This window comes from Muntiacus reevesi, chromosome 1 (assembly GCF_963930625.1).
Source record: "Muntiacus reevesi chromosome 1, mMunRee1.1, whole genome shotgun sequence".
Taxonomy (NCBI): Eukaryota; Metazoa; Chordata; class Mammalia; order Artiodactyla; family Cervidae; genus Muntiacus; species Muntiacus reevesi.
The window spans coordinates 285754734-285826822 of NC_089249.1; the positions used below are offsets into that span (position 1 = coordinate 285754734).

General features: G+C 44.9%; 1 pseudogene; it reads right to left on the reverse strand.

The window, feature by feature from the left end:
- Positions 1-27334: 27334 nt before the first annotated feature.
- On the reverse strand, positions 27335-44662 carry LOC136158783 (histone-lysine N-methyltransferase PRDM9-like; annotated as a pseudogene).
- Positions 44663-72089: the final 27427 nt, after the last annotated feature.

The following is a 72089-nucleotide window of genomic DNA, read 5'->3' on the forward strand; positions in this document are numbered from 1 at the left end:
TGACTACATTCTGATGAGACACAAGATAAACACAGTATGGTCAAAGATTTAAGCACAGCGCTTGGAATAAGGATGTTAGAAAAAACTTGGAGGATTTTTAACCTGAAAGTAGAAGTGGCACTGATGAGCCATCTGTTAATTTAATGTGGGTATGAAAAGCCTGCAGAAATGAGGTATAAGTAAAACCTCAAAGCCTTGCAAGTGTTTTCTGTAAGCCAAGGCATCGATCTGGAGGACTGTGGATCCATAGAGCTGAGTTTGCCTGACACCCACTGGCCTCACAAGATAAAATAGGGACACTGGTTCTGGCCCTTAGCTAGCTTTGCTCACAGAAAAATAATGTAATTTCCATGTATTGGAAGCAAAGCGACTGATTGTAGAATTAGCATCAAGTGGTGGTTGGGAGTCTGGATGGAGAAATGTTATCAGAAAAGCGAGTTTACGTCTTGGTGGGTGTAGAGCCAGAAGGTACAACACAGCCAAAGCTCATGGGAAGAAAAAGTGTATTACTTGCAGAACTATGGAGAACAACATGGAGCTTTCCAGAGCAGTGTCTCTGTAACCACAAAGTTGGGGAAGATTTAATCTATGAGTACAGGCATGTTCCAGCTTCTGAGGTGACTCAGATGGTAAACAATCTCTGCATAGCAGAAGACCCGGGTTCAACCCCTAAATGAGGAAGATCCCAAGAGGAGGGCGGGGCAGTCCACTCCAGTATTCTTGCCTGGAGAATCCCATGGACAGAAGAGCCTGGTGGTCCATGGGGTTGCAGAGAGGCAGACATGAGTGAGTGACTAGCACTTTAACTTGACAGACATGTTCATTAATGGTCTTGGGCTGTGGGAGACTCCAAGGTTCATTTGATTGAAGTCTTGAGAGTCAGAACCAGTCACCATCAGCATCTCTTACATTCCAGCTGGTCTGGTATACATATAGCTATCTATTCTTGATATAGATATAGATATCTATTCTTCTTCATATTCTTTCCCCTTATCAGTTCAATTCAGTCACTCAGTCGTGTCTGACTCTTTGCAGCCCCATGAACTGTAGCACGCCAGGCCTCCCTGTCTATCAGTAACTCCCAGAGTTTACCCAAACTCGTGTCTATTGAGTCGGTGATGCGACCCAACCATCTCATCTTCTGTTGTCCCCTTCTCCTCCTGCCCTCAATCTTTCTCAGCATCAGGGTCCTTTGAAATGAGTCAGCTCTTCACATCAGGTGGCCAAAGCATTGGAGTTTCAGCTTCAACATCAGTCTTTCCAATGAACACTCAGATCTGATCTCGTTTAGAATGGACTCTTGGATCCCCTTGTAGTCCAAGGAATTCTCGACCCTTCTCCAACACCGCAGTTCAAAAGCATCCATTCTTCAGCACTCAGTTTTCTTTAGAGTCCAACTCTCCCATCCATACATGACCACTGGTAAAACCATAGCCTTGACTAGACAGACCTTTGTTAGCAAAGTAGCATCTCTGCTTTTTAATATACTGTCTAGGTTGGTAGTAACTTTTCTTCCAAGGAGTAAGTGTCTTTTAATTTCATGGCTGCAGTCACCATCTGCAGTGATTTTGGAGAACCCCGAAATAAAGTCAGCCACTGTTTCCCCATCTATTTGCCATGAAGTGATCTGACCCGATGCCATGATCTTAGTTTTCTGAATGTTGAGCTTTAAGCCAACATTTTCATTCTCCTCTTTCACTTTCATCAGTAGTCTCTTTAGTTCTTCTTCACTTTCTGCCATAAGGGTTGTGCCATCTGCATTGCTGATATTTCTCCAGGCAATCTTGAATTTAGTTTGTGCTTCCTTCAGTGTGGTATTTCTCATGATGTACTCTGCTTAGAATTTAGATAAGCAGGGTGACAATATATAACCTTGATATGCTCCTTTCCCAATTTGGAACCAGTCTGTTGTTCCATGTCTGGTTCTGACTGTTGCTTGTTGACCTGCATACAGATTTCTCAAGAGGCAGGTCAGGTGGTCTGGTGTTCCCATCTTTTGGGAATTTTCCACAGTTTATTGTGACCCACACAGTCAAAGGCTTTGGCATAGCCTATAAAGCAGAAATAGATTTTTTTTTCTGGAACTCTCTTGCTTTTTCGATGATCCAGTGGATGGTGGCAATTTGATCTCTGGTTTCTCTGCCTTTTCTAAAACCAGCTTGAAGATCTGTAAGTTCATAGTTCATGTATTGGTCAAGCCTGGCTTGGAGAATTTGGAGCATTATTTTGCTAGTGTATGAGATGAGTGCAATTGTGGGGTAGTTTGAGCATTCTTTGGCATTGCCTTTCTTTCGGATTGGAATGAAAGCTGACCTTTTCCTGTGCTGTGACCACTGCTGAGTATTCTAAATTTGCTGACAGATTGAGTGCAGCACTTTCAAATCATCATCTTTTAGGATCTGAAATAGCTCAACTGGAATTCCATAACCTCTGCTAGCTTTGTTTGTAGTGATGTCTCCTAAGACCCCTTTGACTGCACATTCCAAGATGTCTGGCTCTAAATGAGTGATCACACCATTATGACTGTCTGGTCCATGAAGACCTTTTTTGCACAGTTCTGCTGTGTTTTCTTGCCCCCCCTTCTTAACATCTTCTGCTTCTGTTAGGTCCATACCATTGATGTCCTTTACTGAGCCCATCTTTGCATGAAATGTTCTCATAAGCATAAGTTTTAAGGTTGCTATTGCAGGGAATGGCCACAAGGCGTCAGGACTTTTTCATGCCCAGTTTTGATTGCCTTGAATGTGAAAACTCAAGTTTTAACTCAAGACTGTAATTCAATATGGAATGTACCTGAAGAAACACCCAAAAGCTTGCGTGTTCTTTCGGGACATTCTTGTTTATTCATTGTAATATTTTTTTTAAATTTACTGGCAGTGCCATGTTGCATGTGGGATTTTTAGTTCCCCGACCAAGTGTCGAACCCTTGCCCCCTGCATTTGAAGCACAGAATCTTAACCACTGGACTGCAGGGAAGTCCCCTTAAGCATTATTTTTTTAAAGTAACGTTTATTTCATATTGTAGTAACAGTGATATACCATGTATTGTGCGTGGCAGGTGAACCGAATGTATTTTCTATTTTGTTTTTGTTCAGTTGCCGAGTCAGGTCTTTTTGTCGGAGCGTTCCCTTTTCTACAGGCCTGTCATACTGGTAAGACATCTATTTGTATGTACATAAGTGTACATAAATGTAAATATCTAGGTACATAGGTATGTAAATGTCCAGAGAGAGAGATAAATGTCTAGGTACATAGATATACAAATGTTTATATGCATAGAAATATACATTCTAGGTACATAGATATATAAATCCCTAGGTTCATTGAGACATCAATATCTATATACATAAACATATAAATATATATGTACATATAGACATAACTATCTATGCAAAACAGAAAAAGAGACACAGATGTACAGAACAGAGTTTTAGAGTCTGTGGGAGAAGGCGAGGGTGGGATATTTTGAGAGAACAGCATCGAAACATGCATATTATCTATGGTGAAACAGATCACCAGCCCTGGTTGGATGCATCAGACAAGTGCTTGGGCCTGGTGCACTGGGAAGACCCAGAGGGATCGGGTAGAGAGGGAGGTGGGAGGAGCGATCAGGATGGGGAATACATGTAAATCCATGGCTGATTGATGTCAATGTATGACAAAAACCACAACAATATTGTAAAGTTATAGCCTCCAACTAATAAAAATAAATGAGAAAAAAAAAAAAGAATTCTTTTATTTTAAACCATGGGCCCCACCCAAACCCAATTAATGAGAAAATTTTGAATTGATTTTCAGTTGATGGTGATGCACATGAAATTTGGGAACCTCAGTGACTGTTTTTTAAAATCAACTTGGACAGGGAACCCTCTTACACTGTTGGTGGGAATGCAAACTAGTACAGCCGCTATGGAGAACAGTGTGGAGATTTCTTAAGAAACTGGAATTAGAACTGTCCTATGACCCAGGAATCCCACTTCTGGGCATATACATCGTGGAAACCAGATCTGAAAGAGACACATGCACCCCAGTGTTCATCACAGCACTGTTTATAATAGCCAGGACATGGAAGCAACCTAGATGCCCATCAGCAGATGAATGGATAAGGAAGCTGTGGTACATAAACACCATGGAATATTACTCAGCCATTAAAAAGAATTCATTTGAATCAGTTCTAATGAGATGGATGAAACTGGAGCCCATTATACAGAGTGAAGTAAGCCAGAAAGATAAAGACCAATATAGTATACTAACACATATATATGGAATTTAAAAAGATGGTAACAACAACCCTATATGCAAAACAGAAAAAGAGACACAGATGTACAGAACAGACTTTTGGACTCTGTGGGAGAAGGCGAGGGTGGGATGTTTCGAGAGAACAGCATCGAAACATGTAAATTACCTAGGGTGAAAGAGATCAGCAGCCCAGGCTGGATGCATGAGACAAGTGCTCGGGCCTGGTGCACTGGGAAGACCCAGAGGAATTGGGTGGAGAGGGAGGTGGGAGGGGGGATCGGGATGGGGAACACATGTAAATCCATGGCTGCTTTATGTCAGTGTATGACAAAAAACACTACAATATTATAAAGTAATTAGCTTCCAACTAATAAAAATAAATGGAATAAAAAAGAAATATACATTCTAGGTACATAGATGTATAAATACATAGGTTCTAAGAGGCATAAATATCTATGTATATACAGATATAAATATCTATTATAGATACATATAGAGATAGATATCTATATCCATAGACATGTAAATATCTGTATACACGGAGGATGGTTACACAATGGACAATGAAGGAGACCACCTTATAGACAAAATAAGTGATACAGATAGTGGCATTTATAAGAGCATACTAGGAGAGAGAAACATAAACAATTTCAAACAAAGAGAACACAGCTAAGCAAGATGCATGTGACTAGTTTTAATCTGAGGGCACTAAACCAACAAGTCCACAGGGGGTCAGTAGATGATGTCAAAGTCTGGAAGGGTGAGATAGTGAAAACGAGTTAAATGTTTCATCTTTGTTTGCAAAGTATACCTTATACATTTTTGGATTCATACTTGTTACCTCCTAAAGTATGTATCATCCTATATATCCTCATATGCCCACATCCAAACTGTTTCAACTCAAATCAAGCATAAGTCCAACTTGTTTCAACTCTTGTTAGTCAATTGTTGCAATTTCATGAAAAAGACACATTGTGATTCTTTTGTATAGACCAGTAATGGTTAGGATTTCTGTCTAATATTTTTTTTTTTTTAGTGTCCTTAGAGATCATTTAAAATTTCAACACTTCTCCCTGCTTCACCTTGTTCTGATTCAATTGACATTGGAAAAGTTATGGAAAGAGTGTTTAATATAATCTGAACTCACCAGGTATCTACTGTTTTCTGTACATAAAGATCTGAGAAGTAGACTTCAATGGATGTAAAAATAAATATTGTGGATATAGAACATAATTAGAAATTGTGAGAGTCATTTGACCAGAGAGCACTCACAATGGATCCACTTCATCTCCCACACCCATGAGGACAAGTTCATCTTGGTAATAATATCAGCAACTGAAGAGTTAAAGTGTTATCACTGTGAAAAATGATTATGAAAAGAAATTTATGGAATGTTTTCATAGATAGGATGCAACTTTCCAAGAGGCTTTAAATTTCAGGTGAATGTTTTATTATTTGAAATCTTGAGTGGATTACAGACTCTGTAAGTTTTACAGACTGTTTAGAGTTACATTCTGTCCCATCCCGGAATGAATGCATTACCTTTTGGTTCATGCACTTGTGACGGACTTAATCACCTTAGAGGCAATCTGTGTTGGAGAGTGTTCTAAACCAATGTGTGCCTACCAGCTGCAGGTCTGACAAGAACCATTTACTCTCATGTTGTTGTAGTTGCTGGTCAGTGGCTAAGTTGCGTCTGACTCTTTGTGACTCCATGGACAGCAGCACGCCAGGAATCCCTTTCCATCACCAACTCCCGAAGCTTGCTCAGATTCATGACAGTTGAGTCAGTGATGCCATCCAACCATCTCTTCCTCTGTCATCCCCTTCTCCATTTCCTTCAACCTTTCCCCGCATCAGGATCTTTTCCAGTGGGTCGGCTCTTTGCATCAGGCGGCCAAAGGATTGGAGCTTTGGTTTCAGTGTCAGTCCTTCCTATGAATGTTCAGGACTGATTTCCTTTAGCATTGACTGGTTTGATCTCCTCGCAGACCCAGGGACTCTCAAGAGTCTTCTCTAGCACCACAGTTCAAAAGCATTAGTTCTTCAGTGCTCTGCCTTCTTTGTGGTCCTCCTCTCACGTCCGTACATGACTACTGCAAAAACCAGTAGCTTTTACTCTCACATATGGGATATCAAATTTGTTTTTACATGTTGCCTGCTATGTTTAGGCTCTTGGTTCATACTTCATGTACCCATGTAGTGTTGCATTTCAATCCAGTTTGAAACAGAGCTTTATTTGAAGAACGTTTTGCCTACCAGCAGCGTTCTATCCTCACCAGCACCTCTTTCCTTGGTGTGACATCTCAAAACTCATAAACTCTTTCATGTTATATGAATATCAATTTCATCTTAGCAGAGTTTAAACAGAGAAGTGAAAGAATCAGGGTGCCTATTTTATCAGGTTTCTCCAGGCAGAAAATTGAAGCTTGATGTTGTTCCGTTGCTCAGTCATGTCCAACTCTTTGCAACCCCATAGACTGCAGCATGCTGGGCTTCCCTGTCCTTCACCATCTACCAGAGTTTGCTCAAACTGCTGTTCATTATGTTGGTGATGCTATCCAACCATCTCATCCTCTGTCATCCCCTTCTCCTCCTGCTCTCAGTCTTCGAAATTGAAACTGTTAGAAGGCAGAGTTCATATAGCTTATGGGCTCCTTGACTCAATTTTTTTTTTTTTTTGCAAAAATTTTCTTATGTACTTTTTCAAGTGTGACCTTTCATTCATATAATAGCGAATAACAGAATTAGAAGAAACCAATTTGAAACAACGGGTTGTTTCTACCCTGACAATCTGAACACAAAGGAACCAGTGGGAACTGCAAAGATCTGAGGGCCAAGCTTTTAAGAATATTTTAGGTTGGTAAATGCTAGCTAGTATGCTTTCCCTTTCAACAAGTTTTATTCTGATAAAGAATATTCTTTTCCAGAAGGCTTCCAGTGTGGCTGCCTCCTGCTGAAAGCATGGGAGAAGGAATCAGGGCACTGTCTGTCTGTCTTTACAAGACACTGGACTCAACTCTATGAAATCCCTAGATCTTCCCTGGATCCTGACCACCACATGGCCAAAGATACTGGTAACAGTTTTGTTTTGCCTGTTCAAGTGTTTAATGACAAAGATTCTTTCGATTTCCTGATGTGGGTGACATTTGGGGCCCAGTGATAATTTTTTCTTTAAGAAAGTTACTTCCTATTTCCCACCTGAGGGTGAGCCCCCTGTCCAGTGATGAGAGACCCTGCCTGTGTGTGACCTGTGCCTCCAGAAGAGCAACTTTGCGCTAGTTTAAACCTGGCCAAGTTCTGTCTGCATGGTAGATTTAGACCTCTCTGTCTTGTCTAGGGGCTTCCCTGGTGGCTTAGATGGTAAAGAATCTGCATGCAGTGCAGGACAACTGGGTTCTTCTCTGGATCAGGAAGATCCCCTGGAGAAGAAAATGGCAACTGAATCCAGTATGCTTGCCTGCAGAATCCCATGGACAGAGGAGACTGGAGGGTTCCAATCCATGTGGTCATAAACAGACATGTCTGAAGGATGAATATTTTGACTTTTCAATCCTGTCTGCACTGATTATGTTTAGACAAGACTGCTTGCTTTCTGCAATGAGAATATTGACAGCTGACTGTGTTCTGTGTGCACGAGGACGTGGAGACCTGGGTGCGGACTGGGCCTGGCCTCCGTCCTGGAAACCTCCATGCCTGTGTCTGAATGTCAGTGCTCAGAGGTCTGGGGTCTGGAGCTGAGGGGGGCTTCTCTGGGTAATGTGTCCTGCTCTGAGAGGGATTCCATGGCCCTCCCTGGGGTCAGTGCTGCAGTAGGGGTCGTAGTCTTTCCTCCAGCCAGGCTCACCTGCCCTGAGGCTCATGGAGACTCCTCAGGTGGGCTACTTGGTAATTATTCCAGTTTTTCAGCGCATTCAGTTTGAGTAGGGAGGCAGGTTCACCTGGCTCATTGATTCCAGGGTACAAGGATCAGGCAAAAAATCAACAGGCAGCAGGTGAGACTGCTATGTGATCGCCTTCCCTTCAGCCATCCCTGCTTAGCAGACAGCAGACCTGCCCCTCGTGTTCTAACCCTGCGCCTGGTGTATTTTCTCAACATCTCAGAGGGAAAACAAAGAACGGAGCCTGCTGGAACCAAGGCAGTGTGTTCAACATTATCGTGACAGCTGTCGAAACAGTTAGTATCAGACAGAACCAAAGGGCAGGAGAGGTGGACTTCTCTGGGACGAGAGAAGTTTCCAGGAACCCAGTCGTTTCTGCCTTTGGGGCCCAGCCATCAGGGACCTGGTGTCCTAACCAAGAGTCATGCGGCCCCAGATGCAGGGTTTGGGGACTGTGTGGGTCTCACCCCATCCACACGGGTCCGGATCCTGTGCCCAGAGACCCCGTGTCTGCTCTTCACCTCTGTGTGTCTTGCCCCTTGAAGATCCCCAAAATCTGAATTGAGTGTCTTGCCCTGACTAACCTGTGGTCCTTTCTCTTCTCTTCATCTTGGGACATTCACATGAGGTCAGGCATCTTTGAATGGGTTGCTGCTCTGTGTTCTGCTGGGTGAAAAGCTTTGGCGGTGTCATATTAACATCATAGTGTATCACAGACCTAATCTGTAGGGTCACCACTGTCTGGGGTCCCCTAGATGGATTTTCTGTAATTTAATTTTTATTTTCTGTTGGAGTGAGTTTGATTTCCATTGTTTTATTAGTTTTAGCTGTACAGGAACTTAATTTGATTTTACGTAGAAGTGAATCTATTCTTTTTCCATTTTTTCCCTCATATAGATTATTACAGTCTCTGTAGTAGAGTTCCCTGTTCTTTTCAGTAGGTCCTACTTGCTTATCAATTTGTTAGATCTTAGTGTGTATATAAATCCTAAACTCTTTATCCCTTCTTTCCTTCTTTTGATACTCATAATTTGATTTTCGCAGGCTGTGGTGTCCGTTTTGTACATTATGTCATTGGTATGAATTTATAGGCTACCCCTGTAAGTGATATCTCATGATATTGTCTTTCTGTCTCTGAGTTTCCTCACTTGGGGTGATGATTTCTTCGAACACCATACTGCTGACAGCATCCTTGTTTAACTCTGTTTTACCGTTGAGTGGTGTTCCAGTTATAGCTGTTCCGTCTTGTCTTCACTTCTTCCACTGGGCCTTTTGGTGGATTCCATGTCTTGCCTATTGAAGGAGTGCTGCCCTGAAAATCAAGGTGCACGTGTCATTTTGAATGGTGATTTTCTGTGGACCTGTGCTTTCCTTTATAGCTCAGTTGGTTAAGAACCCACCTGCAATGCAGGAGACCCCAATTCGATTCCTGGGACCGGAAGATCCCCTGGAGAAGGGATGGGCTACCCACTCCAGTATTCTCCGGCTTTCTTTGTGGCTCAGCTGGCAAAGAATCTGCCTGCAATGCGGGAGAGCTGGGCTTGATCCCTGTGTTGGGAAGATCCCCTGGAGTAGGGAAAGGCTACCCACTCCAGTGTTCTGGCCTAGAGAATTCCATGGACCGTATAGTCCATAGTGCTGCAAACTGTTGAACACGACAGAGTGACTTTCACTTCACATTCTCTGGACCTAGGCCCATGAGTGGGAGTGCAGGGTCATAGGATACCTCTGTGTCTTGTATTTCTTGGAAACTCCATGCTGTTTTCCATAGTGCCTTCACCGTTTACATTCCCAAAAACATTGTAGGAGGATTTCATTTTCCGTATATTCTTTGCATATGTTTTATTTTATTTATTTATTTAATCTTTATTCTTTGTAGATCATTTTGATGATGGCCACTGTGAGCAGCGTGAGGTGATACCTTAGTGTAGTTTTGATTGGCATTGATTTAGTAATTATTGGTGTGGACTATCTATCCACGTGCTTTTATTATTTTATACTTTGTGAGTACAATTTATCTCTTGAAACTGGCCTCTTGCAACTTGGCCCTGTTTGGAATTCTTTTCTGATGAATACCCCAGCACATTTCTTGAGGGCAGATGTCATTTAAAGCTCTGTCAAACTTGTGACTATTTAGAGCCCTTCAGCACCTGTTTTATGGCTTCCCTGCTCACTCGGTGGTAAAAGAATCCACCTGCAATGCAGGAGACTTTCAGGAGACCTGAGCTCGATCCCTGGGTTGGGAAGATTCCCTGAAGAAGGAAACGGCAAACCACTCCAGTATTCTTGCCTGGAGAATCCCATGGGCATCGGACATCCTTTGTCCTGGTAGGCTACAGTACATGGGATTGTAAAGAGTCAGACATGACTGAGCAACTAAACAACAAAAACCGCACCAGTTTTGACATGTAAATATTGACCTGTACCAGCTAATTACTCCCCCCACCCCCTGCCACCTTTCCATTTTGGTAAGCCTAAGTTTCTGAGTCTGTGAATCTGTTTGCATTTTGTAATGATGCTCATTTGTATCCATTTTTAGATTCCACTGAAGTGATACTCTCTAATATTTTCCCTTTCTCAGTTATTTCCCTTAGTTTGATCACCTCTAGTTCCATCCCTATACCTGGGAATGGCATTATTTCATCCTTCTTTATGTCTGAGCCATATTGCATTGTGTATATGTGCCTCATTTTCTGTATCCATTCGTCTGTCATTGTACACTTAAGTTGCTTCCCTGTCTTGGCTATTGTACCTAGTGCTGCCATGATCTTTGGAGTGCAGGTGTCTTTTAAAAGTTTGCCTTTTATTCTGAATCTACTTCTAGGTATTGGATTTCTGGGTCACTGGGTACTTCTGTGCTTAGTTTTTAAAAGAACCTCCATAATGTTCTACCTAATGAGTGTACCAATTTACATTCCCACCAACAGTGTAGGAGGGTTTCTTTCTTTCCACACCCTCTGCAGAATTTATTGTTGTAGGTTTTTGATGTGGTCATTCTGACCAACGTGAGGTGATACCTCATGGTATATTTGATTTGCCTTTCTCAAAGAACAAGTGATGCTGAGCATCTTGTCATATGTTTTTATCACCGACTCTATGACCTCTTTAGAGAAACATGCATTTGGACCTTTGGCTGATTTTTTTTTTTTTTGGTGAGTTTTTTTTTTTTTTTTTAAATTGAGCTGTACTAATAATTTGTATGTGTTGAAGAGAAAGTTCTTGTGAAATCAACCCTGAATATTCACTGGAAGGACTGTAGCTCCAATCTTTTAGCCACCTGATGCAAAGAGTTGACTCATTGGAAAAGACCCTGATGCTGGGAAAGATTGAGGACAGGAGGAGAAGTGGGCAGCAGAGGATGAGATGGTTGGATGGCTTTACCCACTTAACAGACATGAGTTTGAGCAAACTCCCAGACATAGTCAGGGACAGAGAGGCCTGGCATGCTGCCGTCCATGGGGTCACAAAGAGTCAGACAAGACTTAGCAACTGAACAGCTACAAAAACCTGAATCCTCCTGAATATTAACTGCCTAGCAATTCAGCTGGCATTTAGTATTCAGTTGTCCAGTATGAAAAGACAAAAAGATATGACACTGAAAGATGAACTCCCCTGGTTCGTAGGTGCTCAATATGCTACTGGAGAAGAGTGAAGAAATAAATCCAGAAGGAATGAAAATGCTAAGTCAAAACGGAAACAGTTGTGGGAGTGTATGGTGGTATAAGTAAAGTCTGATGCTGCAAAGAGCAATATTGCATAGGAACGTGGAATGTTAGGTCTATGAATCCAGGTAAGTTAGAAGCGGTCAAGGAGAAGATAGCAAGAGTGAACACTGACATTTGAGGAATAAGTGAACTAAGATGTGTGGGTTAGGGTTAGGTTAGAATGTGGTCCACTGGAGAAGGGAAGTGCAAACCACTTCAGTATTCTTGCCTTGAGAACCCCATAAACAGTGTGAAACGGCAAAAAGTTAAGACATTGAAAGAGGAACTCCCCAGGTGGATGGGTGCCCAATATATTACTGGAGATTTGTGGAGAAATACCTCTGGAAAGAATGAAGGAATGGAGCCAAAGCAAAAACAACACCCAGTTGTGGATGGGACTGGTGGTAGAAGCAAAGTTCGATGCTATAAAGAGCAATATTGCCTAGTAACCTGGTATGTTAAGTCCATGAATCAGGTCAAATTAGTAGTGGTCAAGCAGGAGATGACAAGAGTGAACATCAACATTCTAGGAATCAGCAAACTAAGGTGGACTGGAATGGGTGAATTGAACACAGAGAAGCAATTATATCTACTACTGTGGGCAGGAATCCCTTAGAACAAGTGGAGGAGCCATCATAGTCAACAAACGAGTCTGAGATGCAGTCATTGGATGCAATCTCAAAATCAACAAAATGGTGTCCTTTTCATTAAAGGGGACTGGAATATAAAAGTAGGAAGTCAAGAAACACCTGGAGTAACAGGCAAATTTGGCCTTGGAGTACAGAATGAAACAGGACAAAGGCTAATAGAGTTCTGCCAAGAAAATGCACTGGTCATAGCAAACACCCTCTTCCAACAACACAAGAGAAGACTATACACATGGACATCAACAGATGGATGACACCGAAATCAGGTTGATTATATTCCTTGCAGCCAAAGATGGAGAAGCTCTATACAGTCAGCAAAAACAAGACCAGGTGCCAACTATGGCTCAGATCATGAACTCCTTATTGCCAAATTCAGAGTGAAAGGGAAGAAATAGGGAAAACCACTAGATCATTCATGTATGATCTAAATCAAATCCCTTATGACTATACAGTGGAAGAGAGAAATAGACTTAAGGGACTAGATCTGATAGACAGACTGCCTGATGAACTAAGAATGGAGGTTCATGGCATTGTAGAGGAGACAGAAATGAAGACCATCCCCAAAAATACAGAAAAGAAAAAGAAATACAAAAATCAAAATGGCTGTCTGAGGAGGCCTTACAAATAGCTGTGAAAAGACGGAAGTGAAAAGCAAAGGAGAAAAGGAAAGATATCACCATTTGAATGCAGAGTTCCAAAGACGAGCAAGGAGAGATAAGAAAGCCTTCCTCAGTGATCAGTGCAAAGAAATGGAGGAAAGCAATAGAATGGGAAGGACTAGAGATCTCTTCAAGAAAATCAGAGATACCAAGGGAACACTTTATGCAAAGATGGGCTCAATAAAGGACAGAAATGGTAGGGACCTAACAGAAGCAGAAGACATTAAGAAGAGGTGACAAGAGTGCACAGAAGAACTGTACAAAAAAGATCTTCATGACCCAAATGATCATGATAGTGTGATCACTCACCTAGAGCCAGACATCCTGGAATGTGAAATCAAGTGGGCCTTAGGAAGCACCACTATGAACAAAGCTAGTTGAGGTGACGGAATTTCAGTTGAGCTATTTCAAATCCTAAAAGATGATGCTGTGAAAGTGCAGCACTCAATATGCCAGCAAATTTGGAAAACTCAGCAGTGGCCAAAGGCCTGGAAAGTTCAGTTTTCATTCCAATCCCGAAGAAAGACAATGCCAGAGAATGCTCAAACTACCCCACAATTGCACTCATCTCACAGGCTAGTAACGTGATGCTTAAAATTCTCCAAGCCAGGCTTCAGCAAGACGTGAATCTTGAAATTCCAGATGTTGAAACTGGATTTACAAAAGGGAGATGAACCAAAGATCATATTGCCAACATCCGCTGGATCATCAAAAAAGCAAGAGAGTTCCAGAAAAAGATCTATTTCTGTTTTATTGAGTATGCCAAACCTTTGACTGTGTGGGTCACAAGAAACTGTGGAAAATTCTGAAAGAAATGGGAATACCAGACCACTTGATCTGTCTCTTGAGAAACTTATATGCAGGTCATGAAGCAAGAGTTAGAACTGGATATAGAACAACAGACTTGTTCCAAATAGAAAAGGGGTATGTCAAGGCTGTATATTATCGCCCTGCTTATTTAGCTCATATGCGGAGTACATCATGAGATACGCTGGGCTGGAGGAAGCACAAGCTGGAATCAAGATTGCCGGGAGTAATATCAATAACTTCAGATATGCAGCTGACACCACCCTTATGGCAGAATGAGAAGAAGAAGTAAAGAGCCCTTGATGAAAGTGAAAGAGGAGAGTGAAAACATTGTCTTAAAGTTTAACATTCAGAAAACTAAAATCATGTCATCCGGTCCCATCACTTCGTGTTAAATAGATGGGGAAACAGAGGTTGACTTTATTTTTCTGGGCTCCAAAATGACTGCAGATGGTGATTGCAGCCATGAAATTAAAAGACACTTGCTCCTTGGAAGAAAAGTTATGAGCAATCTAGACAGCATATTAAAAAGCAGAGACATTACTTTGTCAACAAAGTTCTGTCTAGTCAAGTGTATTCTTTTTCCAGTGCTCATGTATGGATGTGAGTATTGGATTTTTTTTTTTTTCATTTATTTTTATTAGTTGGAGGCTAATTACTTTACAATGTTGTAGTGGGTTTTGTTATACATTGACATAAATCAGCCATGGATTTACATGCATTCCCCATCCCGATCCCCCCTCCCCACTCCCTCTTTAGCCGCTCCCTCTGGGTCTTCCCAGTGTAAGAGCCCTGAGCACTTGTCTCATGCATCTAACCTGGGCTGGTGATCTGTTTCACCCTAGATTATATACATGTTTCAATGCTGTTCTCTTGAAACATCCCACACTCGCCTTCTCCCACAGAGTCCAAAGTCTGTTCTGTACATCCGTGTCTCTTTTTCTGTTTTGCATATAGGGTTATCATTACCATCTTTCTAAATTCCATATATATGCGTTAGTATACTGTATTGGTCTTTATCTTTCTGGCTTACTTCACTCTGTATAATGGGCTCCAGTTTCATCCATCTCATTAGAACTGATTCAAATGAATTCTTTTTAATGGCTGAGTAATATTCCATGGTGTATATGTACCACAGCTTCCTTATCCATTCATCTGCTGATGGGCATCTAGGTTGCTTCCGTGTCCTGGCTATTATAAACAGTGCTGTGATGAAGGTTGGGGTGCGTGTCTCTTTCAGTTCTGGTTTCCTCGGTGTGTATGCCCAGCAGTGGGATTGCTGGGTCATATGGCAGTCCTATTTCCAGTTTTGAAAGAAATCTCCACACTGTTTTCCATAGTGGCTGTACTAGTTTGCATTCCCACCAAGAGTGTAAGAGAGTTCCCTTTTCTCCACACCCTCTCCAGCGTTTATTGCTTGTACACTTTTGAATAGCAGCCGTCCTGACTGGCGTGTAATGGTTCCTCATTGTGGTTTTGATTTGCATTTCTCTGATAATGAGTGATGTTGAGCATCTTTTCATGTGTTTGTTAGCCATCTGTATGTCTTTTTGGAGAAATGTATATTTCGTTCTTTGGCCCATTTTTTGTTTGGGTCATTTGTTTTTCTGGAATTGAGCTGCAGGAGTTGCTTGTATACTTTTGAGATTAATCCTTTGTCTGTTGCTTCGTTTGCTATTATTTTCTCCCAATCTGAGGGCTGTCTTTTCATCTTGCTTATAGTTTCCTTTGTTGTGCAAAAACTTTTAAGTTTCTTTAGGTCTTATTTGTTTATTTTTGCTTTTATTTCCAATATTCTGCGAGGTGCTTCATAGAGGATCCTGCTGTGATTCATGTCGGAGAGTGTTTTGCCTATGTTCTCCTCTAGGAGTTTTATAGTTTCTGGTCTTACATTTAAATCTTTAATCCATTTTGAGTTTATTTTTGTGTATGGTGTTAGAAAGTGTTCTAGTTTCATTTTTTTTACAAGTGGTTGACCAGTTTAACCAGCACCACTTGTTAAAGAGGTTGTCTTTTTTCCATTGTATATCCTTGCCTCCTTTGTCGAAGATAAGGCATCCGTAGTTTCGTGGGTTTATCTCTGAACTTTCTATTCTGTTCCATTGATCTATATTTCTGTCTTTGTGCCAGTACCATACTGTCTTGATGACCGTGGCTTTGTAGTGTAGCCTGAAGTCAGGCAGGTTGATTCCTCCAGTTCCATTCTTCTTTCTCAAGATTACTTTGACTATTTGAGGTTTTTTGTATTTCCACACAAATTGTGAAATTATTTGTTCTAGTTTTGTGAAAAATACCGTTGGTAGCTTAATAGGGATTGCATTGAATCTGTAGATTGCTTAGGGTAGTATAGCCATTTTGACAATATTGATCCTTCCAATCTATGAACGGGGTATATTTCTCCATCTGTTTGTGTCCTCTTTGATTTCTTTCATCAGTGTTTCATAGTTTTGTATGTATAGGTCTTTTGTTTCTTTAGGTAGGTATACTCCTAAGTATTTTATTCTTTTTGTTGCAATGGTGAATGGTATTGTTTCCTTAATTTCTCTTTCTGTTTTCTCATTGTTAGTGTATATGAATGCAAGGAATTTCTCTGTGTTAATTTTATATCCTTCAATTTTACTATATTCGTTGATTAGCTCTAGTAATTTTCTGGTAGAGACTTTAGGGCTTTCTATGTAGAGGATCATGTCATCTGCAAACAGCGAGAGTTTCACTTCTTTTCCTATCTGGATTCCTTTTACTTCTTTTTCTGCTCTGACTGCTGTGGCCAAAACTTCCAAGACTATGTTGCCTAGTAGTGGTGAGAGTGGGCAACCTTGTCGTGTTCCTGATTTCAGGGGAAATGCTTTCAATTTTTCACCATTGAGGGTAATGCTTGCTGTGGGTTTGTCGTCTATAGCTTTTATTATGTTGAGGTATCTTCCTTCTATTCCTGCTTTCTGGAGAGTTTTAATCATAAATGGGTGCTGTTGGATTCTGTTTGCTAGAATTTTGTTAAGGATTTTTGCATCTATGTTCATCAATGATATTGGCCTGTAGTTTTCTTTTTTGGTGGCATCCCTGTCTGGTTTTGGAATTAGGGTGAAGGTGGCCTCATAGAATGAGTTTGGAAGTTTACCTTCTTCTGCAATATTGTGGAAGAGTTTGAGTAAGACAGGTGCTAGCTCTTCTCTAAATTTTTGGTAGAATTCAGCTCTGAAGCCAACTGGTCCTGAGCTTTTGTTTGCTGGAAGATTTCTGATTACAGTTTTGATTTCCTTGCTTGTAATGGGTCTGTTAAGATCTTCTCTTTCTTCCTGGTTCAGTTTTGGAAAGTTATACTTTTCTAAGAATTTGTCCATTTCTTCCAAGTTGTCCATTTTCTTGGCATAGAGCTGCTAGTAGTAGTCTCTTATGATCCTTTGGATTTCAGTGTTGTCTGTTGTGATCTCTCCATTTTCATTTTTAATTGTTAATTTCGTTCTTCTCCATTTGTTTCTTAATGAGACTTGCTAATGGCTTGTCAATTTTGTTTTTTTAATAAAAACCAGTTTTTAGCTTTGTTGATTTTTGCTATGGTCTCTTTAGTTTCTTTTGCATTGATTTCTGCCCTAATTTTTAAGATATTTTTTCCTCCTACTAACCCTGGAGTTCTTCATTTCTTCCTTCTCTAGTTGCTTTAGGTGTAGATTTAGGTTATTTATTTGACTTTTTTCTTGTTTCTTGAGGTAAGCCTGTAATGCTATGAACCTTCCCCTTAACACTGCTTTTATAGTGTCCCATAGGTTTTGGGTTGTTGTGTTTTCATTTTCATACATTTCTATGCATATTTTGATTTCCTTTTTGATTTCTTCTATGATTTGCTGGTTATTCAGAAGCATGTTATTAGCATCCATATGTTTGAATTTTTACCATTTTTTCCCCTGTAATTGAGATCTAATTTCACTGCACTGTGGTCAGAAAAGATGACTGGAATGATTTCAAATTTTTTGAATTTACCAAGAGTAGATTTATGGCCCACGATGTGATCTATTCTGGAGAAGGTTCCATGTGCACTTGATAAAAAGGTGAAGTTGATTGTTTTGAGGTGAAATGTCCTATAGATATCAATTAGGTTTAGCTGGTCCATTGCGTCATTTAAAGTTTGTGTTTCCTTGTTAATTTTCTGTTTAGTTGATCTATCCATAGTTGTGAATGGGGTTTTAAAGTCTCCCACTATTATCGTGTTGCTATTAATTTCCTATTTCATACTCGATAGCATTTGCCTTACATATTGTGGTGCTCCTATGTTGGGTGCATATATATAATTATGATTGTTATATCTTCTTCTTGGATTGATACTTTGACCATTATGTAGTGTCCTTCTTTGTCTTTTTTCACAGCCTTGATTTGAAAGTCTATTTGTCTGATATGAGTATTGCGACTCCTGCTTTCTTTTGTTCTCCGTTTGCGTGAAATATTTTTTCCAGTCGTTCACTTTTAGTCTGTATGTGTCTCTTGTTTTGAGGTGGGTCTCTTATAGACAGCATATCCATTCAGTCTTTCTTTTTTTTTTTGGTTGGGACATTCAACCTATTTACATTTAAGGTAATTGTTGATTGGTATGTTACTGTTGCCATTTACTTTGTTGTTTTGGGTTCACGTTTATACAACCTTTCTGTGTTTCCTGTCTAGAGAAGATCCTTTAGCATTTGTTGAAGAGCTGGTTTGGTGGTGATGAATTCTCTCAGCTTTTGCTTGTCTGTAAAGCTTATGAATTCTCCTTCATATCTGAATAAGGCCCTTACTGGATACAGTAATCTGGGTTGTAGGTTATTCTCTTTCATTACTTTAAGTATGTTCTGCCATTCCCTTCTGGCCTGGAGAGTTTCTATTGATAGGTCAGCTGTTATCCTTATGGGAATCCCTTTGTGTGTTATTTGTTGTTTCTCCCTTACTGCTTTTAATATTTGTTCTTTGTGTTTGATCTTTGTTAATTTGATTCATAGGTGTCTTGGGGTGTTTTGCCTTGGGTTTATCCTGTTTGTGACTCTCTGGGTTTCTTGGACTTGGGTGCCTATTTCCTTCCCCATTTTAGGGAAGTTTTCAGCTATTATCTCCTCGAGTATTTTCTCATGGCCTTTCTTTTTGTCTTTTTCTTCTGGGAGTCCTATGATTGGAATGTTGGGGCGTTTCACATTGTCCCAGAGGTCCCTGAGGTTGTCTTCATTTCTTTTGATTCTTTTTTCTTTTTTACTCTCTGCTTCATTTATTTCCACCATTTTATCTACTACCTCACTTATCATATCTTCTGTCTCCATTATTCTACTCTTGGTTCCCTCCAGAGTGTTTTTGATCTCATTTATTGCATTATTCATTTTTAATTGACTCTTTTTAATTTCTTCTAGGTCTTTATTAATCATTTCTTGCATCTTCTCGATCTTTGTCTCCAGGCTATTTATCTGTAACTCCATTTTGTTTTCAAGATTTGGATCATTTTTATTATCATTATTCTAGATTCTTTTTCAGGTAGATTCCCTATGTGTTCCTCTTTTGTTTGACTTGGTGGGCATTTTTCATGCTCCTTTACCTGTTGGGTATTTCTCTGCCTTTTCATCTTGTTTAGATTGCTGCATCTGGAGGGTGCGTTCTGTATTCTGGAGGTCTGTGGTTCCTTTTTATTGTGGAGGTTTCACTCAGTGGGTGGGGTTGGACGATTTGCTTGTCAAGGTTTCCTGGTTAGGGAAGGTTGTGTTGGTGTTCTGGTGCGTGGAACTGGATTTCCTCTCTCTCAAGTGCAATGGAGTGCCCAGTAATGAGTTTTGAGATGGGTCTGTGTGCTAGATGTGACTTTGGGCAGCCTGTATGTTGACGCTCAGGGCTATGTTCCTGCGTTGCTGGAGAATTTGCGTGGTATGTCTTGCTCTGAAACTTACTGGCTCTTGGGTGGTGGTTGGTTTCAGTGTAGGTATGGAGGCTTTTGGACGGTCTCTTGTTACTTAATGTTCCGTGTAGTCGGGAGTTTTCTGGTGTTCTCAGGTTTTGGGCTTGTCTCCTGCCTCTGGATTTCAGTTTTATTCTTCCAGTAGTCTCAAATCTTCTCCAACTATACAGCACTGATAATAAAACTTCTAGGTTATTGGAGAAAAGATTCTCCACCATGAGGGACACCCAGAGAATTTCAAAGAGTTACATGAAGAAAAGTAGAGGGAGGAGGGTGATAGAGATGAGCAGGAGGAGAAAAAGGGGCACTCAAGAGGAGACAGGTCTACACAGTTGTCTGATCCCACAGTGTTCTCCATAGCCCAGACACCCACAAAGAGTCACAGAATTGGATTTGGAAAGGAAGGGGAAAGGAGGAAACAGAGGTGTTCTGAGACAGAATATGGATAGTCAAAAGTGGGAGAGAGTAATCAACATACTCCTGAATAAAAATGGGAACTGAATATTGGATTATTAATTATCCAAAATTGATATCACATACTGAAAAACAAAGATTAAAAATCTAGAGTAGAGGTTTAAGAGTAGACTCTTAAAAATACAAAATTAAAAACAAAAACAAAAAATTTTAGAAATATATATGAAGTTTGGTTTAAAAATAGGGCTTCTCTCTCTCTTTTTTTTTTTACAAGGTTATAGTGAAATGAAAATGAAAATTAAGGAGTAGTAGAGGAGTAATAGAGGACTTTAAAAGAAAATAAGAGGAAAAAAAAAGAAAAGAGAGAAAAACAAGAAAAAAAATTTGTCTGGTCCCATCACTTCATTGCAAATAGTTGGGTAAACAGTGGAAACAGGGCTCCAAAATCACTGCAGATGGTGATTGCAGCCCTGAAATTAAGAGACGCTTGCTCCTTGGAAGGAAAGTTATGCGCAACCAAGACAGCATATTAAAAAGTAGAGACATCATTTTGCCAACAGAATTCCGTCTAGTCAAGGCTATGGCTTTCTCAGTAGTGTGTATGGATGTGAGAGTTGGACTATAAAAAAAGCTGAGCACCGAAGAATTGATGCTTTTGGACTGTGGTGTTGGAAAAGACTCTTGAAGAGTCCCTTGGACTGCAAGGAGATCCAACCAGTCTATATTAAAGAGATCAGTCCTTGATGTTCATTGGAAGGACTGATGTTGAAGCTGAAACTCCAATACTTTGGCCACCTGCTGCAAAGAGCTGACTCATTGGAAAAGACCCTGATGCTGGGAGGGAATAGGGGCAGGAGGAAAAGGGGACGGCACAGGATGAGATGGTTGGATGGCATCACCAACTCAATGGACATGAGTTTGGGTAAACTCCGGGAGTTGGTGATGGACAAGGAGGCCTGGCGTGCTGAGGTTCGTGGGGTCGCAAAAAGTTGGAGACGACTGAACAACTGAACTAAAGTGAGGATAATAACTTGTTGTAGGTGTCATGCACTGAAGTTAAGTAAGAATCAAGCTGTTGTTTTAGTAAAACCTGTGTCAGCATAGGGTTTGGAGGAGGCAATGGCACCCCACTCTAGGACTCTTGCCTGGAAAATCCCATGAATGGAGGAGCCTGGTAGGCTGTGGTCCATGGGATCGCGAAGAATCAGACACGACGGAGTGACTTCACTTTCACTTTTCACTTTCATGCCTTGGAGAAGGAAATGGCAACTCACTCCAGCGTGTTGCCCGAAGAATCCCAGGGACGGAGGAGCCTGGTGGGCTGCCGTCTATGGGGTTGCACAGAGTCAGACACGACTGAAGCAACTTAGCAGAAGCAGCACAAGGTTATACAAAACAGGTCCACACCCCCCTGATCCTGCTTTCTCACATCCACGCCCCGTGCCCTGCATCCCCACATCCACGCAGCGCAAGCCAGCAGTCTGCCTCCTCTTTCCATTCAGTCTTTGGTCTTCGCTGAGGTGTTTTGGCCCTGGGGAAGGAAATGGCAACGCACTCAAATGTGGCTGCCCGAGGAATCCCATGGACTGAGGGGCCTGGGGGGCTACAGTCCATGGGGTCGCAAAGAGTCGGACACAGCTGAGCGACTGAGGTGTTATACAAAATTGCTTCTAGTGCCGCTGTGTTTGCGTCTGCCGTCCACACCACCATCCAATGAGCAGGAAGGACATGATCCCTGCTCCTTCTCAGCCAGTAAGTAATTGGAAGAGAGTATTAGTGGTAACAAGAATTCGTATTGTAACAAGGAAAAGGAGTGTTTGAAGAATCAGTGAATGTTGCAGTCTGAGTGAACGGATCGTATTGCAAAGTCTCTAATTGATCATATGACAAGTAGGGCCACCAGCACACATTATTGAGAAATAATCTATTTAGAACTGAATGATAGCTTAAGGGTTTGTAGTGTGATTCAGTACCAGGTTGAGATAATTATCTCTTGGCCTGTATACATGAATATTATTGTTGGAATTAAGCTAATTGTGAAGGCATATGAGATAATCTTACATATAGACGGTATGTGGTGGTTTTTATCAGTGTTAGAGCTTGTTGTTACGATAGATGATATACATAGTGAGGCTAGAGTGAAAGAGGAAATTTAATCTATCACTTTTATTTGGAGTTGCACCAATTATTTGGTTCCTAACACAAATGGATAAAAGTTTGAAAAAGCCATGCTGTTAGTCATGGGAGTATAGAAACAGCAATTCTTATATACTTCTGTGGTAAATAAGAAGATATTGTCTCCTCTTACTAGATTCACAACCAAGTGTTTTTTTCTAAAGTATATATACAGTATAGGGGGCCTAGAATGATTTTTGGGTTTAAGGATAGGTGTAGAAGAGGTAGGATGGGTAAAGATATGAGAGCATTTTCTCATGTAAAAGATGGAGAGATACAGTTTAGGTGGTGAGTCTATTTGCCTCACTGTGTTGTAATGAGTATATATAAAAAGTATAGGGCAGCAATTACTATATTAATTTCTATTAAAATAATTGCAATGTTTGATCACGAGAAGGATATTGCTACAGATAGCTCTCCAATCAAGTTAATAGTTGGGGGTAGAGCTAGGTTTGTTTAACTTGCTGATAATCATCAGGTTGCCTTTAGCAGGAGGAACATTTGTAGGCTTTAGGCTAGGATTATCGTTTTGCGATGGACCTGGTAATTAGAATTTGCCAGGGAGAACAATGCAGAGGATGTAAGACCATGGGCAGTTATCAGGGCTGTGGCTCCTGTACAACCTCAAGGTGTTCGGGTGAGGATGGCAAAGTGCTGTGTGGCTGACAGGAGAGTACGCAGCGAGTGACTTCAGGTCTGCCTGGCATAAGCAAATGGAGCTGGCTATAATTATGCCTCATAAGGACAATAGAATGAGTGGATACCCTGTGAAGTCTGTTAGTGGGCTTCAAATTATTGTAATTCGTAACTCATATTATATCATAGCATCCAAAGTTTAGTAGTGCTGGCAGCATAGCCAGAACTATGAAGCCTGCATAGGGGCCTCTTCATGTGCTTTAGGTAGTCACAGGTGGAGGCCATGAAATGGTGTTTGTACTATAAAGGCAACTATGCATACCAACCGTATGAAACCATTGGATCAAGAGTTGGATACTCATTGGGCTCAGCATTAGAATAATGTAAGGTCCTATAAAAGCTACATCTGCTGACCCCAGCCTCCCATTCCATCCCTCCACCTCCCCCTCCTCCTCGGAGAGCGCCAGTCTGTCCCCTCTGTCCCTGAGTCCATTTCTGTTTCATGTGTGTGTGTTCAAGCGCTCAGTTGTGTCTGACGCTTTGTGACCCCCTGGACAGTAGCCCACCAGGCTCTTCTGTCCATGGGATTCTCCAGGCAAGAATTCATCGCTGGGTGAATGCAGGCTCGTAATCATCATGACCAATCACGGACCTCTCAGATGCCATTCGCTGGGTGAGTGCATGCTTGTGGTCACTCTGAGCTGTCACAGACCTCTCAGAGACTGTCTGCTGGGTGAAAACACACTTGTGGTCACTCTGCTCTGTCACAGACCTCTTAAAAGTCATCTGCTGGGTGAATGCAGGTTCGTGGTCACTCTGGTCTGTCACAGACCTCTCAAAGGCTGTCCACTGGGTGAGTGCAGGCTCGTGGTCACTCTGGTCTGTCACAGACCTCTCAGAGGCCATCTGCTGGGTGAATGAATGCTTGTGGTCACTCTGGCCTGTCACAGAGCTCTCAGAGACTGTCTGCTGGGTGTACAGGCTCATGGTTGCTTTCGTCTGTCACTGACCTCTCAGAAGCCATATGCTGGGTGAATGTGGGCTCCTGGTCACTCTGGTGCACAGTTTCCACAGGCCTGTCGAGAGGCACCATGTGCCTGCCCCAGCTGGGTGCCACTTATTGCACTCTTGCTGCCCCGAAGCTATGTCTGGAGAAGGCTAATCCCAATGAGAAGCTACATTCAGACTTCAGCTCACATCCCAGGAACTAGTCTTCCAGCCTTAGCAGGTCACACGGGGTTTCCTGTGTTAGTGCTCACAGCTCACAACCCCTAGAGAGTGGGCCGGATCTGGGGACACATGTCCTCTGCTGCTAAAAGTGACAGTAGACTGTGTTCCCAGGGATGGACCACAAGGGGTGATGGGAGAATGTCTGCCCTACCTGCTTGGAGGCACTGTGCCCCCAGCCCCTGCCTTCTCCCCACTCAGGTGTGGAATGCGGGAGAGCCAGAGGGGGAAGCTGGGTCCCCAGTGAGACCTTCTCAGCAGAGCTGAGCCTGGGTCAGGCTTGGAGGGTGTGACCAAGAGTTTGCTGGACAGGACGGCACATTTAGAGGGCCTCCTGCAGTGCAGGTTTCAGGGCTAGATAGCAACTAAATGCAGAGCATGGTGGCTGAGCTGACGGCTATGGATCCTGCAGGCTGAATGCTGAGCCCTGAACATTGGAAGGTTGTCTGGAGTGACAGGACGTGCTTGCTCTCTCTTCTGAGATCATCTCAATGGGGACCCAGGTCCCCCCCCCCCCCACTGTCTAGAAGCAATCAAACTAAAGCCACTCCCCACTGTGATCCCTGGGGAAACTCAGGAAAGAAAAGAATACCTGCTTTCCAGCAGCCATCAGGTTGCAGCCACTCCCCACTGTGAGCCCTGGGGAAATTCAGGAAAGGAAAGAATACCTGCTTTCCAGCAGCCATCAGGCTGCAGCCACTCCCCACTGTGAGCCCCGAGGAAACTCAGGAAAGAAAAGAATACCTGCTTTCCAGCAGCCATCAGACTGCAGCCACTCCCCACTATGAGCCTTGAGGAAACTCAGGAAGGAGAAGACAGGATGCTGGCCCCAGATGGTGAGGTGTGTATCAAAGGGGCTGATTTCAGTGAGATGGCTGGTGCATCTTCCCACACACAGAAAAGTGCTAAATTTCTTAACTTTAGATGCTGCCCCCTGGTTTTGGAATCCTAAAAGATTTGTACTGAATAAAACAACTCTCAACACCTGTATTATAGTATTATGTCTATACATATGAAGTAGAAACTTTCCAAAGAACAACCGAAGACCAACCTGAACATTCAGCACACTGGCACCAGTGGTGGGCACTCCCCAAAAGATGCAGCTAGTGGAGCAATTAGAACACTCATCACCCTTTTGCCATAAGATTGTGGAATGGACGCTGACACTGGGGAATTATTAGGGGAAGAACAAAATCTGACTCCATGTTGAATGTTTTACTTCAACTTTTACTTCCTGTTGGTCTGTTTGCTACAGAGATGCTGTCCATATGTAATGGCCTGCCTCAGGAAGCCCCGCCCCTCTGCCTCTGTCCAGGACCTGTCCACCTGTGGATGGCTATAGCAGGGAGAAAGTAACACATCTCCTCCCGAGGCTGGCCATCCCAGATATTTGCCAGATTAATGGCCTTTTTACTGTATTTCCTCACCTCCCAGCTCTGTGTTCTATAAAAGACACTGGCATCCAGATCCTGACATGATGGTTTCTTGGAGATATTAGCCTGCTATCTTCTCAGTCTTCTGGCTTTCCAAGTAAAGTTATATTCCTTGCCTCAGCACCTCGCCTCTGGTTTATCGGCCTGTTGTGAGGCATGCAGAGCGAGCTTGGACTTGGTAACAATCCCACATGCCTTGCAGTCAAAAAATCAAAACATAAAACGGAAGCAATATTGTAAGAGATTCAATAAAGACTCTGAATATGGACCATACAAAAAGATCTGAAACCAAAAACCAAAAGGAACTCAGTGGTTGTCTGAAATATTTAGAAAGGAGTTTGAGCCCCTCTTGCCCCTACCCCATGAGGCCACAATGTACAGTTAGCCCTGTCCATTCAGGACAGCCTCTCCAGACCCCAGGTGGAGGTGCTCTGCACCCACTGTCCACCTGGGTGCCAGGGGTAGAAGAGACACAGCCGAGGAGGTGTCTTCTGGTCCAGGGGAGCGTCACACCAGCCATCCTGTCTCCCTTCCCATAATAAATAAGGAGGGTTGTCAGCATCTGTGCGAGTGATGCTGTGGGCACCTGGACTGCCTCGTCCTTGCGAGATCTGGTGTGAAGACAACACAGAAGGGGAACCAACCAAGAGGGATCAAGGGAGCAGTAAACCCCTCTTCACATGGACCCTGTGAGACCCAAGACTCACTCTGCCCACCCTGCTCCCACTTTTGGGAACTGGCCTGTGTCATTCTCTGGGCAGGAGGTGGGAAGGACAACCCAGTCTCTTCCACCTCCTGAGACGCAGGTGGGCCGTGGGAGCAGCAGCACCTCCACCTGGGGTCCAGAGAGGGTGTCCCGAATGCACAGGGCCTAACCGGTCAGTGAGGCCGGCCCTCGTCCACAGTGTCCTGACCTGCTGCGGGGTCTCGGGTTCCCTGGCATCCAGCTCCCCCATCGCCAACCCCAGCTTGGTGTCCTGGGAGCCCCTCACTGGCGGGCACCCCGGAGGTGAAAGCTGCATGCCCGGCGAGAAGAAGGAGAAGCCGGTGGGAGAGGGGTCCAGCATGGAGTGTCCAAGGCCCCTCTGCTCCCCCAGGAACACCCAGCCCCGCCTGCCGTGGCCTTTCTCCTCTTCAGTATGTCTCTTTGTGGCTGATGTTGCCAAACACCTTCCTCTGGAACAGAAGGCTCCATGACCGTGGAAGGGGTGGAGGTGAGGAGGCGCTGTAGCCCTAAACCCAGAGAGCTTCAGAACTAGCTTCCCTGAGCCCTGAACGTACTGCCTGTTACATCTGTACCAACCGAGGCCGAGATCCAGGCAGATTCTCTGTGGAAACACTTTCCATGTCCAATAAGAGAACCAAACTAGGCCAAGATCTGGGCAGATTCTCTGTGGAAACACTTTTCTGTCCAACAAGCGAGGACTTGTTAACCCACAACTGAACCCCGAGACGTGGGATGTGCGTAACTCTGGAGACTGCAAGGAAGGTGCTTGAGAGGTTTCTTCCCGGGCGGCTCCCCGAGGCTCCTAGAGTTGCTGGACCCAGTGGGGGAGCACTCTTGCTTCTCTCCTCACTGCAGGCCAGACGGTGCCCCCAACCGCACAGCCCTACTCCACCACCTCCCTGAGTTCAACAGAAAACCCCTCGGTCACGAGGCCAAAGAGCAGTCTTCTCGGTGAGCAGAGCAGAGGCTGGTGCGAAGGAGGGTGGAGGCTGAAAGCTTCTTTGCAGAAGAAAAACACGGACGTGTGTTCCCGTGTGTGGTGGCCAGATGCTGCAGTAATTGATGTTCCCCACACATTTATGGGTGGGTTTTAGTTTCTGTATTTTCTAAATTTCTTTTTTTCAAACAGCTGCATATTATGAGCAAATTTTTGCAATGAACCATGAGCACTTGCAAAATAAAATCTTTTTTTTTTCTTTTCCTAAAATGTTGCAGTTTTCTCTGGTGACAGATGAAGAGCCTCCTACTTTTAAGTATTCATTTAATTGGCTGCGCTGGGTCTTAGCTGTGGCATGCAGGGCCTTCAGTTGCAGCATATGGGATCTAGTGCCCTGACCAGGGATTGAACGTGGCCCCCTGTGCTGGGAGCTCAGAGTCCTAGCCTCTGGATCAGCAGAGAATGCTGCGATCTCCTACTTAAAAAAAAGATTAGTTATTTATATTTGGCTGTGCTGGGTCTTCGCTGCTGTGCGGGCTTTTCTCTTGTTGTAGGGCATGGGGGCTGCTCTCTCGTTTCTGTGTTGAACTTCTCCCTGTGGTTGCTGCTCTGGTTGGGAAGCAGAGACTCTAGGCTCTTGGCCTGCAGTAGTTGTGAACGGACTTTTTTGCTCCACGGCACGTGGGGTCTTCCCAGATCAGGGATTGAACCCGTGTCTCCTGCATTGGCAGGTGGATTCTTAACCACAGCACCAGCAAGGGAGTCATTTCCCTCCACGGTTCCTGCCAACATCCCCCTGAAAAAAAAGACTAAAAATAACCTGTTTAGTAAGTTTTCAGGAGTCTGAGCTCTGAGGTCAGCGTCTGTGGTGTCATTCTCCCAAAGGCATCTTGGCTTCAGATACTGGCTGGACTCATGAGTCCAGTAAGCAGGGCAGGTCTGGTGGCTGAAGACAGGCTTGGCCTCTGGAGCTCTGCCCTCACCGACTCACCCAGGGTCCCCAAGCCCTGACAGCCAAGCAGAGCCGCGCGCAGGCGGGGCTGGTACAGCCACGGGGCCGCTGTGGTCAGGGTGGAGCGTGCTGCGGAGGCAGCTGGCTGTCCGCACCATGACTGCTGGCGCCCTGTGTGCCCGGGCAGGGCAGTCACGGTGTCAGGTGGGGCCTGGCCACTGTCCTGGGGACAGGACGGGACCTCACAGAGCTCGCATCCCCACTCCCCATCTCCCAGCTCCTATTCAGATCACAGCTTGTGGCTGCTGGCAGCTCCCTGGGATGGGAGGCTGTGTAATGCACCAACCCACTTGCTCAAGGTCAGCTGAGACCCCCAGCTCTGGGGTCACACAGCATCCCTGCCACCATCCAGGTCATCCCACTTCTGTGAGGGAGGGCCTGTGTGGCGCTGTGGGTGATGGGGGGATTGGGCGTGTTGTGGGCTGGCCCCAAGAGTCAGCTTCTTGAGGGGAGGGGAACAGATGGGAGGGGAGGTAGAAGCTTTGACCTGCTCAGCCTTCCCGGGGATTCCAGGCCCAGCTCTGGTGGGAGGTGCAGGTAAGAAGCCCCTGCAGGTTTCTGGGTCCCCACCATTTTCAGTTGAAGCCCCTCTGCCTACACCACCCCTAACTCTCCCTCCCGTGGCCCCGGCCTGAAGCCACAGAACATGGGGAGTTTACGTGGCTTCCCTTCCTGTAGGGAAACCAAGCCACAGACAAACACGTTCCTTTAAGAAAGCATAGAAACCGGGAAATAATAGTGGGTGGTTATCACTGACATGGTTCATGTAGAGACGCTTCACAAGCCTGGGACACGGAGGGAACTGAGGGCCGTTGCCCCGAGTCCTGGAGCTCGCACCCTCCGCCCCCCGCCCCGTGGCCCACTCTCCCCTTGGTGTCTTCTGGTGGCTGGGCGGACTTCAGCCTCCTGAACCCCTTCTGGAAGGATCAGGCCAGGGCAGAGGTCATTCACAGAGGGGAGAGTGTGGTTGACCTTAAGAATGCCATTGCACCCACTCTGTGTTGGAGCTAGGTTCCGGGTCTGAGCAAGCGTGGCTTCCTGGTGCTGTCCCCACCCTCACTCACCCAGGGTGGGGGGCTTTGTGTCTACCTTGTCCCCTCGTGCAGCCTGGTCACCCCGGGACGCGTGCTGTGTGAGCATCTGCACTGCTCACAGTGCACCCCGGGGCCCATCAGACTTCACTCATGAAAGGGAAGTGTAAGGATGAACTATTCCATGGTTAAGAATTTCAAGGTCGCGACAGCGTTGACCAGAGCGCTCAGGCACATGTACGAGGCCCATGCATAGAGAAGCCGCGGTGTGGGCTTCAAGGACCCTCCGTGTGGGGGTGGGATGGGTGCCGGACGGGGATTTCCTGCAAACGCGGCTCCAGGCTCTGTGCTCGGCAGGGCGACGACTGTGGGCCCTGCCTGTCTGTGGAGGGGCCCTGGGGCTGCCCAGCTCAGCAGGAACGGCAGGGGTGCGAAGGGAGGTCACCTTCCCTTAGCACACCTGACCTCACACCCCCTCATCAGGGCATCCTAGTGCCTGAACAGCCCCTTCTTCGTCTAGCTCTGAAGACCTGGACGGTGTGGGGGCTGGAGGACATGCAAGAAACAAATTCTGTAAAGCAATTATCCTTCTATTAAAAAATAAAAAATATTAAGGAGAAAAACACAAAGGACAGCAAAGATGGGGCTTGCGTTCTCAGCCAGCTTCTGCCAGATTCCATCGCCTGTGCTGACACATCAGACCAAAATGCTGGTGCTCCCACCCTGTATCACAGATGAGAATAGAGACACAGAGAGGTTGAGCATCTTGCCCCAGCTTAGCAGCTGCTGGGGGCAGGGCTGAGACCTGGACCCCTGTAGTCGCATCTGGAGTCCAGATGCTGTGATGACCCCGAGGGAGCGGCAGAGACCAGACGGCCCATGCTGAGTCAGGCTCGCGAGCACACACACACACACACACGCGCATGTGGCCTTCACCTTTGCGGCCACAGAAGTCAGAGGGAAGCAGAGGGTCACCAGGAGAGGCCAAAGGAGAGCCGGGGTCTATAAGGAGGAGAGGCCACACTTCCCAGGAGGCCGGGAATTCCCTTCCCTGGTGATTCTGATTCCACTCTGCATTCCTCTCCCTGGACCCAGGATTGACTGTCCAGTGACCTAACTGAGTTGGCTCCAGAATTATGCCTTCCCAGGGGTTCAGCTAACTGGACCCCAATGCTGTCAGTGTTAAGGGGGGAATGAGTACATAGTCTGGGATTCAGATTTGTTTGGAGACAAAATTTATTAGAAGAGGAGACCTAAAAAACCACGAAGGCAATTGGCATGAACATCTCCAGAACACCTAAGGAACCCTCTGCGGTTTATATCCCTCCTCTCCTGTCATGAAAGTGGAAAGTCTATTTAACAAATAATTCTGTGCTTATCACACGCTTTCTTTAAAATATTTATTATATATTTATTTATTTGGCTCGGCTGTGTCTTAGTTGCAGCATGTGGGAGCTAGTTCCCCAAGCAAATATTGAACGTAGGTCTCTGCATTGGAGTTTTGACCCCTGGACCACTTGGGAATTCTTTCCTCATACTCGTGGGGACAGTAAGGTGTCACAGGCCTCCTCTGAGGCCCCCTTAGAGTTGAGGCATGGGGTGGCTGCAGAAATCCTCCTGTGGCTAAGGTGTGGTTTGTTGCTCATGACTCGCTCACACTCCCTGCAAACAGGGCTTCTCCCCCGTGTGTGTCCTCTGGTGTCTGATGAGGACGGACTTGTGACTGAAGCTTTGCCCACACTCCCTGCAAACATAGGGCTTCTCCCCTGTGTGTGTCCTCTGCTGTCTGATGAAATCTGACTTCTGAATGAAGCTTTGCCCACACTCACCGCAAACATAGGGCTTCTCCCCTGTGTATGTTCTCTTGTGTGAGATGAGATGGGTCTTCTGACTGAAGCTTCGCCCACGCTCCCTGCAAACATACGGCTTCTACCCTGTGTGTGTCCTCTGGTGTTTGATGAGGGTTGATTTCTGACAGAAGCTTCGCCCACACTCCACGCAATCATAGGGCTTCTCCCCTGTGTGTGTCCTCTTGTGTGAGATGAGATTGGCCTTATGACTGAAGTTTCGCCCACACTCCCCACAAACATAGGGCTTCTCCCCTGTGTGTATCCTCTGGTGTGTGATGAGGACTGACTTATGACTGAAGCATCGCCCACACTCCCTGCAAACATAGGGCTTCTCCCCTGTGTGTGTCCTCTGGTGGCTTATGAGGAGGGACTTCTGTCTGAAGCTTCGTCCACACTCCCTGCAACCATAGGGCTTCTCCCCTGTGTGTATCCTCTGGTGTTTGATGAGGACTGACTTATCACTGAAGCTTTGCCCACACTCCCCACAAGCATAGGGCTTCTCCCCTGTGTGTGTCCTCTGGTGTGTGATGAGATGGGCCTTCTGATTGAAGCTTCGCCCACAAGCCCCGCAAACATAGGGCTTCTCCCCCGTGTGTGTCCTCTGGTGTGTGATGAGATGGGCCTTCTGATTGAAGCTTCGCCCACAAGCCCCGCAAACATAGGGCTTCTCCCCTGTGTGTGTCCTCTGGTGTCTGATGAGGGCTGACTTCCGATGGAAGCTTCTCCCACACTGCCCGCAAACATAGGGCTTATCCCCTGTGTGTGTCCTCTGGTGTGTGATGAGGACTGACTTCTGACGGAAGCTTCGCCCACACTCCCCGCAAACATAGGGCTTCTCCCCTTGTGTGTCCTCTCGTGTGTGGTGAGACTTGACCTGTCCTTAGAGCCTTGCCCACTCTCCGCATGTGACCCTCATAATCCCTGAGACCCCTGCCCCCGTGAGCAATGTGCCTGTGTCCTCTGGATTCAGTTTCTGGCTTGTGCTGGGCTCGTCTGTCATTCTCTCATGCACCCCAGAATCCCCCATTTGTCCTCAGGGTGAGTTGGAAGAGGCCCTTGAAATCCTCTTCAGCCTTACACTTTTCAGCAATTGTTGGGGCCTGTCCTTGGCCTCGTGGCCCTCAGGTTTGTCGCTCGGGCTGTGTGGTTTGGAATATCTCCGATTTTGACTGCCTGGGCAGGGATCCTCTGGTTGGAGGCGGTCTCTTTCAGATGGTCTCTGGAGGGTCTGAGAGGGGTGACTGCGTTGGATGTGTTGGCTGAGGAATTTCTGGCTGGAGAAGGCCAGAGAGCAGGAGGCACATGGGTGGATCTTGGGCTTCGGTTCTGCTGAAAGAGGAAGATTTTGTCAGGTAGCTGGTTTGCCGTGGTCAGGCCTTGCCCACTCATCATCTAAGTGTTGACAGTGCACGATCTGTCGCCCATCAAGTGCCTTTACAGTCCACTCTTCCATTCCACTGTTATTCTCTACATCTACAGAAATCCAGGAAGCGGGTGTCAAGGGCCTTTTCTACATATCACCCAGATAGGGACCTTCCAGCTGCATCAGAGGCAACGTCTCTCCTGATAGAGATGGATCTGCAGGGAGTTTCCCTGCGTGTAGGTGTCTGAAAAGTCACGTCACAGTGGCCCCAGGTATTTACCCTACTGAGGGATAAGACTTGATGACTTAGGTGGAAACTCCTGAGTGGCTCCCTGTGAGGGGAAAGGGTCTATTAAGTTAGGGGAGCCTGGCCTGGAGCTCTCTGCATATGGGAGGCAGCACGGGGGGTGGTTAGAGCAGGTGTGGCTAATTCTGACTTTGTGGTTCCTTGTTCAAAGAGCAGCCTTTGTGCCGATCTCTGCAGGAAGTGGGTTTGAGCCTGGATGAGACCGAGCGACCCAAGTCCCACTGACTACAGGTCTGGCTCCTGCTGCCCAAACTGGTTCACAAATTGCTCCTCTCTCAGTTTCCCATAAATCATAAAATAAAGGCATATCCTTTCTCCAGCCTCACCAGTACTCATACCTCATTTATTTCATTCAGGCTTAATCCACTTAACATGCACTAGGAATCCATGTTTAAAAATACATGTCCAGTCAGACCCTTCACAACCTCACTCCCAAGCATCTTCAGACAGCCCACTCCCCCCTCATGTCTGGCAATGAACTGATCTCTGAGGGGACTCCCCGCTATTGTCTCTTCCCAAAAGTGAACCAAAGGATCGTCTTAGCACAGAGAACATGCTGCTTGCAGCTGAAAGCCTGGCGGTTGTTCTGTGTCACCCAGGAGGACCCTTGGGGCCTGCACGTGGACACAGGCCCTGAGGCTTCCGTGTCCCGTCGAGCCTCCTTCCTCTCCCTCTGTGCTTCCTCCTGCGACTCCTGGCATGGCCTCGCTTCCCGGTCCTTGGGCTGCGGCACTGGCTGCTCCCCTGCCTGGAATCCTTCCCCGTAGGTCTTATCTCTGCAGAGACCCTGTCGCACCGTCCTGCACCACACCCCACCCTCTGCTCACGCTGATCCGAGGCTCGTTCCCTGCGCTGGTTTTCCTCAGCACCGGCCCCTGTCTGGTGTGAAGCCCCTGCTGCCCCAGGGCAGTGGTTCTGTCTGTTTCGGGACGTGGAGCCCCGTCTGTCACAGAGCGTGAACTCACATGACAAAAGACTGGAACAGGAACTGAATGCGCATCACTGTACACGTGTCGCTTAGAAATGGGAGGAAATGAAGAAGAAACAAATAAAGGGCAGAGAGGTGGTAGGTGCTCGAAATGTTGCTTTTTGCTTCTCAGCCTTTTAGCAGAAGGTGATGTTGCACAATTTTTTGCATGAAATATTAAAAATTAGAACTAACATTTTCAATATAAAATTTCTCCTAACAGTCATATGAAAAGAATCAAATTCTGAGACATTTTAATTGCAACTCAACTGACTTAGGACTGGATTGTCCTCTGCTTCGAAATCGGACCACGGAGGCTCCCAGGATGGGGTGGGGTGCTGGAAGAGGGGAGACACTCACCTCTCCCGGTCGCGAGCTCACTCTTCCCCCTGCTGTTCCGCTTGATGCCAAGGTCCTGACCATACTCGTCCCCGTACCAGACCAGCAGCTCACAGCCCGGCCTGACCACGCGGCAGGTTCGGTAGAAGATCTGCCCGTGATACTGGAAGGCCACCAGGTTCTGCTCCTCGTCGTCCCGGGCACAGTTCACATACCTGGGGTCGAGGCCGGGAAAGGGAAAGAAAACTCAGGTGAAGAGTGCCCTCCACTGTCCGCCCATGTCCAGCTCCTTGCCTTCCGCCTCTGAGGCCGCCCCTCATGTGGACCTTCTGTTCACACCTTCGACCAGGCCATGTGAATTCCCACGCTTTTCTCTCCTTACATAAGTAGCCATTTTCCGGAGCCCAGTTCCAGACTCATCTCCACCTGGACTGTCCGTGAGGCTGGTGACCTCCAGCTCCTCTAAACTCTGAATTAAGTTCTCTTTCATCCACAGGACTTGGTGCTTCTTGGCTAACACGCATCCCTCAGCACTCACCCCAGCCTGCCTTCTCTCCCGAGGCTTTCTCCCATCTCCCCACGTGTATCCAGGGTCCTATTCGCTTGCCCACCCCCTCCCACGTAAACTTGGAGAGAGCTCTGATATAGCTTGAGACACGGAACAGTAATAGTTTGTTCACTGTCTGCCTGCCCTGATGAAAGGAGAGGCCCTCAGAGAATGGCCCTGCTCAGGGCCAAGCTGCCCCCCATTCCTTCCCAGGCCTCAGGGCCCACCTCTCACTGGAACCAATCCTGAGGAGGTTTTTGCCCACAGAAAGTCAAGGTCTCCTGTGTTAGGTCATCCTGGCGTGTGCACTTACTCAAAGATAGAAAAAGTAAGGTTACTGCTCCTAAAATCAATTGGCTAATGTCTGTCTGCAGTATGTTCTCCAAAAGGACATGGGTTGTGTGATCTGCTTCAGTACCGAAGTTCACTGTCTAAACTGCACCATAAAGGGCGTGAGAAGTGTCCACTAAGTGAGTTAAAGTGTTCCTGGTGAATCTAGATGCTTCAAGTTGTTTTCAAGTCCACCAGTTTTGTTCAGCATATAGACTTGTATCTTGACGGCACATGCCATATTTTTATTTCCTTATTTCTAGTGTCTTTTGAAATGAAAGCGTATGGTATTGAGGGAAAAGAGGAAGGAAGATGTGAAAGCTTTTGAGGGAGCCGGGTTGAGAAGGAAAGGGGCGTGGGATGGAGGGAGTCTCAATGTCTACACACTGCAGACTCACTGCACTCACCTCATCCAGTTGGCCCAAGACGTGTCCTTTCCATCCACATACTCGTAGCAGTTCCTCACTTTGGTGATCTGAGGGTCAGAGAAAGAGTTACAAGCTTTCCTCTTTTTTTTTTTTTTTTTTGGTAGGAAGCAATAGAAGAGCTATTTCCCTGTGTAGTCATTGGTGCTTTTCAGCCTGCATGGATTCAACTGCCAGTCGGACCACACGGTAAGCTCCTTACTCATCATTCCAAGTCTGAGTCCCTTGATTCATTGAAGGCAAGGGCTCCACAAGGGAGGAGTCACTTCTGTGTATCTCTACACTGTGCTCCCACCTCTCCTCTGACCTTAGAGAGAGGTCTAAGTGTCTGTACACTGTGTTCCCACCTCTCCTCTGACATTTAGATGGAAGTCCTGTGGTCACGCCCACGGCACACAGTGCACAGGGCTGACTGTGTCATTGACGACCATGTTATCACCATCTGCATCCTCATATGTAGACATGAAATACCCACCACCACGTACAAGTGATTAGAGGCCAGAGGACAGGGAAACGGGTGCTTCTCACCAGCCAGGCGTATCCACTGTTGGCGGCCTCTTCATCGTCTGTGATCTGGCCCTCATAGGGGCCAAAGTGCAGGCCCAGCGGCAGATCGGACGCCTCGTTCCACACTCCAAGCCCAGCGTCAGTAATGCACGACAGTCTGATGCTTAACCCAGGGGGCAGCGTGAGGACTGAGCGATTGGCATGCCCCTTTTCCACTGCACAGTCCTTTAAAAATGTTGGGGGCCCATGGGCAGCACAGCTGTCGATGAAGAAGTTCTGACACTCCTCACAATCTGGAGGTGAGAACAGGGATGAGAGGAGGTACAGTGATGTTTCTGGTCGTAAAGACCTTCATAAAGAACTAGGGCATTCATGGCATTTGTCCTCGATCCTGCACCCCAAGTCATAGAGGAAGGGGATGGCCGGTGGACTAAATGTTGAGGTGAGGTTAGTGGACCAAGGCCTCATTGCCCCTTCTCCGTGAGTGGGCCAGCGGGGTCACTCACAGAGGTAGTCGTCATCCTGGGGCTCGCTGACCTCTTGGTACACGTGGCCCTTTCTTTCCCGTAGACTGTACCCCTTCACTCCAGTCTCCTTTCTTCTGAGTTCTAAGATGGAGAACAGAAGCTAAGCAACGCTGGTGGGGTCTGGGGAGTTAGTCCCATTTTATCAGAAAGTGTGAGATCTCCTACCTGTTCATCTCTACACTTTGTTAAAATTTTCTTATATGTATTTTTCAAACTTTTACTTTCTTAATTTTATGTTTTCATGTTCCATTATTTATTTCTCGGCCAGACTGCATTGCTTGTGGGATCTTAGTTCCCTGACCAGGAATGGAAGTAACACCTCCTGCAGTGGAAGCGTGGAGTCTTAACCTCTTAACCACCAGGGAGTCCCTTCTCTATGTTTTCTTTCTTCTCCCTTTAAATACAGTTTCAAGAGACTGAGGCTCCACTGACCACAGATGCCCAGTTCAGTGATAGCTTCCTGCACTTCCCATTAGTAGGTTTAACTTCCCAACCTTCCGACTTAGGTAATAGTTCATCGACACATCTACTCAGAAAATATGTGTTAAGCGCACATGACAAGTAAGGCATTGAGCAGAGGTCTGGGCATGAACACTAACAAAGCATGGTTCCTCTTATCACAGTTGCATTTATTGAACTACTTGTAGGTGTCAGACTTTTGCATTTAATGTAAGGTTTTCAAGCACTGTATGAGTCATGTATCCTTATCCTCACTTTACAGATAGCATTCAGGATCTCAGAAATTGTATAAGATTTTCCCAAGGCCCCAGTGCTAACTTCATCTCTCAGATCAGTCCAGCTTAAACCCCGCCTACCCAAAGTCCCTTCCACACACCTAGGCCATGCTTATTAGTTTTTCTACAGGAATTAGAGGAACTAATTAGAGGAACTCCCCAAATTTCTCTTACCGACTTTTTGTCTGGGGTGCTGTCCAGGGGTCCTTGCTTTTCTGTGATGGGGCACTGGATTCTGAGCCTGCTTGGAGCCACTTGTCTTCAGCGATTCTGCTGCTCCCGGCAATTCCTTCAAACTAGATTCATTACTTAATGGTTCCCTGGACATTCTCTTCCATGTGAGTAAAAGACAACATGCATTTCTTTAGTTCTTTAGGACTTTATGAAGTGTTTTCACATGCATGACTTTAGTTAATACTTTGACAATTCTTGGAAATACCTGATATGGGGGGAAGGGGTCTGAACACTGGAGTGTAAAATAAGGACCTACGTGGATAGTGAATCAAAACTAGAATTCATATCTTAAGGTTCTTCCCGTTCAACTTTCTGCATAAAAGTGAGAGCAACGCAGGGAGAAAAGCTGGAGGTCAGGGAAAGAGGAGGGTAAGGGCTCGTAGAGAGATCCTCAGGGTTTCTCTTAATAGTGGCCCTTTGACGGACGAGGACGTATGGAAAATTACAGAGGGGACAATACACATGTGGAAAACAAGGTGACAAAGCAGTGAGATTAAGAAGAGAAAAGACGATCGGCAGAAACATATTTAGACAAGAAAGAAAATGAGATGAAAGCTGCAGGTTGCCATGTCCTAGCGACAATGTTTGGAATTAAAGTAGCCGGTCTTGTCAATTCTCCTCGAACAAGGTTGTATGACTAGCTGGTTCTACTCAGTTTCCTGATCCGTGAATTGGTATACAGGCTAATTCTTAATATTATAGTGGACATGAAATTTAATAACCTTCAACAAATTGTTGCGTGTAGTATTTAATACAGTAAGAACGTGAACGTACATCCCTTACGTATCAATTTATTCCCTAAACTGCCACTATATTTCAAGTGCAACTCACAGATACTATCTTCAGCATCCTTTGACCTTTCTACTCCTAGATGAATGCTTAAATGTGGAGTCACTCACTCACGAACCATTCAGGGGGCACTTAGGGGCTTTGAGGTGGGCCTGGACTTCTGAGAACTAATGGGTGTGGGCTAGGATCTCAAACCTCACAACACAGGGGCAGGCTAAACAAATGATTACAAACAGGAGAGTTGCTAATTAGAGCTCAGTGGAAGGAGTTGTTACTCCCTCCTACAAGAATGAGCATTTGAAATGATGCCCAGATGATGAGTTTCTACTCAAAAGCAGATAATCTATGTGAAGTCCTTCTGTTATTTTCTTATTTGTTGCTTTTCAGTCATAAACCTGAGGCTTATCAGGGTTGCAAGTTGCTTCCTCATATTGGAGTGGGAGGCTCTGTGGTAGGGATCCTGTCTCCTTCTTCATCTTGGACTGTCCACTCTACAAACTGCCCAGCATATCTTTAAGCTTCTTCATCTTGGACTGTCCACTCTACAAACTGCCCAGCATGTCCTTAAGCTTCCCTTAGTCAGATGTCTTAGCATATCCCTCCCTAGCAAAGCACAAAAAACTGAGGTTGAAAACATCTCTCAGATGAATGATATAAAGATGCATGAATAAGCTTCATAGAACTATGGAAGTTTTAATCAGTTTGTAAGGTGTTTAGAGAACGTGCATTGGTTTACATTACACTACCAGTGATACTGTGGTCTCAGGTATATAATCAAATGTTTCTTACCTTTTTTTTTTTTTTGTATCTATAATGGTGATAGCTCTATACCTACTTATAGGTACTGTAGGATTGATTTAAGGTTTAAGCAAGTTTATTCACATAAAATACTTGAAGTCTAAAATATTATGAAAATAATGTAACAACAGAACAACCTACTACTGTTGTTGTTCTTACTAACTGCAAAGATGGTGATGATATCAGACATTGTACTAAAGACTCAGGACAGGGAGGCAGCGGTCTCCAGGATCTCTGTGTTTTCTGCTATTCTCACCTGTGACTCGATCCATGAGGAGGTTATTTTGGCAACAGGATTTGGGAAATACTCACTTTCTGGGGTTTACTGTGCTCCACTCTGAAGGGCATCGAAGAAGGTTTACCTAAAAAACGATGAGAATCAGTGTTTTGGTTGGGAAATGTTTCCAAACTCTGGGTATTCTAATTAAGGACACATAATTCTAAGCCAGAGAGTGACAAAGACAATGATTACCAAAGGAGGAATGGAAAATGATTTCTGTATCATCAACTCCCATGGTTCCACTGGGAGTATTACATAGTTTTCTTAAAATTAAAAAAATATATGAAACTTCATCCGTGCCTCATCTGATTTTCATAAAATATCTAATAAATTTAATAGTCTTTCATGACAAAAGTTCTCAACAATGTAGGAATAGGAGGAAGTGACTGCAATATAATAAAGGTCATATATTGAAAGTCTACCTCTAACATCATAGTCATCAGTGATAAAGATCAAGAAGAAAAGCCAAGGATGCCCGTTATCAAATTTGTGTTCACCATAATATTAGAACTCCTAGCCAGCGCTGTAGGTTAGAAATGGAAACAAAAGGCTTCCATTTGGAAAGAAAGAAGTAAAATTATGTCTGCTCACAGGGGCATGGTTTTATGTGCAGAAAAATCTTTAAATCCACACACACAAAATTCCTGCAGAGAAAGTTGCACGGTACAAAATCAACACTCAAATATCTTTCCATGCATGAAGAATGACCATTTCACAAAGGAAAATAAGAAAACAATACTATTTATTTTTTATTTTTTTAAAGCTATATTCAAGAGCTAAATTATAAAAAAAATATTTATTTTTATTTCTTTGTTTTTTCCAGGATTTTGTTGCGGCATGTGGGATCTAGTTCCCTGACTAGGGACTGAACGCAAGTTCTCTGCATTGGGAGTGTGGAGTCCTAGCCACTGGTCAAAGAATCTTATTTATAATAGCATTGAGAAGAATGAAGTAATTAGGAATAAACTTAAGGAGATGAAAGACTCATATGTTGAAAACTACAAAATATTGCTGAAAGGAATCTGACATAAATAATCGATAGGTGTCTCATGTTTATGGATTTAGAGGCTTAATATTATTAAGCTGTTCATACTACCCAAAGCAATTTAAAGATTCAATTCAATTCCTATTAAATTCCCAATGGAAGTTTTTTCAGATATAGAAAATCCATCCAACAGTTAACACGGAATCTCAGAGCACCCCAAACTGGCAAAGCAATCTTAGAAACAACAGCAAAGCTGGAGGCCTCTGATTTCAGAACACACTACAAAGGGACAGGAACCACAAGAGTGTGGATTTGGCAAAACATGTGTGCTTAGCTGCTCAGTCTTCTTGACTTTCTGTGACCTTTGGGACTGTAGCCCACCAGGCTCCTCTGTCCAGGGGATTTCTCAGGCAAGAATACTGGACAGGGTTGGCATTTCCTTCTCCAGGGGATCTTCTTAACCCATGGATTGAACCCGCATCTCCTGTGTCTCCTGCACTGAAAGCAGATTCTTCACCTGCAGAGCCACTGAGGAAGCTGGCTGGCATAAAGACAGATGTCAATCAATGGAACAGAATAGACAGCCAGAAATCAACTCTTGGATACATGGTCTAATGATCTTCATCTAGCGTGTCAAGATAATGGGGAAAGCTTAATCCCTGTAATGAATGGTGCTGGGGAAACAAAATAACCATATGCAAAGTAATGAACATCTTACATCTTGAAGAAAAATCAACTCAGAATGGATTAAAGACATTTATGCAAGACTTGATAAGACCCTTAGAAGACAACAAGGGTGAAGCTTCACGACACTGATTCAGCAATGATTTCTTAGATATGGTGCTAAGTGCACAAGTATTAGTAACAGTGTAAAAATAGACAAATGAGATTAATCTTAAAACCTCTGTGCAGCAAAGGACACTGAACAGAGTTGAAAAGGCCACCGACATGATGGTAGAATATATTTGTAAAATCTGCATCTGATAAGGGGTTTTTAAGCATACACCAGTTTGAAGGATACCTATAAGCCAGGAAGAAAACCTGATGGACAATGATGGCACCTTGATATCAAATTTCCATGTTCCAGCATTGTAAGAAAACAAATTTCTGTGGTTTAAGGAATGCAGTCTGTTTTGTTATCGCAATCTGCCCTGACGAACAGTGAGAGAAGGAATTGAATAGACAATTCTCCAGAGAAAATACACAATGGCCAACAAATATATGAAAAGATTCTCAATATTACTAATCGGTACAGAAATACAAATTGAAACCTTCTGGGATGGGCAATATGTATAAGAAGAAAATAACAAGTTTGGTAAGGATATGGAGAAATTGGCACCCTTATACACTATTGTTGGCAGTATAAAATGTTGCAAGCTTTCTAGAAAAGACTATGGAGTTTCCACAGAAAATTAGAAGTGCTGTATGATCTAGCAATCCAACTCAAGAGTGGGTTTCTGTAAAAAATTGAAAGCAAGATAATGAGTAAATAGTGGGCACATGTATAGTCATTGCCACATTATTCCCAATGGGCAAGATGTGTGAGCAATCTAAATGTTCATTGGTGGATAAAAGATAAAGATTATATATAAGATATATGTTATAGCTCTTATATCCACAATGGAATGTTTTGAAGCCTTAAAAAATATTTCTGTCATATGCTACATCATGGATGGGCCTTGATGATATTATACTAAGTGAAATGAACCAATCAAAAAAGACAAATATGGCCTGATTCCACTTCTCTGAGGTATTTAAATTAAATCCATGGAAACAGAAAATATAATTGTGGTTGCCAAGGGCTATGAGGAGGAAGGATTGGAGAATTGTTCCTCAGTGGATTAGGGCTTCAGTCACGCAAGATGTAACACTTCTACAGATTTGTTGTACAGCAATGTGTATATATAATCCCGGTGGCTCAGCGGTAAAAAATCCACCTGCAATGCAGGAGATGCAACAGATGCAGGCTCAATCCGTGCGTTGGGAAGATCACCTGGAGCAGGACATGGCAACCCACCCCAATATTCTTGCCTAGAGAATCCCATGGACAGAGGAGCCTGGTGGGCTCCAATCTATGGGGACACAGAGTCAGACATGACTGAGTGATTAGCAATGTGGCCACTAACACTAACGTGTACATAGTTAGCAGCGGTGTGCCATACACTCAGAAACTGTTAAAAAGGTAAATAAAGACGAGCAGGCATATGGTGAACCGAGGCGTATGTATTCCCTAAGAATCTCTCCTTATGTCAAAACCTTTGCAGACAACCAAATGTTTGGTTTTCATGTCCCTTTCACTAGTTTTAATAACCTAAGGGGACAGAGGGACGTCCCTGGTGCACAGTGGATGAGAATCTGCCTGCCAGTGCAGAGGACACAGGTTCGATGGCTGGTCCAGGGAGATGCCACTTTCTGCGGGGCAGCTAAGCCTGTGTGTCAGAAACTACAGAGCCTGCACGTGCTCTGCAACGAGAAGACACTCACCGCAGCCAGAGAAAGCCTATCCACAGCAACAAAGACCCAGTGCAGCCAAAACTAAATAAGTACTTTTTTAAAATCTGGGAGAACAGAGATCCATAGATGGAGAATCATAGAACTATCTAAATTGTTTTCTCCAGTCATGCAGATTAACTCTTCTAAAGTGAGCAGCAGAAGAGGAAGTGAGCTGCTCACTTCTATTTTATAATAAGTGTACTTCATTTTATTTACCTGATGCCATCTCTGGTCAGTGAAATGTGGGAAAGATCATGGAGAATAAATAGTTCTCTCAAACCCTTTCCCAGAATCAAAATAAAGAATTAGTTTAACGTTAGGGTAAGAAGATCATGAGTTTTATTTTATATACATATATACATAATGTATCTTGACATAATATGTTAATCATTTCCTCTTTGAAGAGATTTAATCCAATAACCAATAACCAATCTGTTTGGTGAATTTATTTCTAAAGGATCTTTAACTGCCTTTCACTAAGAATGTTTAGCAAAAATAATTCTTTTTAAAAATAATGATAAATATTAACCATAAAACTTTTGAGAATTACACTGGAAAGCCTATACATTCATCTTCATTCAGGCTAATGTAAATATTCAGCCACAGCCACTTGGGAATGGTGAAAATTATGTTTTCCTTGCTACTGGCTGAGATGTAGTTGAGACCTAAGCCCAGGCTGGTTTCAGGAAGACACGTCCACACCCTCCTGGCCTCTCACCTTGCTGCCTTGGTGTCCATTCTTCATCAGAATCCTCAGAGTCATCTCCCTGGGGCTTGATGGCCTGCCTGCGGGGATGCATGAAATCTGGTCGAGTGGCTCTGAAACCTGGAAAGAAGCAAAACATTTGTTCTAAGAAGGGGAAACAAAGCATAGAAGCAATGGAAAGTGTCACAGAGTCAGGGGATCAGTAGGATGGGCTGGGAGAATGTAGAACAATGCAAGAGGTGAGCTCTGCACTGCAGGTCACCCTCCCTCTGGTTCAGAACTGTAAACATTTCCTCCAGGTTAGTCTCCACACAAAAGGGAACTGTGAGCAGGTGAAGCCACCTAAGAGCAGGCCAAGTGAACAATGAGGGTGAAGACTTGTTTCATGTTTCCCAGGCTCACAGGCGCCCAGCACTTCCTGTTACCTATGGCAATCAGCACTCCGTAGTTTCTTTTCACATTCCTATATCGGATTTTTTCCCATTCTCCCATCTCTTCCCATTCTTCCTTGGAGAAGTATACGGAGATGTCTTTGAAAGCATCTTTGGCCTAAGGAAAATAATAGATTTCATCAGTGATTTACTAATCTAAGTCAGACCTTAGAGCTGGGCCTTCTCCTCCACCTATTGTGCAGGGAATAGCCTGAAGCTCCTGGATGGTCTGTGTGAGAGAGGGATGAAGACTTTCCTTCCCGACTGTTTCCTCCTTAACTGAACAAACTGAGCATTTTCCTAGCTCTCCCTGGACACAGAGCAGTTGAGAAGCTAGTGTCCTGTTTTGTCCCACTCTACCCCACCATCTCAGACAGGACCAGGTATTCCCATCCTGTGTACAGTCACAGGGACTTTCACTCAGCTGCCAAGGCAAGCAGTCTGTGGTGCTTCAGGGACCAGCGCCATGTCCTTCCTATAGAGCTGACTTTGAGCCCAGCTTTGCCGACTCCACCTCTCACCGTGGACTTCCGCTCTGTTCTCCCGGCATTTCCCTCAGTGCTCTCCTCTGGAGACCTGTTCGGCCTCACGGCCATTGGAGTGCTCAAGGCCAAGGTGCCTGTGGAAGAAGAAGGTGCTGAGATAGCCCAGACCACTGTCCAGAGCCTGAGCTGCTTGCCTTGGGTGGAGTGTCCAGGGCAGTAAGGCGAGGGGAAAGTCAGGGTGAGGGTATTGGTGGGATGGACGGATCCTGACTAGATATGACAGATCAGCCTAATATGAACTAGATTTGGTTTCTTTGGTTCCCCTACAATTCAGCCCCTCTGAAGGAAGGCACTGGGAGGGATGTGTCTGTGGGTGACGGAGGGATTCTCGAGGAGACCCAGAAACCCCTAACTGCTGTACTGGGGTCAGGCTGAAATCAGGGCTCTGTTCCAGTGAAGCAGAGGGAATGTTTCTCCAAGAAGGGTTTTGAGGATCTCCTCCTGGGGACTCAGAAAAATCTGGGCATAACGTAGGTTCTACGTCTAAGGGAGAAGTCGCTCGGCTTGAGGAGATCTGGGTCCCACGGGCTGAAGTAACTGGGGTCCTCAGTCAGAGGGGACTGGGGATATTTTGGCTGATGTAGAATGCGCACGGTGAGAAAACTTGGGGTCTATGAGGCTGAGGAAATCGGGGGTTTCTTACTAAGGGATTTTAGGGCTCCGATAGGCAGGACAGTTAGGGTCTTGAGGAGGAAGAGGTTTAAGAGCTCCCAGGCAGAGGTATTCAGGGTCTCCGAGGTTGAGGAAATTTGGTCTCTCTGCGGGTGGTATTTTTGGGGTGCCTCAGGCTGAGGGGATCTGGGGTTAATCTAGGTATTTGAGGGTCGCAGCACTAGGGGATTTGGGGTTTCTGTGGGTGAAAGGACTTGTAATCCCTGAAGCTGACGAGACGCAAGCCCGCTTCAGATTAGGACTCAGGTTACTCAAAGCTGACAGGATTTCGGGCCTCCCACCCTGGAATTTGAAGCCATCAGGCTAAGGGTTTATGATGGCTGCCCAGGACGTGTTCCCTTCAGCCTCCCCGCTGTCCTGCCGCGCTGCCCACCCTGTCCCCAGGAGCGCTAGAGGTTCAGCGAAGTCCAGTCCTTCGGCGCTGAGGTGAAGTGAAGGGCCAGCAGCCTGCCTGTACCCTGTCAGGCACAAGCGACCAATCGGCGTTGTGACTGAGGCGGTCTGGCCAATAGGCGCCCGGAGGATGTGGAGCGCGATGGAGGCCCCGCCCCACCACTCGGGGATTGGCTGCTCTGTGGGCGTGCCTGTCACGCCTCCAGTGCGCAGGCGCAGCTTGGCTGGTCTCTTTGTTTTCAGGCCTGGCCTCTGAGGCCTGGATCCTCAGGTGGGCGGGCTGTCCTCAGGCTGAATGTTTCTTTCCAGTGCCCTCAACTGGTATATCGGCTCCACCAGACTGTAACCGCGCTCCCGGAGTTTATCCTAGGCCCCCCTGTGCCCTGCCTTATCAAATCCAGTTTTGGCGAGAACTCTTATGTGGTGAGTACTGCATTATTCAAGGGATACGGTAGAATTAACTACATTCTGATGAGACACAAGATAAACACCGTATGGTCAAAGATTTAAACACAGCGCTTGGAATAAGGATGTTAGAAAAAACTTGGAGGATTTTTAACCTGAATGTAGAAGTGGCCCTGATGAGCCATCTGTTTATTTAATGTAGGTATGAAAAGCCTTCAGAAATGAGGTATAAGTAAAACCTCAAAGCCTTGCAAGTGTTTTCTGTAAGCCGAGGCATCGATCTGGAGGACTGTGGGTCCATAGAGCTGAGTTTGCCTGACACCTACTGGCCTCACAAGATTAAATAGGGACACTGGTTCTGGCCCTTAGCTAGCTTTGCTCACAGAAAAATAATGTGATTTCCATGTATTGGAAGCAAAGCGACTGATTGTAGAATTAGCATCAAGTGGTGGTTGGGAGTCTGGATGGAGAAATGTTATCAGAAAAGCGAGTTTACGTCTTGGTGGGTGTAGAGCCAGAAGGTACCACACAGCCAAAGCTCATGGGAAGAAAAAGTGTATTACTTGCAGAACTATGGAGAACACCACGGAGCTTTCCAGAGCAGTGTCTCTGTAAACCACAAAGTTGGGGAAGCTTTAATCTATGAGTACAGGCATGTTGCAGCTTCTGAGGTGACTCAGATTGTAAACAATCTCTGCATAGCAGAAGACCCGGGTTCAACCCCTAAATGAGGAAGATCCCAAGAGGAGGGCGGGGCAGTCCACTCCAGTATTCTTGCCTGGAGAATTCCATGGACAGAAGAGCCTGGTGGTCCATGGGGTTTCAGAGAGGCAGACATGAGTGAGTGACTAACAGTTTAACTTGACAGACATGTTCATTAATGGTCTTGGGCTGTGGGAGACTCCAAGCTTCATTTGATTGAAGTCTTGAGAGTCAGAACCAGTCACCATCAGCATCTCTTACATTCCAGCTGGTCTGATATACATATAGCTATCTATTCTTGATATAGATATAGATATCTATTCTTCTTCATATTCTTTCCCCTTATCAGTTCAATTCAGTCACTCAGTCGTGTCTGACTCTTTGCAGCCCCATGAACTATAGCACGTCAGGCCTCCCTGTCTATCAGTAACTCCCGGAGTTTACCCAAATTCGTGTCTATTGAGTCGGTGATGCCACCCAACCATCTCATCTTCTGTTGTCCCCTTCTCCTCCTGCCCTCAATCTTTCTCTGCATCAGGGTCTTTTCAAATGAGTTAGCTCTTCACATCAGGTGGCCAAAGCATTGGAGTTTCAGCTTCAACATCAGTCTGTGCAATGAACACTGAGGTCTGATCTCGTTTAGAATGGACTCTTGGATCCCCTTGTAGTCCACGGAATTCTCAACCCTTCTCTAACACCGCAGTTCAAAAGCATCCATTTTTCAGCACTCAGTTTTCTTTAGAGTCCAACTCTCCCATCCATACATCACCACTGGTAAAATCATAGCCTTGACTAGACAGACCTTTGTTAGCAAAGTAGCATCTCTGCTATTTAATATACTGTCTAGGTTGGTAGTAACTTTTCTTCCAAGGAGTAAGTGTCTTTTAATTTCATGGCTACAGTCACCATCTGCAGTGATTTTGGAGCCCCCCGATATAAAGTCAGCCACTGTTTCCCCATCTATTTGCCATGAAGTGATATGACCCGATGCCATGATCTTAGTTTTCTGAATGTTGAGCTTTAAGCCAACATTTTTATTCTCCTCTTTCACTTTCATCAGGAGGCCCTTTAATTCTTCTTAACTTTCTGCCATAAGGGTTGTGCCATCTGCATTGCTGATATTTCTCCAGGCAATCTTGAATTTAATTTGTGCTTCCTTCAGCATGGTATTTCTCATGATGTACTCTGCTTAGAATTTAGATAAGCAGGGTGACAATATATAACCTTGATATGCTCCTTTCCCAATTTGGAACCAGTCTGTTGTTCCATGTCTGGTTCTGACTGTTGCTTGTTGACCTGCATACAGATTTCTCAAGAGGCAGGTCAGGTGGTCTGGTATTCCCATCTTTTGGGAATTTTCCACAGTTTATTGTGACCCACACAGTCAAAGGCTTTGGCATAGCCTATAAAGCAGAAATAGATTTTTTTTTCTGGAACTCTCTTGCTTTTTCGATGATCCAGTGGATGGTGGCAATTTGATCTCTGGTTTCTCTGCCTTTTCTAAAACCAGCTTGAAGATCTGTAAGTTCACAGTTCATGTATTGGTCAAGCCTGGCTTGGAGAATTTGGAGCATTATTTTGCTAGTGTATGAGATGAGTGCAATTGTGCAGTAGTTTGAGCATTCTTTGGCATTGCCTTTCTTTGGGATTGGAATGAAAACTGACCTTTTCCTGTCCTATGACCACTGCTGAGTATTCTAAATTTGCTGACAGATTGAGTGCAGCACTTTCACAGCATCATCTTTAAGGATCTCAAATAGCTCAACTGGGATTCCATGACCTCTGCTAGCTTTGTTTGTAGTGATGTCTCCTAAGGCCCACTTGACTTCACATTCCAGGATGTCTGGCTCTAGATGAGTGATCACTTCATCATGACTGGTCCATGATGATGTTTTTTTGTACAGTTCTGCTGTGTTTTCTTGCCACCCCTTGTTAATATCTTCTGCTTCTGTTAGATCCATACCATTGATGTCCTTTACTGAGCTCATCTTTGCATGAAATGTTCTCATAAGCATAAATTTTAAGGTTGCTATTGCAGGGAATGGCCACAAGGCATCAGGACTTTTTCAGGCCCAGTTGTAATTGCCTTGAAATTGAAAACCTTCCAAGTTTTCACTCAAGACTGTAATTCAATATGGAATGTACCTGATGAAACATCCAAAAGCTTGCGTGTTCTTTCGGGACATTCTTGTTTATTTATTGTAATAATTTTTTTAAATTTACTGGCAGTGCCATGTTGCATGTGGGATTTTTAGTTCCCCGACCAAGTGTCGAACCCTTGCCCCCTGCATTTGAAGCACAGTATCTTAACCACTGGACTGCAGGGAAGTCCCCCTAAGCATTATTTTTTTAAACTAACCTATATTTCATATTGTAGTAACATTGATATACCATGTGTTGTTGGTGGCAGGTCAATCGAATGTGTTTACTATTTTGTTGTTGTTCAGTTGCCGAGTCAGGTCTTTTTGTAGGAGTGTTCCCTTCTCTACAGGCCCTGTTATACTGGTAAGACATCTATTTGTATATACATAAGTGTACATAAATGTAAATATCTAGGTACATAGATATGTAAATGTCCAGAGAGAGATATAAATGTCTAAGTACGTAGGTATACAAATGTCTATATGCATAGAAATATACATTCTAGGTACATAGATGTATAAATACCTAGCTTCATAGAGGCATAAATATCTATATACATAGACATATAAATATATATGTACATATAGACGTAACTATCTATGTATATACAGATATAAATATCTATTATAGATACATATAGGCATAGATATCTATATACATAGACATGTAAATATCTGTATACACAGAGGAGGGTTACACAGTGAACAATGAAGGAGACCACTTTATAGACAAAGTAAGTGATATAGATAGTGGCATTTATAAGAGCATACTAGGAGAGAGAAACATAAACAATTTCAAACAAAGAGAACACAGCTAAGCAAGATGCATGTGACTAGTTTTAATCAGATGGCAATAAACCAACAAGTCCCCAGGGGGTCCGTAGCTGATGGCAAAATCTGGAAGGGTGAGATAGTGAAAACGAGTTAAAGGTTTCATCTTTGTTTACAAGATATACCTTATAAATTTTTGGATTCATAGTTGTTACCTCCTTAAGTATGTATCATCCTATATATCCTCATATGCCCACATCCAAACTGTTTCAACTCAAATCAAGCACAACTCCAACTTGTTGCAACTCTAGTTAGTCAATTGTTGCAATTTCATGAAAAAGACACATTGTGATTCTTTTGTATAGACCAGTAATGGTTAGGATTTCTATCTAATATATATATATATATTTTAGTGTCCTTAGAGATCATTTACAATTTCAACTCTTCTCCCTGCTTCACCTTGTTCTGATTCAATTGACATTGGAAAAGTTATGGAAAGAGTGTTTAATATAATCTGAACTCACCAGGTATCTATTGTTTGGTGTACATAAAGATCTGAGAAGTAGACTTCGATGGACATAAAAATAAATATTGTGGATATAGAACATAATTAGAAATTGCTAGAGTCATTTGACCAGGGAGCAATCACAATGGATCCACTTCATCTCCCACACCCATGAGAACAAGTTTATCTTGGTAATAATATCAGCGACTGAGGAATTAAAGTGCTGAAAGGTTGTTGCTGAACAATAAGACGCTGGAATTCTTGGCCTCAGGAGGAGACGAATTCATTCCAGGGCCAGAGATGATGAAGAAGGAATTCATAGGGCCTGGAGTTCATCTCAGGCCTGTCTGTGCTGATCGTGCTCGGCCAGCTCTCCCGTGGACTCTGAACTCTCTGCTTAGTGCCTGTGGGAACGACAATGGAAGGATAAGACCCCCTCTGGACAGGGGAACCTTGAAGATCACATCCAGGTTACACATCACCTAAGAGAAAACAGACACTAATCACCACTGCCTCCGGACACTATCTATCAGGATGTAAGCACAGGCCTGTCGGTTTTTAACTGGTTGGAATGTAACCCCGGGCTTATTGATTACTGACTGTTTGAACACATAACACGTGAATGATGGGGGTATTGTGACTGTATTTACCCTTCCTTTGTAAGCATCAAGGGATTGGGGTGGTGGGTTTGAACATGTACACACGGGGTATAAAGGTTTTCACAAATGCTGGTCGGGGCCCTTGGCTAAGAGGAGCTGCACTCCACTATCTGCATTGTCCTTCTGAGTGAGTTTATTTCCCGGAAAGTGTGGCTACAACATTTGGTGCATTGGCCGGGAAGCTCCTCACTTTGAGGAGACAGGTCTCATTTGAGGCCACCCCGAGGCTTTGTAGCTTGAATCTCCTAGAGGGGGGAAGGTGCCTCGCCCCTCTGGAAGGATTCTGCGTCTTAATGCCCAGACCTTTCACGTCAGCAGGTAGTGGACGGCAGGAGGGGAACTGAGCGCTCAGGTGAGGAGCAACCCACGTGGCAGGATGGAAGAGGGGGCCTGATCACCCCCCTGGGAGGGACTAGAAGGAGTGGGGACCCACAGGAGCCTGGAATAGGCAGGCGGCGATTGCTTGGTACATAGGTTGACGAGCGTGCTAGGGTTTAGGAAGGAAATTTGTGAAGGACATTTAGGAGGCGTGTCCACGCCTTCTTGGGTAAAATTATTACCAGTGATCGCCAGGGGATTTTTAGGATAGGAAACTGGTCCTTGTATGCTCGTAATCTGCCCTCCCCCAGGAGGTGTCCTGTCTGCTGTGAAATTCTTGACCCCCTCGGAATTGTTAGTCTAGAAGGAGGGAGATACAGAAGTGAGTATAAATTGGCTTTTCTGGAGATGGCCTGGGACATGGGATATTTAACCCATCTGTGTTTTCATTCGCATCTGATCAAGCCCACCAAGGCAGAATGGACTTTGAGGGAGAAACAGTCTTGGACCATGTGATGTTCTGGTTCAGCTATGCTGACCGGCAGGTGAAAACACGCCGATCCCCCTTCTCCCTCTGGGGTCTGGCAGGTAAGACTCTTCTCACCCATATTAGGAAGGAGGCAGAATGGCAATTTTAGTGTCACTGAGTGGAAATATCAGAAGTACATAGGGTACTGAGAACTTCATAGACAGAACGAAAAAGGAAAAGTACAAGAAGGCCTGAGAAGGTAAGCAAGATGGGGGGAAGTGAATCTAAGGCAACTGTATTGGAGTGAAAATTTTAAAGAAGGGATTAGGAGGAGACTATTGGGTGAAGATGAAGCCTAACCACCTCCACATACTCTGTGGTTGAATGGACCCCTATGGGAGCAGGATGGCCACGAGAGAACATCATGAACTCAAAAATAGTGGAAGCAATCTATACAGTAGTCACAGGAGAGCCAGGACACATGGATCAATATCCATCTATTGACTCACGGCTAGGGTTAGCTTGAGACCCTCCTACTTGGACAAGGTTCTGTATCCAGAAGGGAAAGGGAAAAATATTAATGGCGGAAAAATTGACTGATGATAAAAAAGGGAATTCTACAGGATTTGGACGGGGATGACCTGACCCCTCCCCCATGCTGGATAATGACACACCTGCCTCCCAGGGCTTCACCAGGACCTGAGGCTGCCTTAATGCGCGATCCAGGGCTAGGTGAAGTTTCTGCAACAGCCGCTGCTCCTCCGCCAGCTCTCCAGGAGTTCGTAGAGCCCCCGTTTGGGCAGGCTCCTATCCCGATGACAGAAGCCTCTGGCCAACACTTCCAGGATCCGGCTCCAACCAAACCGTCCAAGCTATACCCGCCTCTCCCGGTGAGTACTGACAAGAAGGGGAGGGAGACATTGGAATTAAACAGAGACTGAGCTCTGCCAGAGAGCTGGAGGGAACGAAAGAGAACAGAGAAGAGACTTACAGCGCTAGCTGCTGCTCTGGGAAAGCCTATCTCGGGCCCTCCGGAAAACCTCAACTGCCCCAGGGACAGGACAGTCCTTCTGCCGGTCCCAAGGGAGGCCCCGGGCCCATTACAGCCAAACCAGTGTGCCCAGTGCAAGCTTTTGGCCACTGGAAGGATGAATGCCCTAAGGCAAGGAAGGAAGAGGAAGCTCCAGCAGTTATGGGGCTTGCTGACTTGGAAATTAACTAGGGCTGCCAGGGCTCAGAGATATCAGGTCCCTGAGAGCCCATGGCAACTGTAAAAGTGGGGGACCAAAACATTGACTTCATGGCGGATATAGGAGCAGAACTGTCGGTAGTAACAAAACCTGTGGCCCCACTGTCCAAAAAGATTACCGCTGTAACTTGGGTATCGGGAGAAGAGATGATTAAATCATTTTGTCAACCAAGAAACTGTCAGATGAGGGGCACCAAGAGATTCATGAATCCCTCTACATTCCTGAGTGCCCAGTACCCCTGTTGGGAGGAGACTTGCTCTCCAAACTAGGAGCACAGGTGACTTTCTCCCCTCAGGAGAGGCCCAACTTCTCGACGGACTCTATGACTTATTTGCCCTCTCTCTCAGTGCCTACCCAAGATGAGTAGAGGTTGTATGAGTATGAGCCTCTGAAGGCAGAACCGTGTGGGCCAGAAGAGCATGAAAGAGCTAACTCAATTGTTCCCTGAGGTCTGGGTGGAAGACAACCCCCTCTACCCCCAGGCTGGCTGAACATCACGCCCCAGTAATCATGGAACTCAAGCCAGGCACCTTCCCGGTTAGAGAGTGCCAGTACCCACTATGGATGGAGGTCTGAACCAGCATATTGCCCCACATAAATAGATTGAAAAAAGCAGGCATTCTAGTAGAGTGCCAGTCGGCTTGGAATATGCCAATCCTGCCAGTCAAAAGGGAAGGAGGACAGGACTATAGGCCTGTACAAGATCTCAGGCTAGTCAATCAGGCTACTGTGACTTTACATGCCACTGTTCCAGACCCACTATACCTTGCTTAGCCTCCTCCCGCCGAGGACTAAGGTTTATACTTGCCTAGATCTCAAGGATGCCTTCTTCTGCATACGCCTCACCCCAGCGTCACAGCCCATCTTTGCCTTTGAATGGGAAGATCCAGTCGGGAGCACCAAACAACAGCTCATCCGGACTCCCCCACAAGGTTTAAGAATGCCCCAGCCATCTTTGGGGAAGCCTTGGCTTCTGACTTGGACTCATTCCATCCAGAAGAGTATGGATGTTGGTTCTTACAATAGGGGGATGGCCTGTTGCTGGCTGCAGAGACCAAGGAAAAATGCTGGGAAGGGACAAATGCACTGCTCCAGCTGCTGATGGAAGCAGGTTACCGGGTGTCAAAGAATGCACAGATCTGCAAGGAGGAGGTAAGGTATCTGGGGTTTCTTTTAAAGAAGGGCTCAAGGTTCCAGACCCCAACTGGGTCCTATATACTGATGGCACTAGCCTGATAAAACAAGGACAACGGCTGTCAGGTTAGCCAAAGCGGAAGGGGCCATCAATACTGAAAAGGGATGGTGGGAATTGCCAAGTGGCAAATTATTGGTACCAGAGGAGCTGGCACACACTCTGGTAAGCCAGACACACCAAGCGACCCACCTAGGCCATGCTGCCTGCTCACAGGTCAATGCTGCCTCTCGGGGATTCAGACAAAAACCTCTGGGTGTTCAGCTGAAAGGCACACTGCCGCTTGAACACCTGGGAGTGGACTTCATGGAAATGAAACCTCACTGACACTACCGTTACCTGCTGGTAATAGTATGCACGTTCCCAGGATGGGTAGAAGCTTTTCCTATCTGGACTGAAAGAGCACCAGAAGTAGCCCGGTGCCTGCTTGGGGAAATGGTTCCCAAATTTGGACTTCCTACCAGCATTATTTCAGGCAATGGCCCGGCTTTTGTAGGTGATTTAGTACAACAAGTAAGCAAAATTTAAAACTGCACACTGCATATAGGCCCAGAGTTCTCAGATGGTGGAAGGAACCAACCAGACACTTAAAGAGGTTCTCCAAGTGGATCAGAGAGACTGACTGCTCCTGAGTGGACTTGCTTCCGATGGCTCTGCTCAGACTCAGGATGACCCCACAGTCCCAAGGCTATTCTCCATACGAAATTGTGTATGGGAGGCCCCCTCCCATAATAAAACAGGTGTCAAGAAATTTGCCTCAGGTGAGGGGGGATAGGATTTCACAGCAGATGAAACTGGGTAAGGTCATAAATCGGGTAACTAAGTTTGTACAAGAAAGGGTGCCCTTCCCCTTGGGGAACAGATTCATGAGTTTACGCTTGGTGACCAAGTATGGGTCAAAGATGGGAAACATGATTTGCTATCCCCTTGGTGAAACGGCCCTTATGTTATTCTAACTACCCCTACTGCAGTTAAAGTTGCAGGTATTGTCCCTTGATCCATCATACGAGGGTGAAGAAAGCATACCACGCAGACCCAGAAAACGCTGAGTGGACTGCACAGAGGGACCCCGCTGACCCTCTAGAGAGTTAGACCATCCTTGAGAAGAAGGGAAAGAAGATCCTGGACGAGCCCCTTCAGGATGAAGCCGCACAATCAACTCCTGCTGCTTGGCCTCATCAACGTGATTTTGAATTGAACTTCTGTTTCAACTCAAGACAATGTTTTCATCTCATGGGCACGTTCCTACGCAGACTTCCACAACACCTCCAACTGCTGGGTATGTGGGACTGTGCCTCTGTCTGTGAAGGATGGACTTCCTTGGTGGGTGTTACCGCTCTGCCAAGGAGATTTTAAACCGCTCTGCTCTTTTCTGGGATGACAAAAAGAGACTTTCCTCTCTCTTGTCAATGATAACCTCTCCTTTCTCTCTTGGTGTAAGACCTACAGTTAAGAGACTCAGGTCATGGGGTTACATTTGATATAAATGCCAGTGTAACAAAAGCCTAACCTACAACAAGCCCTGATAAATCTACCTTATTTACATGCTAGGTGGACAAGATCTGTGTTTCGATGGTATGAGTATATTGCTACCTTGTTTGTACCCTCTGTAGGGACAACAGATATTATGATTAAAGTAGAGGCCTTGACTAATTTCACAAAACAGGCCCTCCTAGATAGAACAAAAGCCATCCAAGCCTTAAATGAAGAGCACATCCTAATGAGAAAAGTGGTAATTCATAATAGAATGGTTTTGGACATGCTCACAGCTGCTCAAGGAGGGACCTGTGCTATAATTCAGGTTGAATGTTGTGTATACACTCCTGACTTATCTGGCAACGTATCGACTGCTTTAGATGACATGAAAAATCAGGTGAAAGCAATGTCAAATGAAAACATTCCTTTCTCGGTCCTATCTTGGGTGAAGGGCGATTGGTGGAAAACTATATTTACCATTGTTATAGTTGCCTTGATAGTTCTGCTTTGTGGACCCTGAATTTTACAATGCCTTGTGAATTTTGTAACCCATAGGTTGATAGCATTCTCTCATGTGGGTGGCCAGAGGGCTAGGGTAAAATATATTGCAATAAATGATGCTCATTTTGGAAACTAGGAGCATCAAGAAGGGGGAATGAAGAAGGAACATAGGGCCTGGACTCCATCTCAGGCCTGTTCGTGCTGATCATGCTCGGCCACCTCTCCAGTGGACTCTGAACTGTGTTTAGTGTCTATGGAAATGAAAACAGAAGGATAAGACCCCCACCAGACAGGGGAGTCTTAAAGAGCATATCCAGGTTACTCATCGCCTAAGAAAACACATACATTGATCACCCCTATCTCCGGACAGGCCATAACTTTTTCTGTATCTATTGGAGTGTAACCTCGTGCTTATTGATTATTGGCTAATTGTTTCACTGCCTGAGCACATGGCACAGGAGTGATGGGGTTATTGGGATTGTATTTACCCTCCCTCAGTTTATGTGAGTCTCAAGGAATTTGGGGTGGTGGGTTCGGACACGTACACATGGGGTATAAAGGATTTTCACAAATGCTGGTCGGGGCCCTTGGCTAAGAGGAGACTCTGCCTTGGGCCCGCGGGTGTAATAAACCTCACTCCACTATCTGCATTGTCCTTTTGGGTGAGTCTGTTTCCCAGAGCGCGTGTCTACAACAAGATGGCAAATGCCCTTATTGATGTTCATGAGCTTAGTCCGTCGTGTCTGACTGTTTGCGACCCCATGGATTGTATCCCATGCATGGGTGGATGGATGGTGGCTGGGTGGTGTGATGGTGGGTGGATGGCTGGCTGGATAAACAGCATGGGGTCCATGCACACAGTGGAGTCTGACACGGCCATGAAAAGGAGTGAAGCTCTGACACAGGCTACAGCGTGGATGGACCTTGAACACACGATGCGGACCGAGAAGCAGACGCAGACGGACTCACTCTCTTAGTCTGCTTGGGATGCCGTAGCAAAATAGAAGGCTGGGCGCGTCAGCAACACAAATGCATTTCCTACAGTCGTGGAGGCCAGAAGCCTGAGATGAGGGTGTCAGGAAGGGCAGGTTCTGGTGAAACTCCGTTCCTGGTGGGGGGCGCGGTCTTCAAGGTGTCCTCAGGTGGAGGAAGGGCTGAGGGGGCTCCTTGGGGGTCTCTGTCATAAGAACCGGGATCCTGTTCATGGGGTCTCCACTCATGACCTCATCACTTACCATCCCCCCAACACCCCCGCCGGTCACACCATCACCTAGACGTCATGATTTCAACATGTGAATTTCACGGGACACAAACATCCAGCCCAGAATAACCACAAACTGTATGATTCCATTTACAGGAGACCTTCGGACAAACCCAGAGACAGGAAGTGGTGCCAGGCCCTGCGGGAGGGAGGGGCAATGGGGAGCCACAGTTCACAGGCCGGCCCCTAAAAGCCTGCACCTCCCAACGCTGCAGAATAAGACAGTTCTGACTCCGAGTTGGAACTGTTTCTTTGCCTTGCTCTCTGACTTCCTTTTGTTATTATAATCACACCTAATGGCCCCCCTCTGAGAATCCCGCCCCTCTGCCAGACTGATAAGCTACAGCGCCTTTGTTCAGCCCCGTTCCGCTGAGGACTGCAGAAAGGGAGAAATTAACACATCGGCCTGCCTGAGGCTCACCGTTCCAGGATATTTGGAAGATTAATGAAGGTTCTTTAGTTGGTTTCCTCTCGTCCCCCATGTCTGATTCCTGAAAGGACCTGGCATCCAGACCCCGACACGATGTTTATTCGGAGACTTTCATTGGCCATCTAGTTGGCCATCTGGCTCTAAGAATACAGCGTGTACTTGTCTCAACGCGTCCTGTCCCGCGGCAAGCGCAGGGCCTTGGGATTCCCGCGGGGCCACAACCGAAAGGGCCCTGGCTCTCTGCCCTCAGCTGACCTTGATCTGCCCTGTGCCAGCTGCAAAGAGAGGGAGCTTGTCCACACACCCCCCCAGGGCACGGGCTCCCGTGGGCTGACCCCGCCAGGGGAGGGGCCCGCCTGGGCGGAGCTCAGCACACAGGGGTCGTCGCAGAGCGCCCCCAGCCTGTCTCCTGACCAGAGCGGACCCTGAGCCCCTCAGAGCAAGACCTGGACTGCAGACAGCCGCTCCTGGAAGGCCCGTGACCCTGGACTTCGCTCTGTGCGTCCTCCCAACAGCAGGACTTGCAGAGGCTTCCGCTGCGCCCGGCACCGTCTCCACCCACCACCCCTCCTTTCCTGGACTCCTGGGCTCCTCTCACTAGCAGAAGGTCTGTTCGGAATTGCCTCCCACTTGAGGGCCAGATAAAATGATGAGAAAACCAGCAAGAGCTGCAGCCCCACGTCCATCCTGACCCTCAGGACTGCGCTCGCGTACCTTGCTCTTGGCCGCCCAAACAAGGCCCATTTTCTGCCACTGTGAGCCCCTGATGGGTGAGGATTGGCTGACCCGGCCGGCCAGCCCTTCCCAGGTGTGCCGGGATTGAGGTCTTTATAAACAACCCCTTCCAGGCAGTGGGGCTTCTCCTGTGGCTCAGAGGGTAAGGAATCTGCCTGCAATGCAGGAGACGGGGGTTCCGTTCTTGGATTGGGAAGATCCCCTGGAGGAGGGCATGGCAACCCACTCCAGTACTCTTGCCTGGAGAATCCCATGGACAGAGGAGCCTGGCGGGCTGCAGTCCGTGCAGTTTGCAGAGTCAGCGTGGACATGGGTAACAGAGCTTTTGGAGTTGCTGTTACAAAAGGTGGCCACTAGGCCTCAGCATTTCTTCAGGGCCCAGATTTTTTCCCCCCTCTTTCTGTGCATTCATTATTTTCTATTGGAGTAGAGTTGGTTTCTGAAATTGTGTTTATTTCAGATGTACAGGAACTTGATTCAGTGATACTCAGACGTTTATCTCTTCTTTCTTTGGGTTCTTGTTCTATCTAGGCGATGACAGTGTGTATTCCCCGTGCGCTTCAATAAGTCCCTTTTGATCATCTCTTTGATCCACAGGAATGTGTATATTCATATCGTGTATGTGGGCATCCTGGGTGGTGCTAGCAGTAAAGAGCTTGCCTGCCAATGCAGAAGATGCAAGAGACGCGGCTTAGGTCCCTGGGTCAGGAAGATCCTCTGGAGGAGGAAATGACAGCCCACCCCAGTGTTCTTGCTGAAGACCCCCCTGGACAGAGGAGCCTGGTGGGCTACAGTCCATGCTGTCTCAGAGTCGGACACGACTGAGCGACTCCGCACCCCCCAATAGGCACATGTTATTAGCAAACGCTTAATTTATCCCTCATCCGTAACATCTTTTCGATAATCTTAAGTTGGTTTTCTCAGTTTGTGAGTGTTTCTAACTTGGTGAGATACTTCATTTGCATTAGGTGGCTCAGATGTTAAAGCGTCTGCCTGCAATGCGGGAGACCTGGGTTCGATCCCTGGGTTGGAAAGATCTCCTGGAGAAGGACATGGCAACCACTAGAGTATTCTTGCCTGGAAAATCCCATGGATGGCGGAGCCTGGTGGGCTACAGTCTATGGGATTGCAAAGAGTCGGACATGACTGAGTGACTTCAACTCACTCACTGCGGTATAATTCTCAATGATATCTCATGACGTTTGTCTTTCTCTCTCTGACCTGCGCTTAGTATGAAGATGTCTGTCCATTCATGATACTGTTGGTGGCATTATACCAAATCGGGCTTCTGATTGCTAAGTGTGTGCTAAGTTGCTTCAGCCGTGTCTGACTCTCTGTGACCGCATGGACTGCAGCCGCCAGGCTCCTCTGTCCCTGGGGTTCTCCAGACAAGAATCCTGGAGCCGGTTGCTATTTCCTCCTCCAGGGGATCGTCCCGCCACAGGGACTTCTGATGGTCCTGTCTCTAATAGAGATGATGAGCATCTTGTTATGTGCCTTATGGGCATCTCTATGCCTTCTTGGAAGACATATCTGTTTCTATCATGGGCCCTTTTATTTCTCGGGTTGCTTGTTTTGTTTTTTTGACATTGAGCTGCACAAACTCTTTCTATGTTTTGGACACGAATTCCTTGTGTGTATGTTTGATTGCAAATGTATTTTCTCATTCTGTGAGTTGCCTTTTTCTTTTGTTGAGGGTTTCCTCTTCTGTGCAAATGTTTCAGGTAGATTAGGTCCTGTTTTCTTACTTTTGATTGATGTTTCATCATTCTAAGATCTGGAGCCCAGGAGAATTTCCTGTGATGCATGTCAAAGTGTGTCCTGTGTATATTTTCCTCAAGAATGTCACAGTCTCCATCTTCCCATTTAGATCTTGTATTTTTGTGTATGGTGTTAGGGAACATTCTGATCTCATTCTCGTTTTCATTGTTCGAGAAACCCACACACTGGTCTTCAGAGGGGCTGTCTCCAGCTTCCATTCCCAGCATCAGAGGAGGAGGGTTCCCTTTTCTCCAAGCATCTGCAGCGCTTGATGTTGGTAAAGGGCTTGCCAGTGGCCCTTCTGACCGGCCTGAGGTGACACCTCGTTAAGGGTTGGCAGGCCCTTCCCTAATATTTAGCGATGTTGCCGTCATTGCATGTGATTTTTTTCCCTTTAAGGGTGTGAGTTAAAGGTACCTGTTGAACTTGGCTCTGTGACCGTCTGCTAAGTTTAGAATTCTTGTTTGTTGACCCTCCCTGGGGGTCAACTTCTGGAGGGCAGTAGTTTCCTTACAACCCCAGGGCCCTTGTGAATATCAAGTGCTTGGAATGACTGAAGGAGGGAGGAGAAGGGGACGACAGAGGATGAGATGGCGGTATGGCATCATCGATTCGGTGGAGCTGAGTTTGGGCAGACTCCGGGAGTCGGTGATGGACGGGGAAGCCTGGCGCGCTCCAGTCTCTGGGGTCGCAGAAAGTCGGACACGACTGAGGACAGGACTGAACTGCACACAGCTTTCAGAGTTGTTGTTACAGAAAGTGACCACGAGGTGGGAGCATTGCTTTTGCTTCAAACTTCACTCCTCCGTTTGTGCATTCCTTGTTTTATTTCCGAGTAGGGTTGATTCCCGATATTGTCACGGGTACAGGAGCTTGGATCAGTGATACACCGACGCCTGTCAATTCTTTCTTGGGTTCGTTTTCCCCAGATAGAGGATTACATCGTCTCCAGGAGGCTGCCCTTTGCTATTCAACAGTTTTTTTTCCCGATTTTCTGTTTGATGTATATTGATGTCTGTTGCTTGCAAACTCTTCATTTATCCCACATCCCTAACTTATTTTTTAATAATCATAAGTTGGTTTTCTAAGTTTGTGAGTCTGTTTCTACTGCGTAGTAGCCTACATTTGCGTTAATTTTAGGAAGATAGCTGTCAGTGATACCTTCTGACACTTGTCTTTCTCTCCCGGCCTTCCTTTCCTTAGTATGGTAGTCACTCTTTCCACCCACGCTGCTGTCACTGGCATTATTCGGCTCTGATTCAGGGCTGGGTAGCATTGCCGGGTACAGGGGCACCACTCTGTCTGCATTTCCCTGTCGATGGATATCCTGGTTGAATTTGTTGCAGGGGAAGGAAAAAAAAGGGCTTCCCTGGTGGCTTAGCTGGTAGAGAATCTGCCTGCCAGTGCAGGAGGCATGGATTCAATCCCTGATTGGGGAAGATCCCCTGGAGGAGGGCATGGCAACCCCCTCCGGTGTTCTTGCCTGGAGAATCCCATGGATTCTGGCGGGCTGCAGTCCATGGGGTCACAAAGGGCTGGACACGACTGAAGTGACTGAGAATGCATGCAAAGGAAAAAAAAAAAAGATGAGTGAGCATTTTATTTTTTCCCTTTTTTGAGAAGAAAGGACATAAAGCAGTGAGCTGGTGTGAACATTCCTAGTTTTTGTTGTTTTTTTTTTCTTTTTTTACTTTTAACTGCTCATAACTCTGAATGTCTGTAACTAAATTTGCTTTTCTGCCCCCTAATTCTGCAGGAGCTACAGTAAACATTTTTTCCTTGGACTCTATGCTAAATACATCCTCTATCTGGTGTTTATGCTTTACAACACCCTCCCCCTCATTCTTGCATATTAGAAAGAAGCCCGCAGAGACATCGAACCGCCAGAGTCCGTTCCTGGGTTATTGACTTCAGTCTGTGACTGTCTTTGAAAAAATGCACGAGGAAGAAAGCGAGGTCCTATCACCTTTGTTCCTCATCACTGTCTCCTGACCGTGAGTCCTTGCCTTATGTAAGCCCCTAGACTCCTCATGGGCGGGGTGTGGGGCACAGTTCTTGAGGCATGACCCTCCTGTGTTCCCCTCTCTGCTGGCTTCAGAATAAAAGCCACCTTGGTATTTCCTTCAGACTCTGTCTCTGTAATTTTTATTTGGCTTCCCTGGGAAGAGAAAGCCAAGATTTTGGCCAGCAACCATTCTAGCTTGACCATTGTCAGTCGAGCTGCCCTGAAGACAAGTGTTCATGGGCAGCTGTGAATTCTGACTTTTCCTGGATTGGAGCACAAACGTGGGATTGAGGTTAGGGCCACGTGGTTTCTGGATGTTTACCTGATAAGGAACCTCCTTGCTGGTTTTGATAGTTCCTGCAGCCATTTACACCCCCACCAAGAGTATAGGAGAGTTCCCTTTTGCCTCCATCGTCTGCAGCCCATACTCTCTGTAGATGTTTTAGACGGTGCCATGCTGACCTGTGGGAAGGGATTTTTCATGGAGCTTTGATTTGCGTGGATTTAGTACACAGCGCCGTGCTGCAGTCCACGGGATTGCAAGGAGTAGGACATGACTGAGTGACTGAACTACATAGTCAGCTGCAGGAATTTTCCTGGTACTTTTCGATACTGTACAGAGTGACTACAGTTTACGTCTTGAAAGTGTGTTCTTGAAAGGTGGCCCTGTTTGAATTCATGTCTGATGATTTACCCCGGGACATGACTGAACAGGAGAGGTCATTTACAGTCCTGCAGGCCTTGTGAATATGAAGGGCCCAACAGGACTAGGTTTAAAGTCGTTTTTCTGGAAGACGGCCCTAAGGAAACAGCATTGCTTCCTGCCCCACTCTGGTCCACAGGCATTGAGTCTCATAGAAAACTCTGCTTATGGATTGTCAGCTAGAGTGGACTGTGCCAGAAGAAACACCCCAGGCTTGAACCTCTTCTCCTTCCCCCTTCCCCAGTGCCCCCAAGATACATCTCAGGTTTTTGGAACACCACTGTCAGAGGGTGCTGTCATCTGTAGGCTGGGTGACCCTAAGGATGGAGGCTGGAGGTAGGAACCCCAGCCTAGGGGACATAGACTGGCCAGGGGACCTTGCAAACCTGTTCCAGCCCAGAGGTTCCACCAGTTCTTGGGTGGTGTAGGCTTGGTTTCTCTGCAGGATGTTCCACCTGCATCTGGAGATTGGGGGCTCATGCAGAGGGCAGGAAGCACCCCAGGTCCATTGTGGGGCCCCATTTCCTGCCACATGCTCCTAGCTCCTCTGCATTGAGCCCCTCCAGTCTTGGGTTCCCTCCAGCTTGAGTCCCTCCATCTCAGGTTCCAGGGATGTGACACCATCCGGGTCACCATGGCCTGAGGGCAAGAGTCAGCCTTTCTGATTCCTGTTTTGTACTTTATTCACCAATTTGAATTGCAGTATGTAGTTGAATGACAAGGTTGTGGGTGTTTTCTTTTTTTTTTTTTTGGATCGACAGCAACTTGATTCACTTGTGCATAGATGTATATATCTTCTCTTCCAGGTTCTTCTCTGGTATAGGATGCTGCAGAGTGTTGAATTGGATTCCTGTGTTACTCAGTGGGTCCTGGTGGACACTTTTTTTTTCTTTAAATAATATTAGCCTCCCTATGTTAGACTGAATCAGTTCATTACTCCCTGTCCCACATCCGGTCCCATCACTTCATGGCAAATAGATGGGGAAACAGTGGAAACAGTGGCTGACTTTATTTTTCTGGGCTCCAAAATCACTGCAGATGGTGAATGCAGCCATGAAATTGAAAGACGCTTCCTTCTTGGAAGGAAAGTTATGACCAACCTAGACAACATATTAAAAAGCAGAGACCTTACTTTGTCAACAACTGTCCGTCTAGTCAAGGCTGTGGTTTTTCCAGTGGTCATGTATGGATGTGAGAGTTGGACTATAAAGGAAGCTGAGCACCGAAGAATTGATTCTTTTGAACTGTGGTGTTGGAAGAAGCTCTTGAGAGTCCCTTGGACTTCAAGGAGACCCATCCAGTCCATCCTAAAGGAGATCAGTCCTGAGTGTTCATTGGAAGGACTGATGCTGAAGGTGAAACTCCAATACTTTGGCCACCTCATGCAAAGAGCTGACTCTTTTGAAAAAACCGTGATGCTGGGAAAGACTGAGGGCAGGAGGAGAAGGGGACGACAGAGGATGAGATGGCGGGATGGCATCACTGACTCATTGTACCTGAGTTTGCATAAACTCCAGGAGTTGGTGATGACAGGGAGGCCTGGCGTGCTGCGGTTCATGGGGTCGCAAAGAGTCGGACACGACTGAGCGAATGAACTGAAGTCTCCCAGAGTTTTTGTTTTTTCCTGGGGATCATTGATTCTTTTCTGAGCCTGTGAGACTGTTTCTCTTTGGTAAAGAAGTTCATCTGTATCCATTTTTAGATCCCAGCTACAAGTGATATCTTATGTTAATATCCTTCCCTATCCCCCTCACCTCACTATGATCATGTCTAGTTTCTTCCCTGAGGCCTCCCAGGGCATTCTTTCCTGCTTGTTATGGCTGAGTGATGGTTCATCGTGTCTATGTACCCCATCTTCTTTATTCCTTGTGGACGTCTTTGTTTGCAAATGTTTTTTTCCCCATTCTGAAGACTGTCTTTCTCTTTCATTTAGGGTTCCTTTGCTGTACAAACACTTTTAACGTTAATTCAGTCCTGTTTTCTTTCTTTTTTTAAAAATATAAATTTATTTATTTTAATTGGAGGCTAATTACTGTACAATATTGTATTGGTTTTGCCATACATTGACATGAATCTGCCCTGGGTGTAAATGTGTTCCCCATCCTGTACCCCCTCCCACCTCACTCCCCATCCCATCCCTCAGGGTCATCCCAGTGCACTGGCTTTGAGTGCCCTGTCTCATGCATCGAACCTGGACTGGCGATCCATTTCACATATGATAATAGACATGTTTAAATGCCATTCTCCCAAACCATCCCACCCTCGCCTTCTCCCACAGAGCCCAAAAGACTGTTCTATACATCTCTGTTTCTTCTGCTGTCCCGCATACAGGGTTATCGTTACCATCTTTCTAAATTCCATATATATGCATTAGTATACTGTATTGGTGTTTTTCTTTCTGGCTTACTTCACTCTGTATAATAGGCTCTAGTTTCATCCACCTCATTAGACATGACTCAAATGTATCCTTTTCAATGGCTGAGTAATGTTGTATATATGTACCACAGTTTTCTTATCCATTCGTCTGCTGATGGGCATCTAGGTTGCTTCCATGTCCTGGCGATTATAAACAGTGCTGCAGTGAACATTGGGGTACATGTGTCTCTTTCAGTTCTGGTTTCCTTGGTGTGTATGCCCAGCAGCGGGATTGCTGGTTCATATGGCAGTTCTATTTCCAGTTTTTTAAGGATTCTCCACACTGTTCTCCATGGTGGCTGTACTAGTTTGCATTCCCACCAACAGTGTAAGAGGGTTGCCTTTTCCCCACACTCTCTCCAGCATTTATTGCCTGTGGGCTTTTGGAGAGCAGCCATCCTGACTGCTGTGAAATGATACCTCATTGTGGTTTTGATTTGCATTTCCCTGATAATGAGTGATGTTGATCATCTTTTCATGTGTTTGTTAGCCATCTGTTTGTCTTCTTTGGAGAAATGTATGTTTAGCTCTTTGGCCCATTTTTTGATTGGGTCGTTTATTTTTCTGGAATTGAGCTACAGGAGTTGCTTGTATATTTTTGAGATTAATTCTTTGTCTGTTGCTTCGTTTGCTATTATTTTCTCCCATTCTGAAGGCTGTCTTTTCACCTTGCCTATAGTTTCCTTTGTTGTGCAAAAGCTTTTAAGTTTAATTAGGTCCCATTTGTTTGTTTTTGTTTTTATTTCCAGTATTTTGGGAGTTGGGTCATGGAAGATCCTGCTGTGATTTATGTCGAAAAGTGTTTTGCCTATGTTTTCCTTTAGGAGTTTTATAGTTTCTGGTCTTACGTTTAGATCTTTAATCCATTTTGAGTTTATTTTTGTGTATGGTGTTAGAAAGTGTTCTAGTTTCATTCTTTTACAAGTAGTTGACCAGTTTTCCCATCACCACTTGTTAAATAGATTGTCTTTTCTCCATTGTATATTCTTGCCTCCTTTGTCAAAGATAAGGTGTCCATAGGTGCGTGGATTTATCTCTGGGCTTTCTATTTTGTTCCATTGATCTATATGTCTGTCTTTTGCCAGTACCATACTGTCTTGATGACTGTGGCTTTGTATCCTCTTTGATTTCCTTCACCAGTATTTTATAGTTTTCTATATATAGGTCTTTTGTTTCTTTAGGTAGATCTATTCCTAAGTATTTTATTCTTTTCATTGCAAAGGTGAATGGAGTTATTTCCTTAATTTCTCTTTCTGTTTTCTCATTGTTAGTGTATAGGAATGCATGGGATTTCTGTGTGTTGATTTCATATCATGCAACTTTACTATATTCATTGTTTAGCTCTAGTAATTTCTGGTGGAGTCTTTAGGGCTTTCTATGTAGAGTATCATGTCATTTGCAAACAGTGAGAGTTTTTCTTCTTTTCCAATCTGGATTCCTTTTATTTCTTTTTCTGCTCTGATTGCTGTGGCCAAAACTTCCAAAACTATGTTGAATAGTAGCGGTGAGAGTGGGCACCCTTGTCTTGTTCCTGACTTTGGGGGGAATTCTTTCAATTTTTCACCATTGAAGATAATGTTTGCTGTGGGTCTGTTCTATAAAGCTTTTATTATGTTGAGGTATGTTCCTTCTATTCCTGCTTTCTGGAGGGTTCTTTTTTTTTTTTTTTTTTTTTATCATAAATAGATGCTGCATTTTGTCAAAGGCTTTCTCTGCATCTATTCAGATGATCATATGGTTTTTATTTTTCAATTTGTTAATGTGGTGTATTACATTGATTGATTTGTGGATATTGAAGAATCCTTGCATCCCTGAGATAAAGCCCACTTGGTCATGATGTATGATTTTTTAATATGTTGTTGGATTTTGTCTGCTAGAATTTTGTTAAGGATTTTTGCATCTATGTTCATCAGTGATATTGGCCTGTAGTTTTCTTTTTTGTGGTATCTTTGTCTGGTTTTGGTATTAGGGTGATGGTGGCCTCGTAGAATGAGTTTGGAAGTTTACCTTCTTCTGCAATTTTCTGGAAGAGTTTGAGTAAGATAGGTCTTCAGTCAGTTCAGTTCAGTTGCTCAGTCATGTCTGACTCTTTGCAACCCCATGAACCGCAGCACGCGAAGCCTCCTTGTCCATCACAGACTTCCGGAGTTTACTCAAACTCATGCCATCGAGTCAGTGGTGCCATCCAGCCATCTCATCCTCTGTCATCCCCTTCTCCTCCTGCCCCCAGTCCCTCCCAGCATCAGGGTCTTTTCCAACGAGTCAACTCTTTCCATGAGGTGGCCAAGGTATTGGAGTTTCGGCTTCAGCATCAAGCCTTCCAATGAACACTCAGGACTTATATCCTTCAGGACGGACTGGTTGGATCTCCTTTAAGTCCAAGGGACTCTTAACAGTCTTCACCAACACCACAGTTCAAAAATGTCAATTTTTCGGCAGCCAGCTTTCTTCACAGTCTAACTCTCACATCCATACATGACCACTGAAAAAACCATAGTCTTTACCAGACGGACCTTTGTTGACAAAGTAATGTCTCTGCTTTTTAATATGCTATCTAGGTTGGTCATAACTTTCCTTCCAAGGAGTAAGCGTCTTTTCATTTCATGGCTGCAATAACCATCTGCAGTGATTTTGGAGCCCCCACAAATAAAGTCTGAGACGGTTTTCACTGTCTCCCCATCTATTTCCCATGAGGTGATGGCACCAGATGCAATGATCTTACTTTTCAGAATGTTAAGCTTTAAGTCAACTTTTTCACTCTCCTCTTTCAGTTTCATCAAGAGGCTTTTTAGCTCATCTTCACTTTCTGCCATAAGGGTGGTGTCGTCTGCATATCTGAGGTTACTGATATTTCTCCCGGCAATCTTGATTCCAGCTTGTGCTTCTTCCAGCCCAGCGTTTCTTATGATGTACTCTGTATATAAGTTAAATAAGCAGGGTGACAATATACAGTCTTGACGAACTCCTTTTCCTACTTGGAACCAGTCTGTTGATCCATGTCCAATTCTAACTGTTGTTAGCTCTTCTCTCAATTTTTGGTAGAATTCAGCTGTCAAGCCATCTGGTCCTGGGCTTTTGTTTGCTGGAAGATTTCTGATTACAGTTCCGATTTCCGTGCTTGTGATGGGCTGGTTGAGATCTTCTATTTCTCCCTGGTTCAGTTTTGGAAAGTTATACTTTTCTAAGAATTTGTCCATTTCTTCCAAGTTGTCCATTTTATTGGCATATAGCTGCTGGTACTATTCTTTTATGATACTTTATATTTCAGTGTTGTCTGTTGTGATCTCTCCGTTTTCATTTCTAATTTTGTTGATTTGGTTTTTCTCCCTTTGTTTCTTGATGAGTCTGGCTAACGGTTTGTCATTTTTATTTATCTTTTCATAATCCCAGCTTTTAGCTTTGTTGATTTTTGCTATGGTCTCTTTGTTTCTTTTGCATTTATTTCTGCCCTAATTTTTAAGAGTTCTTTCCTGCTACTAACACTGGGGTTCTTAATTTCTTCCTTCTCTAGTTGCTTTAGGTGTAGATTTAGGTTATTTATTTGACTTTTTTCTTGTTTCTTGAGGTAAGCCTGTATTGCTGTGAACCTTCCCCTTAGCACTGCTTTTACAGTGTCCCATAGGTTTTGGGTTGTTGTGTTTTCATTTTCATTCATTTCTATGCATATTTTGATTTCTTTTCTGATTTCTTCTATGATTTGTTGGTTATTCAGAAGCATATTATTTAGCTTCCATATATTTAAGTTATTAATAGTTTTTTTCCCTGTAATTGAGAACTATTCTTATTGCATTGTGGTCAGCAAAGATGACTGGAATGATTTCAATTTTTTTGAATTTACCAAGGCTAGATTTATGGCCCAGGATGTGATCTATTCTGCAGAAGGTTCTATGTGCACTTGAGAAAAAGGTGAAATTGATTGTTTTGGGGTGAAATGTCCTTTACATGTCAATTATGTCTAGCTGGTCCATTGTGTCATTTCAAGTTTGTGTTTTCTTGTTAATTTTATGTTTAGTTGATCTATCCATAGGTGTGAGTGGAGTATTAAAGTCTCCCACTATTATTGTGTTATTGTTAATTTCCCCTGTCATACTCGTTAGCCTTTGCCTTATATATTGTGGTGCTCCTATGTTGGGTGCATATATATATATATATATAATTGTTATATCTTCATGTTGGATTGATCCCTTGATCATTAGGTAGTGTCCGTCTTTGTGTCTTTCACAGCCTTGATTTGAAAGTCTAATCTGTCTGATATGAGTCTTGCGACTCATGCTTTCTTTTGGTCTCTGTTTGCATGAAATATTTTTTTCCAGCCCTCCACTTTCAGTCTGGATGTGTCCCTTGTTTTGAGGTGGGTCTCCTGTAGACAGCATATATAGGGGTCTAGCATTTGTTTCCATTCAGCCAGTCTTTGCCTTTTGGTTGGGGCATTCAACCCATTTACATTTAAGGTAATTATTGATAAGAATAGTCCCGTTGCCATTTGCTTTGTTGTTTTGGGTTCACATTCATACAAGCTTTCTGTATTTCCTGTCTAGAGAAGATCCTTTTGCATTTGTTGGAGAGCTGGTTTGGTGGTGCTGAATTCTCTCAGCTTTTGCTTGTCTGTAAAGCTTTTGAATTCTCCTTCATGTCTGAAATAGACCATTGCTGGATACAGTAATCTGGGTTGTAGGTTACTCTCTTTCATTACTTTAAGTATGTCCTGCCATTCCCTTCTGGCCTGAAGAGTATCTATTGAAAGGTCAGCGGTTATCCTTATGGGAATCCCCTTGTGTGTTATTTGTTGTTTCTCCCTTGCTGCTTTCAATATTTGTTCCTTGTGTTTGATCTTTGTTAATTTGATTAATATATGTTTTGGGGTGTTTTGCCTTGGGTTTATCCTGTTTGGGACTCTCTGGGTTTCTTGGACTTGTGTGACTATTTCCTTCCCCATTTGGGGGAAGTTTTCAGCTATTATCTCCTCGAGTATTTTCTCATGGCCTTTCTTTTTGTCTTCTTCTTCTGGGACTCCTATGATTAGAACGTTGAGGCGTTTCACATTGTCCTAGAGGTCCCTGAGGTTGTCCTCATTTCTTTTGATTCTTCTTTCTTTGTTCCTCTCTGCTTCATTTATTTCCACCATTTTATCTTCTACCTCACTTATCCTATCTTCTGCCTCCGTTATTCTACTGTTGGTTCCCTCCACAGTTTTTTTTTTTTTATCTCATTTATTACATTATTCACTTTTAATTGACTCTTTTTTATTTCTTCTAGGTCTTTATTAAACATTTCTTGCATCTTCTCAATCCTTGTCTCCAGGCTATTTATCTGGAACTCCATTTTGTTTTCAAGATCTTGGATCATTTTTATTATAATTATTCTAAATTCTTTTTCAGGTAGATTCCCTATCTCCTCCTCTTTTGTTTGGCTTGGTGGGGATTTTTCATGTTCATTTACCTGCTGGGTATTTCTCTGCATTTTCAGCTTATTTAGATTGCTGTGTTTGGGGTGGCCTTTCTCTATTCTGGTAGTCTGTGGTTCCTTTTTATTGTGGAGGTTTCTCCCAGTGGGTGGGGTTGGACGATTGGCTTGTCGAGGTTTGCTGGTTAGGGAAGCTTGTGTCGATGTTCTGGTGGGGGGAGCTGGATTTCTTCTCTCTGGAGTGCAATGGAGCACCCAGTAGTGAGTTTTGAGATGGGTCTGTGGATTTGGTGTGGCTCTGGGCAGCCTGTATTTTGATGCTCAGGGCTATGTTCCTGTGTTGCTGGAGAATTTGCATGGTATGTCTTGCTCTGGAACTTACTGGCTCTTGGGTGGTGGTTGGTTTCAGTGTAGGTATGGAGGCTTTTGGATGATTTCTTATTAATTAATGTTTCCTATAGTCAGGAGTTTTTTGGTGTTCTCAGGTTTTGGGCTTAAGCCTCCTGCCTCTGGAGTTCAGTCTTATTCTTCCATTAGCCTTAAGATTTCCCCATCCATACAACACTGATAATAAAACTTCTAGGTTAATGGTGAAAAGATTCGCCACAGTGAGAGACATGCGGAGAGACATACATGAAGAAGACGAGAGGGAGGGAGCAGATAGAGGTGAGCAGGAGGGGAAAAGGGGGGATTCAAGAGGAGAGAGACAGATCTACACAGTACTCTGTTCCCTAAGTGTTCTCCATAGCCCAGGACACACACAGAGATTCACAGAATTGAATTGAAGAGAGAAGGGGGAGGGAGGAAATAGAGGTGATCTGGGGGAGAAAAAGGAGAGCCAAAATGGTGAGAGAGTGATCAAACCAGTAATCACACTCCTGAGTAAAAGTGGGTACTGAAGGTTGGATTCTTAAATGTCCAAAATTGATATCAAATACTGAAAACAAAGATTAAAATTCTAGAGTAGAGGTTAGACTCTTAAAAATACAATATTAAGAAAAAAACCTCAACAATTTTAAGAAATATATATGAAGTTTGTTCTAAAAATAGGGTCTTTTTTTTTTTCCCAAGGTTATAGTGGGTTATAAAAATGAAAATTAAGGAGTTATGACGTTAAAAGAAAGAAAAAAACTTTTTTAATAAAAAAATATTAATAGTAAAAGTATATCTAGGAATTTCTCTGGAGCTGTTGCAGGCAGTGTGGGTTCGGGTCAGTTTCAGATAGCTCCTTGTTCCAGCTTACACTTCTCGATATCTATAGGCCCCTTCCACTGCAGCCAGTGTTAACTACAGGGATTTTAATCTGTTGCACTTGTCACTTCTGAAGCGGTTTC